The following is a 72,089-nucleotide window of genomic DNA, read 5'->3' as shown; positions in this document are numbered from 1 at the left end:
CCATTGCTCTCCCCTGCCCTGCCAACTTTATTTCTATTAATCAACATTTTATGTGTTACCATTTCCTCCATTACCTAATTAAAGGGCAGTATTTATGTTCTCCATACATATTCTTTTTCTCATTCCGTATGTAGACATACATATATGTCTATACATATACAGTTTTCCCTCACTTATCGTGGGTTTTACATTCTAGACCCCCCCGCGAAAGGTGAAAATCTGAGAAGTAGGTACCTTACATTTATTTTAGTATTTATATATATTTTAAGGCTTTATAAACCCTTCCCACACACTTATTAACCGTTCCCAGTTCCTTATTAACCTTATAGTGAATAATCCACGATAAATAATTAAATATAATATTTTTAAAAATCCCGCGATGCAGTGAGGCCATGATAAGTGAACCACGATATAGAGAGGGACTATATATATATAGACATACACACATCTGTCTATACATGTATATGTATATATACATTTCTGGAATCGTAATTGACTGGTATGTCGAATTAGTTGAAGTCTATAGGATGCAAGTATTTAGAAAACCAATTTATTATTGTCCTTTCAAACACTGTGGGTATTTTATTCCTATAACTGGGATGAAATCTTAGTCAGCTTCTGATGCCTCTAAGAAATCTTAGATAATTAAATGTCAATGGGCCTTCCAGCCATGATGGTAACTGGTACTTGACTAGCTCTTCCAATGTAAGTAACTATAAAACTAGACAAATGGCTATGGAGCAACTGTTTCCAGGTGATGGACAACAGGCAGCAATGGACGATAGTTCCTGAAAGAAGGGACACATGTGAGCCCCATGATTACCCAGATTTCTCACTGGAGTCACTTCCAGACCATTGCCCAGGACTTCAGTACCCAAGCAAAGGCATAATAGTTTCACCGAGCCAAGGAAGCAGAGTTTGGAGCTGTTGAGGCTGGAACTTGCAGGGGTGGATATTTGAAAGGAGACCGATGGACAGAAAAGGAGTTTCAGAAATCTGCACAGGAATCCCCTTGAATCTTTGGCCAAATACTAAGAAGCTCCATGTGCAGCGAGAGACTTTGTAAGGCTGGGTAGCAAAAACATCATTCTTCGCACCATTATAAAAGATGGAGGATATACTTAAATATAAAAACAAAATACATAGAGTGTCTAGATAAACACATTGAAATTATATATTTATGCAATGGCATGTGCTCATAATTAAGAAGAAAAAAATAACATTGATACATGCAACATTATGGATGTATCTCAGAAACATTATTCTGAGTGAAATAAGCCAGAAACAAGAATACATATTGTTTGAATTTATTTATATAAATGTCTAGAATAGGTAAAAGTAATTTGTGGTGATAATTCAATCTGCTTACAGGATGAAATTCTGTCACTAATGCCCTCTGCCCGTGGCAGGTTCCGAATGCTGATTAATTTTTTTTTTTATGTGCTACTATGGCTTCCACAGAAATATTGTGTTGGCCAAAAAGTTTATATTGTTTTTTCTATAAAACAAAAGACACATTTTTCATTTTCACCAATAACTTTATTGATTTGAATATTTTGAGTATGTTGGCTATCTCCTGTGTGTTATAACATTGATTGTTTTCAATTAATGTCTTAGTTTGATCGCTATCAACTTTAAACTGTTCTACCTGGCTATGGAGCATCATCCAAGGAGAAATCTCCAGCACAAAACTTCGCAAACCACTTGTGACACATTTGATCAGTCACAGCACCTTCTCCATATGATACACAAATCTTTCTTTGCATTTCACTTGTGTTTTTACCTTTCTTGAAATAATAAAGCATAATATGCTGAAAATGTTGTATATTTTCTTCCATCTTCAATATTAAAATGGCTACACAAAAATTCACCAATTTTGATGTGTTTTTTTTTTTAATGCATACTGATATGACAGCTGTCACAATACAATTGAACAAAATTGTTTTGAATGAATTTAAAGACAACCAAGCACTACTAGAGCCATCTTATGGAAAAAAAAGAATAAACTTTTTGGCTAACCCAAAGCTTCTGCTGGAGCACTCTGATTGGAATTCTCATGATTTGAGTCTCAGCCTCTGTATACCCAGGGGCCCACCCATGCTCATTCTCTCTTTTGAGGTTCCATCCCATAGACAGAAAGATCACCTGAGCAAAGTCCACTTTAAGGTGGCCAGAGGTCAGCCCTCTTTCCGATGTGGCACACATGTCACCACAGAACAACACTCACGAATTCTTGTCCCATGAAGATGTGCAGATTGTTCCCAGAGTAGGGAACAATCTGTTGCTGTGGGCTTTAGCAGATTGCCTCAGGCTTTTCTCAGGCACAATTCTGACATCAGTCTTGGACCCCACATATGCCAGGTAATCAAGGTCAACCTCTCTTAGCCATTCACTAGAAACTTTTTTTACTTGCCCTCTTCCTCTCTTTTATGATGGGAAGAGAAAATCGAGCTCTCCAGAATGTGCTGCAGTAATTTTGCTTTCAAATCCCTTTCACTTTAATCATTTTTGGTTGAGGAGTAAATTGTGGGAAAAAAGACTTCATACCATTTCCTCTGCAAATTCTGCAGAGGCTGTCTTGCCCTGTACTTTGTAATGTAAGGGGCATTTAGTTCCTTTTGTTTGCTTTCTCCAGTGTTCAACTGAGGCAGGAGTAGTCCAATTTTAACATCTTGTTATAGAAAGGGGACATTTCAGTGTCCTGAGGGCCGACCTTTAGCTGATGTTCTTGACTTTCCAAAGCAGAGTGCTTTTACTAAATTGTTGACTGCAGAAAATCTGTCAGAAGATTCAGTTTGCCCACAATTAACATGTCAAGTGTGGCAGCTAATTTTGTGATACTTCCTGCAGTGAAAATTTTCTTGTCTCACCAGTCTTTCTGCCACCTAGAAAAAAACAAAAACAAAAACAAAAACAAAAAAACCTGTCAATGGTTGTAAGCTAGGTCCGCCTGCCCTGTTAAATAATTCTGTTCTCACTTTATAATTTAATTTTTATATTAAAAAATCAATATATTTAATACTAGATGGGATAAGCTATAGTCTGATTGCTATTTTTTAAAAAGCTTCTTTTGTTTTTCTGTAGCTTCATTGAGGTATAATTGAAATAACTAAAAATCCCCTAATTTAACCTATACTTCTTGAAGAATTTAGACATGTTCATACAACTTTGATATCATAACCACAACCAAGGTACTAAACATATATTCCAAAGATGTCCTCATTTGAGTGGGTGTGGTTTTATAGTAAGAACACTTAACATGAAATCTTGCCTCATACTTGATAGTGCACAAAACTGTATTAACTATAAGCTCTATATTGTCTAGCAGATCTCTTGAAATTTATTTTCCATAAGTGAAAATTTGTTCCAATTAATTAATAATTGCTCATTTCCCCTACCAACAGCCCCTGGTCACCACCATTCTTTTGCTGCTGTCAATGACTATTAGATCTGTAGCATCTGTTCCAATGACAAGTATCTGGGACTGAAGTAAAATGACCTCTTTGTTAACGAGTTATGCCAAACAAGATAATTTAGTCATGAATTTCTGATAGAAATAATAGTCAGTGTGAAAAGCAAGCCAGAATCTGAAAGTGAAGAGTGACTACTATGACTTTCTTTAAGAAGAACAGATTTTCTACTAGGAAGTTGAATATTCTTCTTCTCTCTTCCTTTTTATTGTTCTCTAAAAGCTATTTTTAGTTGCAAACTTGGCCGTCTCATGAGACAATTCTGTGATGTCCATTTTGCAGATAATGATATGAAATTGGCATTTCCTTCTTCTCCTTTTGGCTTATTCCAAAGCAACATAAAAAGAATGAGAAATGGAAACATAAAATCTGCCTTCAATAAAAGTGGGAGGTAACTTACATTTTGAACAGCAAAATAGGTGAATTAGTGTTAATAACAATGGTGATTAGACAGAGGAATTAGAAAGAAGACGACCATGTAAGTAGGTCCCAGAAATCAGTGTGCTTTTCTAAGGCAGGGCCTCACCTGGGGGTGTAAGACCAACGTCTTAGTTCAAAAACTGGGAACAAGGCTCACTGACTTGCCTGGAAGGTTTCCCTCTGCTTGGTTTTCTTCTGAGAACAAAACAAATAGTTGATCAACTGATGAACTCCATATTTGGGAAAAAGGAAATCCTCAAAGAGTTCATGGGCACCACTATGGGACACCAGGAATTCCTGCCATCTAGTACCACGTGCCAGCTTCTTCCTCATATGACACTCATACATGTCAGAGGTTCATGAAGAACTTGTCACATTCAAAGATCAAAAATATAAAAAATTAGTACAGATGTATAATTACTCAATATATTATTTATTACTAGTAGTTATTACTAGAAAAAAGGAGAAAAGGAAAAAGAGAAATAAATTGCAAATAAAGAGAATTCAGAGAGAATTGTAACCAAGTATCTCGCCATTCATTAAAAAAATTAACAAAGTAATTGCTCTAATATAGAAAAGAGACAAAGCAGGTAGGCATGATGTAAGAAGTCAGGGAGAGGTAGTTAGAAGAGATGAACTGTGAGCTGGCAGAGTTCAGGAAATAGTCAAAGACAAATTAAATTTAAAAAATACTACAGGACTAAAGGCAAAACTATTAGCAGCAAAACAGAAACTAGACATTTATGAAAACCAAGTAAAGGGCATGATAAAAATGAAATACTGAAATGTTAGCAAAGAGTTGAAAAAATTGGATTAAAAAAATAATAGGCAAAGGTGATATGCATAATTGATGTCCTAAAGAGGAGAAATGGAGATATTATTCACAAAAAAATATTTAGGATATTTTATGGATAAAAGAAGAACCTATAGTTTGAAAGTGAATGCAATATCTCAGGAAAATATGATCTAGAATGATGAATGCAAACTTCAAACAAAAGAAAAAATTCCAGTAAAAAAGAACAGTTTAGATTTCTTAAAGAAAATAGCAGGCAGCACTTAAGCATTCTGTACCCAGCCAAAATATTATTCCTGTGTTAAAACAGCAGATACTTTTGAACATGTTAGAATACAGGGAATTTTGATCCCATGTTTGCTTTTTTAAAAAAACCGCTTCAGAAGACTTACTGTGGTGATTATTTCTCAACATATACCAATAATGGGTCATTATTTTGTACACCTGATACTAATGTAAAGTTATATGTCAACTCTGCTGCAATAAAAACAACGCTATAGGGATAAACTTCAGCTAATCAATTAATAGATGCTAAAATACAGAAAAGTGGTGGTATGTAGTAAATCTCTAACGCTGTACACACAGGAAGTTTAGGGACTGACAAATATTGGAAAGGGCTAAAGAGAGAAGAACAGCTTATATTATTTTGCTGCTTTTCTCATCTTTTACACTGAAATGTTAGAAGATATTTTGTAAAGCTGATGAAAGAGCTAAGAATGGCCTACAAAGAGTATATTCCCCTTAAAAGGAAGAATATTTTATCACCGATGTTGTGTTACTGGTGCCCGGTGGTAACAATGGTAAGACTGAGTTGCAGTTGGTTTTATTATTGTCTTAAAATTTTCTAAAGAGCGACACACATCCTTATCGCTAGCACTTGTGCGGACTGCTCCCAGACCTTGCCCGTGGTATTTATCATTACAAAAGTAGACTGTCATCAGCTAAATGAGTAGTGGGGTAGGGGAGGTGAAGGGAAAGGAAAAATATATGTGCTAATTTTAGTTTCATTTTTGGTCAAAGTACAGAGTTAATTGGTGCTGCAAAAAATACACCTCTGTGACTTAATAAGGATCCCACAGCACCAACCATAAAGGAATTACCTGTAACCTGTGACAATTCTGAAAAACTCTTATTCCTTAAAAGAAACAGAGGATTAAATATAATATGTAAAGTCATAGATATGTATGTAACTAGAAAAGATTCTTCCAAGTTTTCTGGGAAAAAAAATATCAGGTACCAAACTAAATGGAAAAAGAAGACCTCATAGAAAAAGATTTTTGAAAAGCATAAGATGCTTTTCTTCTTAAGAAAATGAGATGTTTTCTTCTCTACAAGCTGTCTTTTTACTTCCTAGCTCACTTTTATTACTTTGTTCTTTTTTTCCTCCATGTTTTGTATGCAGAAACCGTGAAAAACTACACCTTCTTCTTTTGGAAAGGCCTGTAGTAGAGAGGTGTGCTGTGATCAGAGCAGAGAAACACAGGCTTTTATAACTATAATTATTATCAATTGTTGCTATTAAGTTGTCCACCTTTAATTATGCCCAAGAGTTGATCAAAGCTTAGAACCAATGCCTGCCTGAGAACGTCACAGAATGGGGAGTGGTGTGGCAAGAGTGTAAGCTTTGGAGAATATTTCTGGACTTAAAGGGCAGCTTTAGCATTTACTGTGCTTGCGGCCTCATCACTTCTTCCAGCTCAGCTTGCTCATTTAGAACGTGGGAATAACACACCTTGCAAAGTTGTCATGTGGGTAATAAAGGGTAGCATTTATTGAACACTTATGGTGTGCCTGGCCTTTTCTAAGGATTTTATATTGTGTTAACTCATTGAATTTCCACAAAGTGTGATGATATACGTACTGCTATTATTCTCATTTTACAGATAAAGAAACTGAGGCACAGACACACGAAGTTACTAATTCAAATTAGTTAATGGAGAAACCGAATTCGGAATCCAGTCAAATTGATGCTAAGGTGTGTGTTCTTAACCTCTTCACTCTATTGTCTGTTTAATTCAGAGGATTAGAGATAAACATGTCGTGTGTCTCACAGCAACGAGTAGGTATCGAAGAACAGTTCTGTTCCAGAGAGGAACCAGCCTGGTTGGTGTTTCATGTCAAAGCATGGAGAGGTCAAGTAAACTGTTGGTTTTCAAACCGCCTGGAGAGGAAGGTGAAATTTTAGGAAATGCAAAGACAGGAGGGTAATGGACATTCCAGAGGCGGATTAAGGTCGGTTGAGGCCCGGGGCACAGAAGAAAATATTGGGCCCCTTTAAAAAAAGAGAGAGACAGGGAAAATAAAAATATATGTTAACTGTATTTTATGCAGTGTAGTAACGAAACCAAACTGGGTGTCATTAGAAAAAAGTGTAAAGTTGGGGTTTTGTGGGGCCGTTCAGAAGTCGGGGCCCAGGGAGCCTGGTGCACCCGCTGTTAAATCCACCTCTGTTAGTAGCTCAGTTTTGCAAACTGGAACATAGAGCGGGAGGTTTGGGCCAGATGTCCTGGCAACAGCAACATCGTTTCCAAGGAAAAGAAGTGGTCAGTCTCGACAAAGAGACTACCAGGGAGGGAACCAGAATGTCTCAGGGAGTGGCTTTGAAGTCCTTTTGGGGGCACTGAGCTGATGGAAGGGCTTCTGTAACTTTTCATCCTGAAACTGAAAAGATGCGCAGTTAGCTTCATCTATAATATATGGAGGAAACAATCATTGCTCTCAGCAAGAAAGTTTCAATACTTTATTAGTGATTTGAATAGATGTGTCTCTTTTGCTGCAATGAGAAGAGTGAGGGTATATACACAAACTCACACTCAAACACATACACACACACATAAACACATTCACATACCTAGGCACATGTTCACATACCTACACACATACACACACACACACACACACGTGCATCCCATGATCTTTTCAGGTTGTGGGTCCTAAACTCCACCAATTTATTTAATTGACTTCTGTCTGAGGCGAAAACTCCCTTGATCTGCCAGGGTTGAAGCTTTCTTCTCAATATGTGAGAATTCTGCTCTTCAAGGAGACAGTGTGAAGTTCTGTAGGGATCATGGGAGCTGATTTGAAATAAAAAGCAAATATTCAGAAGAAATGAAGTTGCTAAATGCATTGCACCTTGAATGCAAAGGCTGATTTTCAGGTTTGTGGAGCCAGGCCTCTCCCTCTGCCTCGCCAGGGAGCCCAGGCCCCTGCTGGGAGAATATCTCCTCCAGCTGTGGGCTCACAGCGGAGACCCTGGCTTTCCTGTGGCTCCACTTCTTCGAAGCTTCCCAGGAGGAAAAAAACCTTACCCTGTACTGCAAAAGATAAGCCATCCACCATCACAGGACCAGACACTTTGCAGTTTTCAAAGTCCACACAATTTATTTGTTGCTCAAACACTACAGTAGATCCCCTTACCATTGGTTTTGCTCTCTGCTTTCTAAAGTTTCAGTTATCCGCGGGCAACCACAGTCGAAATATTAGAAGGAAAATTCAAGAAATAACTCAAGTTTTAAATTGCACACCATTCTGAATGCAGCGATAAAATCTGAAGCATCCAGTTCTAGCAGCAGGGGTTGGGGGCGGGAAACACGACTCATACCTTTTTCAGGTGTCTCCTTGTTACGGGTCCACCTGTTAGTCACTTAGTAGCTGCCTGGATTTCAGATTGTTGTGGTATCACAGCCCGTGTTCAAGTAGCACTTATTTTACTTAATAACGGTCCCAGGGCACAAGGTAGTGATGCTGACAATTCAGGCATGTCACAGAGAGGGCGGAACATGCTTTCTTTAGGTGAAGAGGTGAAACTTTTGGACTTAATTAAAAAAAGAAAAATATCATATGCTGAGGTTGCTAAGATCTACGGTAAGAAAGAATCTTTTATCTGTGAAATTGTGAAGAAGAAAAACTATCTGTTCTAGTTTTGCTGTCTCACCTCAGCCTGCAAAATTATGGCCATAGGGCGAGATAACTGCTTAGTTAAGATGGAAAAGGCATTAAACTGTATCATAGGTAAGTGCAGGAAAAGAACACAGTGTGTATTGGGTTTTTACTATTTGTGGTTTCAGACATCCACTGGGGGTCTTGAAACACATCCCTCGTGGGTAGGCAGGGACTACAGTACTCTGTCCATATGTGGTAACAGCGGTTGTCATACTGTTTGCCAAATATATTTATCTCCAGTCATGCTGCCGTGCTGAGCTGGTGAAAGAGATGCATTCACAATGCCTGCTTTGTGCCAGGCGGCTCTCTGCCCCTGGCTCCCACAGACGTAACCTGGCAGGGGTGCAAGGCCAGAGCGGCTGAGGGAAAAGTATCAGGATCCCTCCCCCAGCTGGCCTCCCAAATGGTGCAGGCAGCTATGCAGAAGGAAATGCAGGCTCAGGACCATCCCTACTGGCACCTGCTCCTCTGTTCTTCCCAGGACAACGGGTGTGAGATGAATTGTTAAAAATTGTCCTGGCCCAAGGAGAACTGCTGCCTTTCACCTTAATTACCCTTCACACCATTGCAGGGGTTAGCAGGGCTGATTGACTCTTTGGATAAAATTAGATTCTGAATTCAAACTCACATGGGCATGAAATTATGGTCTAACTGGGCCATGAGATTGCAGATAACCCTGCCACCTTTGTACCTAACCTTCCCCACCCCCACCCTGGAAGATGCTGTCAATTTCCCAGTGTTCCTTCTGGAGCCTGAATTAGGATAGGCTCTAAGGCATGATGCCATGTGAGTGAAACTGAATGCCTTGCTAAGTTGGGGCCAGTGGATGGATGCCTGCAGGGCTTGGATGCTTCCTGCTGTTTCTCTGAAATTGGCAATATTTCTTCTTGAAATGACACTGGATGCATTGTAAGCTTGGGTGAGGCAGATGTGTCCTGTTTTTTAATAGCCATTAAAAAAAAACACTAGAAATAAAGGCAGAAATGAATTTAATTAGGCAAATAACAGAAAAATGATAAGCTGAGATTGGCCATGTTCAGGGTGGTATATACTGCATGATTCCACTTATACGAGGCATCTGAGGTAGTCAAATCCATGGAATCAGAGTGAAGTGGTGGTTACCAAGGATGGGGGAAGGAGAAATGGGGAGCTGCCCATCAAAGGGCATAAAGTTTCAAGTCAGGCAAGACAAATAAGCTCCAGAGAACTGTATAATGTTGTGTTTATAGTCAGCCATACTGTGTTGTACACTTAATGCATTAAGAGGGCACGTCAAATGTGTTTATGCCACAATAAGATAAAATAAAATAAAATAAAATCTAGGAAAAGTGTCAGAGGAGCATTAGGAGAGAGGACATGAGATCAAAGACTTGTCCCTAGAAGCGCCGGCCCCACTGCTTCTCAGTGACGAAGGCCCAGCTGTCAGCGCTGCCTGAGGAGGCTCGGCTTGTCCTCAGTGTCAGCGCCAGCAAGGTGGGGATGATGCTGTCCTTTACGCTGTTGTAGCTCCTTCCCTAGAGGCACTTGATGAATAATTGTTGAAAGAATATGCCAGTGGAATTGCCCTCTACTGAAGACATGTAGCAGTGGATTATCATCCCTCAAAGGTGCATGTGACCCTCGGGATATCTGAGTCAGTAAGGGAGCGGAACTCCCTTTGTGTCAGGGAGAAACAATGGCAGTCGCCCATTGGTTTACTTGCTTTCCACATTTCAAGTGCAGAAGTTTGACTGACCTCTCACCTCCAGACTGCCCAGAGTTCTTAGTCTACTCAAGATGAGGGGAGAACCCTAAGAAAATACCAGCTTCCCTGATAAGATGAGGCTTGAGCCAGCTTTTGTATGAGCTAGTAAGTAGCAGAGATGCCCTCATGTTTATAACCAAGTCTCAGTGGCCGTACACTAGATTCACATGCAGAAATTGATTCATAAGCTCAGTACTTTAGTCGAGATTTAAACAAAGATACTGATTTAGGAATAAGGGTGTAGGATTAAGATACTGAGTTTTCCACATGGATAGCAGGGGGTAAGAACCCTAGGAGACATGGATTAGAATTCAGATGAAGGCAGATTAAAAATATGCTTTTGAAAATTATCTTTAATTTCATAGTAAAGAGAAATTAACTAATATCAAAAGCTACGCCATGCCTTGTGAAATTCATGTTATGCACATAGCAAGATATGAACTCAGCTATACCCAGGCCAACTTTTAGAACACCTGAGTTAGAGAAACCCCTCTAGGTTTTGTTATAAATACAGACACCTGGGTCTCACGGGCACCGACAAGAGAGTGGGCTAAGTTAGGTAAGCTGGTTCCCTCAAGGATTCTATCTTTAGACAGCTTCTTTTTGGATTGATGTGGTACTCATTAGTTTAATAGTGGGTCGGGGTATGTAGAGTAAAAGTATTCACATGTTATTTCTCTGCAAGTCTTTAAGACTGATAACAAGGGTAATGATTCTTCAGGGTGTTTGGCTAAGGTCTTGACTATCATTTCTGGGAGGAGATGGAAGGCATTAGGTTGGGGTGGGGACCCACTCCTGTCTCTCAGGGCATATGGTTTTGCAGAAGAGTTGGTGGAACAGTTCTTCCTGGGCCTCTTTTATTCTGTAATTTGGCCTGGGAGGAGTGGATGGATATTAATAACAACACCTGGTGTTTATTGAGTATCCATTATGTTTTTGGGGGTCTGTGTTAAGTATTTATTTTACATATATTCTCATATTTTAAACCTTTAGCGCCATCAATAGCAGTATGCTTATTAGGTGGATGGGAAAACTGAGGAATAGGGAGATGCAGACACTTGCCCATTAGCACGTCAGAGAGAGGCTCTGTTGTGGAGTGACAGCAGCGAGTGGATACCGGCCCCAGCTGGGGTGAAGAACATCAGAGACAAGCTCTGTAGGGCTCATTGGCCCTGAGGCTGCTGTGCTTGTGCACCATAGGCTGGTATCCCCAGGTACTGTGTGTGTGTGTGCGTGTGTAGTTTCAGCACAGTCAAGTGAGCTGAGATTCATCATGAAGGCTAAGTGGAGTGAGGCACAAGTGGGAATAAAAGGCTTGTGGGTAAATCCCATTTAGTGTGATAGTCATCAAATAAAAGTGATTTGGGATGCTCACTAGAATAACAATCTGATAGTATCCAGCACTTGCTTCGCTGAGTAGCACTCTTCCAAAATGGTTCCCTGAAACCAACATTTTAGCCATGTCTCTTTAGGTCCACATGAGGAAAGCATGTCCTTAAACTAAAACTCTTTTGAAATCAAGGACTAGTGGTGGGAGTGGCTACTTGCTTCACCTGTGCTTTAGTTAAACTGCTTGGGCTTTATTCCATAGTGGTTCTTTTTACACGTTCTCTGAGATTTCACTGATTGGGAATGAAATGTGTTAAGCAGAAATAAACTCTGTTTTAGAAGTATTAATATATAGTAGTTCAACTTATTTTCAGCCTCACTGAAACAAATCAATGTATCAAGATGAAGAAAAGTGTGCAAGAATTTTCTCTCGGGGAGAGCACTTTGTTGGAGTGGGGGCATGGGAAAGTTTAATAAGTTGTTGGGATGAAAAGTGAGACCTAAAGGGCGTGCCCAGGAGAGGAAACATTGTCCCTTAAGCCCCAGATATAAGGTGGGAAAGGAAATTTGTGTGCAAAACGGGGGTGGGGGAGGGGAAGACCAGGAGCCAAAAGTGCCAATGGCAGATCAGTTATAGGAGATTTTGGGGGGGAGAAAACTGTGCTCTATGAATTTTAAACTTAGTTTTCGTCTGTGCTCCATCAACCCCTTCTTCTCAATTTCTGCCTTTGGACTTCCAACAATAATCTTCAGTGAAAGGGACATTTCTTAAAAAAAATGTTTATTGATTTTTGAGAGAGAAAAAGGTGGTGGTGGTGGGGAGAAACATTGATTGGTTGTCTCCCATATGTGCCCCAACCAGGGATCAAACCTGCAACTGAGATATGTTCCCTGACTGGGAATCAAACCCACAACATTTTGGTGAATGGACGACGCTCCAACCAACAGGACCATATCAGCCAGGGCAAAATGGTCATTTCTTACTCCTCTTTTTAAAGAGGTATGAATGGATTTTTTTTTTGGAAAATTAGAAGAGATGTCTTTCTGTGATTGAGTCAAGGTTGTGCAAAACAGCAGTAACGAGTGAAGAAACATGGGGGCAGCTAACATCTGCGCTATGTAGTGATGAGTGACAAAAGCTTATGTTGAATAACAACCTTCACCTTTTTTTTTGTAACTTAGAATACTGCATTTTATATTCAGAGTATTTAATTTTGCCTTGTTCATGATTCTGTCTTTTCCTTTTTGTGTGGCATCGTGTATGCTCCCTCTGGAAAGCCAAGGTGGTTGATTACCAGTTAGCCAATAATGCCAATTGTGGGTAATCTCTTCCTTTCTCTAATGAATTACAAGTTTTACGCACTTTTCAAAGCGCAATCCATGGCTTGGCAAATGGTCAAAACCATCCCCCATACTGTGAAGGTACCATACACTTTCCTGGAGAATTAGTTCTGGATGGAATTGGTTCTGAGCTGCAAAAATGAGGAAATAGCCTGGCTGCTGTGGCTCAGTGGATTGAGCATTGGCCTGTGAACCAAGTGTCACTGGTTCGATTCCCAGTCAGGGCACATGACCAGGTTGCTCGTCAGGTCCCCAGTTGGGGGTGCGAGTGAGAGGCAACCACACAGTGATGTTTCTCTCCCTCTCTTTCTCCTTTCCCTTCTCTCTAAAAATAAATAAATAAATAAACAAACAAATTATTTTTTAAAAATGCAGGTATTAAAAAAATGAGAAAATAAGGTTATAAGGGAGAATAAATTGTTCCTGGTGACAAAAATAAATACAAAGCCAGGTGAGAATGAGGAGCTCTTTGCCCTGCTTGTAAGAAAGCAGTAGACTTTTGAAGATAATATCCTTAATATTTACTTAGCTCTTTATATTTCAAGTGCTTCCTGGTAATTAAGAGTCATTAATCAGATATTAGCTGCAGGTCATTCAATGAATTAGCTGTTGATTTATGCTGAGAGCTTTGCATAATTCTAGAGACTAGGAACAAATGTGACTCATTTTATAGTTAACAATTTTGACTTTCTTGTGCTCATTGAGAGTTACTGTATGTGTGAGTTCTCATTATAGATACCAATATGGGCTTATGATTGTATGAATTCCTATTTATACAGAATACGAAATCATAATTTATTAGGTGGATATTTACATGTATAATACTTACGGAGACAAAGTCTATGTAGGGAAACTCCAAGATGTTAGAACTGTCACAGTGAAAGTCATCACCGAATGCCCTCCCCCAACACAGGGGTACCTGTTGGCACCGAGTAGTCCATAAAAACACGCAACAGAGGCTCCTTCCTGCTCCAGATTGAGCATTGCCACCTTGGAGGCACCAAATAAATTGTAAGGGAATGAGGCATCAATACCATTTTTACTGCAAGTGGATGTCTTATCTCTTGGCTATTTCTATGAATCATAACTCAGTTTATCTTCAGTCTAACCTGAAACGATACCATACATGTAAGACTGCAGTTTATTTGACACATTCAGGTCTAAATATAAAGAAATACTTATTTCCCACTGATATTTTTGCATATCTGTTCTTTGACCAATAATCACAAGTGATTAAGGTCTGAGGGAAGCCATAGCTCTTGAAAGTTGAGTTTTTCAGAAATTAATGGGGCTCCGTTGGCTTCAATACTTGGATATGTTAATAGCACAATGATTCTCACTGAGGCTTTGAAACTGGCTCTTTTTTCCCAGCAGTGTCTCCACATTTTCCTCCTTCATATAATCATGCAGTCACTGTAGCCAGATGGCCTGGGTTTGCAACTGGATTCTCTGACTCACCGGCTGTGTGACCATGGGTGAGTTCCTTGGCATCTCTGGCTTATCTGTTAAAGAGAATAATTTATCTCTTTCTATCAGTTGTTAAGAGGATTAGAGAGTACATGTTTGTAAAGTGCTTAGAATAGTGTTTGGCACATTTGTGATACACATAAATCTCTGTTAAACTTATTCAAATTTCACTCTTAAAAATACCTTGCTGAATTGAATATAGAACTCTATAAATATTTCTAAATCTTTTAAAAGTTCACACAATATAAAGATATATTAGAGAACTCTACACTTGATACCTATATAATTTTATTAACCAATGTTATCCCAATAAATTAAATACGCAAAAAATTTTAAAAATTAACTTAAAAAAGTTCATATTTTAAAGTATTTTTCGAAAAAACATTTCAGATTTCCTCACTTAGCAATATATATACACACATATATATATATACATATATATGTGTGTATATATATACACACATACACACACACTCTGTTACTGATGATAAACTTCAAGGAACAAAAATTGGCTAAATTAGCTCTACAGAAAAACTGCTTTCTTTGAAAATAGCAGGGTGTGAGAGTTAGTTGAAGGATATTTGGTGATGGCTATGAACATTGCAAATGAGATGGCAAGAGACGGAAGGGCTGGACTAGCTTTAGCTTCTCATGAGCCACTCTCACTGTTGACTGGTGAGTTTGATGCAGGCAGCTTGGGAGGTCTTGGCAAACGAAATCCTTCATCTTCACTCACACCCTATTTCAGTGTAATAGAGTGCAAGCCAGCAGCCAGAAAATGAAAACTTGAGCAGGGGACTGATTAGTTCCAGCAATGTTTTAAAATTCCGAAAATCATTAAATGGAACAAATCTTCTTCCTTAAGTACAAATATTTTAATGTTAAACAATAAATGTCAAGAAGGTGAGTTTTGTCCACAACAAAAGGAACAGAAAATAACAGGCTATTAAAATTTCCTAAAAGATTCCATTATATTTAAAACATTAATTCTTGGAAGTCAAAATACCAAATCAGTAATAGGATCATAAAAATTAGGTCAGGAAACTGATATGTGCCCCACTGATGTTCCAGCCCTGAATCCATTCTAGAAACAGCGGCCTTTATCCATGTGTTATAAGCTCATACACAGCTGATGGTTCTTCCCAAGACCAGCTCCACATTCCACTTTTACTAGTAATGTTGATTTAGTAGGAGGATGATTAAGTTAGGGTGGGCTAAATTACAATTCAATAACAGATGACCCCCACACCTTACCTTGTATTTGTCGGGGTTGGGGGGTATTGTTGGCTGGGAGATTGTTTCTCCTTCACCTCCCACAGGTAACAGATCTCTGTTTTGTATCAGGTATCCTGGAGCCAAGTATCCTCCTCTCCCCACAAGGCAAAAGGTTTTTGCTTCTTTTATTCCTCCATGAGCCCCACTTCTCCTCCAGCTATAGACTCCTATTGCTAGTTACCCAGGGCAAGGCTCATAGTGGGGACAGGAAAACCCTGCCCCTCCCTCAGGGACAGGTGACCTGTGCCTCTCCCTCTCCCTTAGTAACAGCAGCTTTTACTGGGCCCCAAGGGTGGGGATGTTCCCTTTCCCTCCCCATGGCACTTCACCGAAAGATTGGTGAAGTATTGCAATAGATGGATTTTTATGTCTACAGACAAGGGACAGGGATCCTCAGGTCCTGCCAGCCCCTGATCTTTGTTAGTGCTCAGGAGGGGCCTTTGACAAAGAGCTTGTGAGTCATTCCGGATTCCCCTCATGTCTGGAGGGAGATTCAAAACTGCTCCCTGTTAGCCCACATTTGGGCTTTCATAATTCATTACAATTTCAGTTGTTTTTCTTCTTACCTGCTTTTATGGTGGTTAACTCCTCCTCCCAGGCTCTGCCAAAGGTGAAAGACACACGTTCCCCTTCCTTTTTGGAGGAGTTTGCCACCCTTTGTATTTCACCTGGTGCCTTGTAAGCTCAGCTCTTGGTCTCAGAAAAGTTAAGATCTGCAGTCAAGATGACAGCAGAGGTAAATGCAGTTCTCTCATCCTCCCACAATTACATCAAAATTATAACTACAGAATGGCCGTCACTGAGAAGCGCCTGAAATCCAATTGAACAGAAGTCTTACAACTAGGGCTATAAAGAAGCAGTCGCATCGAGACTGGTGTTATTGGGCAGGCACTGGGTATAACGAAACATCGAGAGCCCACAAGACAAAGGAAGATGACTTGATGAAGCTGATGTCCCTTCTGTCTCCATCTGCCTAAGGACAAACTAATGCTCACTGAAGATGACCCTAAAAGAGAGACACAAAGAATACATATGGGACTGTGTTCCCCAACACACTCTCCTATCATGGAAAGAGGAGGTGAAGGGCAAGAGCCAACATGATGAAGAAAATACTCAGGTAACATCACAGGTGAAGGGAAGTTTGAATGAAAAAGTTTCTCTCTATAGAGGTGACATCACATTGTTAGAGGCAGATGCTATAGTCAACACAGTCAGTGCCAGTCTCCTTGGAGGAGGAGGTGGTGCTCTTCCTGAAGAAATAATAAAAATAAAAATAAAGGCTAGTATATTCCTGCTCCAGAAAAGGGAAGTGGGAGGATAGCAACTTCTCCTTCCACCCTCTCTCCCAGAAGAACCCTTCGAGGCCTCACTAATAGATGGCTTGCTTTTCCCAACAATTACCAGCAGGCAGAGGCCTGAGGTTATCACTGTATTCTACACACCAAGGGGAACAAGTGACATGTGCAGTTCCTTCTGGCAGACCCCATTCCTTTAAGTACAAGTGATCTAGGGGGCAGGTTTTCTATTATTCTATGGGGGGAGTTATCATTTGCTACTCCACTTATAAAAGAACTCCTATAAATTTTTTTATCATTTGCATTTCCAAAGAATGCTAAATGAATATATCAAATAAAACATACATTCACATTAATTTCAAGTTGCCTGCTATGTTCTCTACATCTTCCTGCTGCTTTTCTGTTCATGGAGCCAAAAGACACGGATCCATGTTGACCAGGCTGAATCTACCCATTTTACGATCATGCTTGTTGAAGTGTGATTTATCACAAAATTGATTTCTAAGGACAGGGCAGTGAATGGGTAAGGTTGATGTCAAATTCTGAGAAATAAAAAGGAGAAAAAAAAATCCACTTTCTACTCTCATTATGTCTGTGATCAAATATCTTGCATAGGTTAGAGTACAATCAAGGTGCAATGAAAGTCACAGAAAAAAAAAGTTAAGGTTTTTGTAGACTCTCTGACTTCTAGTTAATAGGGTGGGAGTGATGTTCTCGTTCAGCTTTATGCATTTTAAAGAGAATCCAAATTAATATTTGAGCCTCATCATGTTGTTATCTTCTGTGCTTCTATAGCCCTGACAGGAAATGGGAAAAGACAAGAATTCAAGCGATTCAGGGAACAAGCTGTGCTTGACCCAGCCAAAAGAGCATATTCCTGTGCATCTTATTAATGCTGCAGAGAGCTGGTTACTCAATATGTCCTATGATGTACCACATGTTAGTCCTATGATTTTCCACAAGTTGAACATTTTCTCCTTGGTGTGGAATTAATCACCATCCTTCTTATAATTAGAGGCGCTTCCTTTTGGTCCCAAATGCTTTTCTCAACATATCCCCCTGCCCTCAGCTGCACCTTGTGCTTTAGCCACATGAGTTCACAGATCTCCGAGTAGGGTCAGACTTGCTTCATTGGAATCTGGAGCAAGCCACTCATTATTAGTTCTGTCACCTGGGGCGAGCTGCTTACCCTGACCAGGTGTCAGCTTCTTCATTTTAAAATGGAGAAAGTAATAATACTTACTTATATCATTGGCTTGTTAGGAGATGCCCATCCTATCTAGACTAACATTCCTGTTTATCTCAGAACCCCATTTGCAAAAGCAGAATATATGAAATATTACTGTTCAGCTCAGGTTCAAACTGATATTTATTACATTTCTCCTTTGCCATTCTTAAGATTAGCTTTTTGAATTTTTATTTTATTTTATTGATTGATTTTAGAGAGAAAGAGGAAAGAAGAGAGAAACATTGATATGTTGTTCCACTTATTTATGCATTTATTGGTTGATTCTTGTATGTGTGCTAACTGGGGATTGAACCTGCAACCTTGGTGTATCAGGACAATGCTCTAACTAACTGAGCTACCCAGCCAGGGCATAATTGGCTTTGTGAACATGTAAGAAATGTGAGCAGCACCACTGGGCAAAAGGTAAAGGTACCCAGTTAGATAAGTTCTAAAATCTCATCACTCTCAAGTCTCATTATCCTTTTTAGCTTATAATCTTGTTACTTCCATTAAAAGAGTCTGTCAAAAATAAAGAATAATAGATTCAAGGTTCTGGGTATCCATGGAGTTTTGAAAAACATGTTGGTTCTCAGGCCAATATATTCTCTCAGAACTATTCATTCATCCAAAAACATTTATTGAGTACCTACCATGTGTCAGGAATCATTCCAGTCAGATGTTAACATGGGCATCTAAAGCCTTTGCAGTATAAACTACTCAAAGTGGAGAACAAATCCAGAAGTCTAAAAAATTCACTGAAAAACAGAGAGGGGTATCAGCATCCAATCACATGTATGATACCATTCTAGGATACTTCCGGTCACAATACTGATGATTTTGATACTTTTCATATTAGCATTGGAGTTGAGGGAAAAATAAAAATACCTCCTGAGATGATTTATAAACCTTAAATGACTTATTCATGCTTTATGTTAGTTATCACCTTTTTTTTTTTTTTTTTTTTTTTTTTACTTGAATGCCTTTAGATAGTTCAACCATATTTCTAAAAAATTACAAGCTACACAATTACGGCAAAATCTTTATTGTCAGAACTCTTGGTTAGTAAAGTGTTCTGGTTAGATAAGTTTTCTTGTTATGATAAAAGATTAAATTGAAAAGGCTTATTTCAAACTTTCTGCTGACAATTGTCTTATGAGAAAAGTTGTCAAAATAGGGTTTGTGGGTTATTTCATATTATTTTATTTTTTAACATTGTGGTTTACTTAGTGTCTCATGATCATGCAGAAATTTCAATCATCATTTTAGAGCACTGAAACTTAAGATAAAATTTGAATTAAATTCATAGTGACTTCAGGATATACCTGCGGACCAAAGTGGCAGTGTGATTTAGTGGGATAAGTGTCAGATATGAGGCTTAAGAGAGGTAGATATAAATTTTTGCTCTCTATTTACAATGTATGCATTGCTGGGTCATTCACCTAATGTTCCTAAGTAACCTCAGATTCTTCATCTTAAAATATAAATGTGTGGCATCACAAATTCTTTGATCATGTGATGATCAAAAGAGATATTGTGGGATGGGCCTGGCACACAACATTTATTCAGTGAATGATTATCAGTTTGTTACTGCTGTTGCCTCCACTTTCTGCTAGTTTATTTTATTATTAATGAATTCTATAAAAGTCACGTATGACCTTATAGTTTAAGAAGGTATTGTAGATTTATCACAGGTGTTTATCTCCCTTTGCTCTTTTCAGGCCTCACTAATGTGACATCAAGTAGATAAAAAACACAAGGACAAGTAGAATAGGAAAACAGATATCAGTGGGAACAGACTTAATTTTTTGGACAGAAATAAGATAGAGCAGGATAAATGACTGAGAAGGGTGGAGAAAGCCACAGCCTGAAATGTATGCAGGAAAATAAATTGCTAGAAAAAATAGAATTATTGCCCCTAAAGTCAGAGAGTTTTGGGATTTGGAAACTGGGGAGAGTAGAAAGTACACAGCAGAAAAGAGGATCTGGTTGAAAATCAGAAATCACTCCTTTCCCCTCTCCTTAGGCAACTGGAAAAACAGACCCCGTTTTGTTTGTTTTTCTTCTGGTTAAGAAGAGAAATTACTTCTCTAAGCAATTGGAAACACAGTGGTGTGGGGTCTTGCAGATTTGCCAGAGAAAAACATTGGGCATGGGACTAAAGCGGGGGAAATTAACTGTAAGTCTGCATCTACTGCTTCCCTCCTTTCTTGGAAACCTAAATTCAAAACACAGCCCAGCAGTGAGGCTGTCGTGCACGTGGGCCTGGACTGCACTGTCTGATGCTGTGAGCTACTGTTCCTAGTGATACACACTTCTCATGACATTTCACAGATGATAGTAGAACCCTTATTTAACCAAAACAGGTCATTGTGACAGTTTTCCAATAGATACAGTCTTGAGAAAGGTGATCCTTTTACTAAATCATGAAAATGCACTCAATGGTCTGGTGACCATCATCATACCATATTACACCAATAGAAGATTAGAAATTTCTTGTTCATAACTGCGTGGCCTTAGAGTAGAAAGCAAACAAAATCTTTATAAAATGTCATTAGGAGTCCTCTTATTAAAACACCCAATTCTCCACCTTGATTTCACACTTCTAGTTTCCATAACTGTGAAGGAATAAATTCTTGTTATTTTAATCCACACAATTTGTTGTAATTTGTTATGGCAGCCTATGGAACTAATACAGGGGCTAAACCATTTTCTGATTTATCATCATCCTTAGCTGTAATAGCAACAGTGTACCGTGCATTGGTGTGTTCCTGGCACTAGGCTAAGTTTAGGCACAATGTCCTACCTGATTTAGTCCTCAGAGCCACTTCAATATGTTAGCATTATTTTCCTTCACGTACAGATTGAGAGACTGAGTATCGGTGAGGTTGAATCCATCCAAGCAGGAACAGGACCTTTATATGAATCCAAATGGATCTGACCCCCAAATCAGTATCTGGAACCATTACACTATTCTGCTGTCTGCTGAAGCAATATGATCATTTTCTTTGCTTCACTTCCCTTGCTGAGTTCACATTTTGAGGATTATATTCTCTGTATAGTATTTTGACTTCATTTTGTAACAGGATGAAAGTTATTGCTATTCTTTTCCCATATTCTATTGCATTTCTAACACTTCCAGCATCCTCTGTTCTTGACAGTTCTGTTCACTTCCCTTTCTTAGATGGATTTTGGTCCCTGGTAAAGGTACAGAATCAGTTGGGAGAAACCTCATTATTATTTGTTTATGTCTCTGAGAAACAGTACCAGTCAGAACATCTTCTCTGTAGCTCATCATTCAAAGAGATATCTGTCTAGTTATTTGGACATAAGTGTGCTGTGTCAGCCTTTCCTTCAAGTTTTAACTTCAAGTTATAATTTGGTTAAAAATTATTCTTGGCTGTAACAAGGAGTAGTAATCAAAGATTCCTTGGCTTCGTGCTCTGAGGCAATATTTTAGAAAGCTTCTAAAGTGACCTCAAGCCTTTTGGCATGGTTGAGAGAAAAGTGTGTGGACAGGCCCCTGTAACTGTTCTCCCTTTCATTTGGTTATTTGATTTACTTGTTAAGCCTTCATTTTTACATTATAGGTCAATAAAGCTATCTCATCTTTCCTCTTATAAACTATAAAGCACTTTCATATGTATTAGTTCATTTGATTCTCACAACACTCTTGAGATACAGGTTGGATAGACAGGTACCATTCTCATTTTACAGGGGAGAAAATGCACTTGTGGAGATGACATTCTTTGTCTGAGGTCATATAGCTAGTAAATGAAAATGGGATTAGACTGGAGGCACTGGGGTTTCTAACTCATCCAGTTTAATTTTCACAAATCAATGCAACTTAATAATGAAAATTAACATTTATATTGTGTACTTAATTTTATAATCCTCATGAGCACATTATAAAGTAGAGTTCTAAAATTGCTATCTACAAACTCATGGACAGAAGCTTAAAAATGAGGCTTAAGAGGGTTGAGGAAATTGCCCAGTCCCATGGATTGTAATGATACGGAGAGATTTGAACCCACTGCAGAATGCATACTCTTAGCCGTTTTATTCTACACCTTCCCCAAACAAGCATTTATTAACAGAAAGGCAAGAATATAAAATGACTTACTAAGTGATGATACACCAGGAAGGACATCTCAGCCTGGAATCAAAACCAGGCTTTCAATTAGATAGGTGACTGGAGGGTAGTATAATTTGAATTAAAAGGCATGTGTTTCTTTTAAATTGCAATTTTAGTTGAGCCCAAATTCTCTTGGTTCCTAACTCACATCATTCAAGTAATCTCTCTTCTGATCAAGCATTTAAAGAATTTACTTCAATTTTAAAATACATATTCATTGATTTTTTTCTTCTTAGCATTAGGTATCTTACTGAGAATTAAAGAGTTAAAATTCTTGAGTGATAATGGCTCTGTGCTCTTAGGTAGCAGCTTACACAATGCAGTAACAGGGATCAGACTTGGGGCCTTAAACCTCTTTAAAATCACAATGACATATAAAGGGGGAATTTTGAAAAAAATCACCCTGCAATTATTTTTCCCCTGCATTTTATTGTTACATGTACTTACCACATTTTTTTTTTCAAAGTTAAATCTTAGAGATAAACATCTTCCTTTTTCAGAAAGCAAGGCTTGGTTATGAACTTTATCTGAAGGTTTTACATTGAGCAAATTTCTTTGGACTCATTTAAACAAATAGAAATATCTTATTTTAGAGAAATACTTGCCATACTGTAGAAAGTCTTGCAAACCATCAATTCATTAACCTCACTGTATAATACTTAGATTTGAAGATGTTGGAAGGTTTCCTTTAATTCATTGAATGGCTTTAAAGAAAATTTAATCCTTAGAAATATTTAGAGCCTTTATTTGGAATGAAGAAGGGCAACTGGTTCACTGAGATCTGTGTTTAAATATCAAAGTATCTGCACTATGTTTACTTTCACATATACCATCTTGTGAAGTATTTAGAATAACTTCAATTTTCAGAGACAACAAATCTTAAATAATTTATGCATTTCTGGAATCAGGCAAGCATTAAACCACTTCTCAGAATATTGATAAAAATCTGTTTTCTTCTCAATTTCAACATATGTTATAACCCAAAATTGAACTGAACATTGGAATAAATGATTAGACTATTTTGTGCTACAGATAATTATTCATTTAAAAAGTCTAATGTTGAGAAAGAGACATATAAAATAAAATTTTCTTTGAAATTTTGATAACTTTCAGGATGTTTGGAGATTTCTATTGGTTGTCTTAGCAACCTTTTCTCCAGATGTGCTAGATTGACTGAACATGCCCAATGCATTATTGGTTGACAGTCTACTTCAATATAATTATATGCAGTGTTATGGAAGCTCTTTTTACTGAAGAATTTATCAACCATCACTGCATAGTGATGGGTTTTCTCTGTCTATTTTGATATAGTCTATTTGTAGATAAAGGATCAATTTAAATGAAGAGCTATAACTTTCTATTTTATCAATCATGTTCTACTATTGAAAAAAAAATCAAGATGTTGTCATTAGTTCATGACAATATAACTGGAACCATATTCTGACATTTCCTCAGGATCCTTTTTTTGATTTGTAATTCTCCTAGTTTTTCTTTCTCTTAAATAAAAATTTTTAGGTCTTTCTTATGTAAAGCTAAATCCAATGTCACACTTAGGGTTTAGTTTTCTTATCTAAAACAGGAATCTCTGGTTTTCCAGGGTTATTCTTATTATTCAGTTGATATGGGAGCCTCAGTATTGTCTAGTTAGGAGAAAAATAATCTGGAACTTTTGCCAAGGTTCTGAATTGCCTCTATGTGGTATATGCAATACTAGGGTGATTTTTAGGAACTGCCATATAAGCAGTTCTGTCTAGTGGTTCTAGACACAGGCTCATTATGAAAGTGATCTGACCTTGTGGGTTAGTTCTATGACCTTGGGCAAAGGGATTGCTTAGTCTTTTAAGCCTCATCTATAAAATAGGGATAACAATAATAATAATAATAAAACTATGTGCCTTATAGAGATATTATAATAATGAAATGATCTGGCAACATGCTTTAGATATAGTAGAGCTCAAGGAAAAAGTACTTTTGCTATTCTTTTATTAGTTAAGCAGAGGGAATAGTAGGAGGAAATGAAGATATCAACTAAAACTTTATTCATCCTTTACTGAGGAGCCAGTGGTCCAGGGACTAGGTTATGCAGCTGAACATATATTCATGGGACCAGGATAAAGAGGAAATATAGCCAAATAGTAATGTATGGGTGGTAGAACTACAATTGACTTTTGTTTCTTCTTTATACTTTTCAGGAATTACTGAATCTTAAACCATAAATGTATGTTACTTTTCCAATCTGAAAATTTGTCTTAAAAATAATATAAGATTATGTTACCCTTTATCATTTTTTCCCCTGTTACCACAGCTCTGAGAACCTTTGAATTGAATCCCTTAGAGAAATTTTGAGGGATATTAGTTGCCATTAGTACTGCGATAGGTCGAAAATGTAGGATACCCTTAGGAAGATGGAAAATATATCAGGATCAGACAAGCCTGGGCTGGAGCCCAGTTATGTGAATAACAGCTGTGTAATCTTGGGAATGTTACTTTATCTCTCTGAGTCTGTTTTCTGATCTCAAAACAAGAGTAGCAATGTCTCATTTGCAGGGTTGTTGTAAGAGTTGACTCAAAGAAGAGTTCCTATCTAGTACATTTAACGTAGCCTGACCATTGAAAGTGTTCATATAATGGTAGCTATTATTATATACTGAAGGATTGTTTAAGATCAAATCCCTCTTTCACTGGTGAAACAACTGAAACACACAGAAGTTACATGACTTTTCTGATATCTCTCAAGTAGTAAATGGTAGAACCTGAACTAGAAATCAGGCTTACTAACATCAGTACATGTGTTTTTCCCCCAATAGAAGGTGTTTCCAAAATTTCTATTATTGCGTATAATCTTTGCAATTTTTCCCATATCTACGTAATATCCTGCTAGTATTTGCTTACATTTTCTTTATTTTTTACTCTTTTTCACTTAAATAAACTTGTTTAGAAATTGATATTATTTTAAATATAAATCCAGTGTCTCAGTATCATAAACAAAGATAATTATAAAATAAATTCAACAACACAAAACAACTTTATTATATTTTAGCTAGGTATTGTTACAAGCAAGTTCAATGCCAGAAAAATAAGAGCTTGGGCGAGGAGACATTTTAAGAGAATGGAGTATCATGACGTTAAGGAATCGGTGCTATGGTGGTAAGAAATTAGGAAGCAGAAAGATGTTACATAACGGTACATAGCCATAAGAGACTGGCCATTTGCTCTTTGGGTTTCAGAACGGATCAGAAAGTGTGATGATAAGGTATTGCAAAGATCGGTCACGGAGTGAGTGCTTAACCAGAGTACAAGTATATCATTTCTGTTTCTGAAAGGTCTGAAACCATTGTATGCAACTCATCAGATTTCCTCAAAGAATCTTACTTATTTAAGAACCTGCCTAGTTTATTCTAAATGACCCTTCATGTTGTCTCTCACTTTCTAACGTGTTTTATATCAGCTGTTGCTGTTACCCTTATGCTAATGCCTTGAACGTGAGTTTTGTAGCAATGAGGCAATCCATTTTCAGTGACAGGTTGTAATGAACTGAGAGGGTTGCACTATCAAATGCACTTCTGGTAAGAGTGATAAGAATGCAACATGTACATTAGTCAAACAGCCAAAAAAAAAAAAAAAAGCACTTCTGTATGCTGGTTAGGAATGTCAGTAATGTGACCACGTGCAGAACAACAGATGGCGTAAAACATGTTGGAAAGAAACTGTCTCTGCAGAGGTTAGGCCTTTAGAGCTCTCTTCAGCAATGTGTGAGTAATTGCCCTCTGTCTCAGGCAATGTTTTAGGGCAGTAATTAGTGAGGTGCACACGTGAGAACAGCGCCATATTTTCAAGAAATGAGAAAGAAGTACAGGAAATATTATTCATACTTCTAAGATGCTAGCAGGGAAACCTCTCTTCTTCATTAAAAAAACCTTTTCTAATCCCTTTACTTGAATTCTCTTCCTCATTTTTCTTTATTTTTAAAATATTTTTCTCTCTGACAGATCATCCTTTAATTTTTCAAGCACCTTAGCTCTGGCCTCTTCTAATTTCATCTCATTTTTGTCTGAGAAAGGCCTATGAAGGAGAAATTTCCAGTTTGAAAATGTAAAGGATTAAAGAAATTGAAATCAAAGCTCATGAAATATATGAAGAGGGTAAAGATAATGAAGGTCATCCCCAAGTTCTAAAATACCAAGAGTAAGGTATTTCTGTGAAGCTTAGAAATGGTAGATAAAGATGAAGAAAAGAACCCCTGCTTAGTTGACATTTAAGGGAACTCTGCTGAGATTTTTTTCAAGAGTCTCTCAAATTATAAATATCAATGAACTATAAGGTTTCTCACAGAATATGCAAGAAATGATACTGAACTATATATGAGCGCTTCTTTCAGAGGCTCTATATTATAAACCGATGCCAAACTCTGTGAAAGTGAAAAGTTGCTTAACTGATCATGTGAGGATGAGCAGTTGGATAGATATGAGCAGAGGGAAGGGGAAGCAATAAAACGATATGAACATTTCTGTGAAGTCCTTGGTGGTTGGTTAAGCTAGTCAATCAATCTATACTTTTATCTTACTTGTTGGGTAATTTTTCCAGTGGTTGAACCACTAGCCAAAACATTGACATGAATATCTTTCTGCCTGTTGCTCTGTAAGATATGTTATGGATTTATTTCACCTTATAACTATGAGCTCTACTGAGCTAGATATTATTTAATTAATCCCAGAATTCTCTATTGAACTACGTGGAGTTTATAAGCCATTACTTTCTTAACCTTAAAAATCCATTAATAGTAGTATTATTTGCATTTCTTCTCTGAAATATTTTTTCTCAAGGAAATAAGTGTGTGTGTGTGTCTCTGTGTATGTGTGTGAGAGTTTTAAATAATACCCAGAATTACTGCTCTGTTGCTTGTTGTATATTTTCTAAACCACACATGTTTGTGTCTTCTGGGCTTGGAAGATATTGGTGGCCAGAGAATCTTATATATTCTTTATTTGCAGATAACATAATAGTACAGTTAAAGATTCCTAAAGAATAAAAGTAAATCTAAGTAAAACAAAAGAATTCAGCATAGTATGAAGATATAAAATTATATTAATATGTAAAAATAAATAGCAGACATGCACACAAATAATTAAAAGAGAAAATATATAATATTGACAGAGGTAATATATGTAAGAATAAACAACAAATATTCACATTTTCTAAAAAACACTCCTGAAAAAGTCAAAAGTAACCTTGAATAAATGAAAAAACATCCTTTGTTCTTGGCTAGAATGTCTCCATATCATTAAGATATCAGTTCTCTTTAAGATGACATAATTCAATGTGATAACAATAAGATTATTTTTGGAATTACACATGTTAATATGAAAATTCATTTGAAAATTGACCTGCAAGAATATCTAGGAAGACAATGAAAATCGAGATATGTAATTAAATGTATGTGGCACTGCTACATAAATAAGCCATTGGAATGCAAATTCCAGAAGCAGACCCAACTTCATGTGAAAATCAACTGTCTGAAAAAGGTGGGGTATCAAATCCCTGGGGCAAAGATGAGTTTTAAAAATAGATGGTGTTAAGACAAATGAGTAACCATTTAAAAAAGTATGAGCTTAGATTTGTTTTCATACCATATACAAGAACAAAGTAAAAATGTGGAGGAAATGGTGAAGTTGAAAAATCATTATTTTGATACCATTATATAAAAAATTGATTTGAACAAAACTTATCAATGGGTATCAAGGCTAAGGAGGAAAGTTTGTGAAGAAGCTAGATATTTCTATAGTCTCAATTATTTCCTCACAGGTTACGTATGTTGCTATTACACTACATAGAAACTGAACAACATCTTGACTTGATGATCAAAATTAACAACACTAATTAATGACAGGTGGATATCTTGTGCTTCCAGATGTATTTCTGGGCAAACAACACCGTATCACCTAGATGGTATTCAAACCAGCAGCGCTTAAATTACTTGGATGGAAATAGCAAGGAAACGCTATCTGTGTAACCTTAAATATTCTTCAAAAACTTTCATGTCGTGAGAGCCAAAAGTAAAGAAATGTTCTGATTGAATATGTGATCTTGGACTAGATCCTGTACTAAAGGATCAGGACACTACTGGGCCAATGGATAAAATTAGAGTAAGGGGATTATATTAGATAAAAAAATATTATAGCAATGCTAAATTTCCTGAATTTGATAACTATACTCTGATTATATAAAGTAATTTCTTTGTTTTTAAGAAATACAATGTAAGTATGAAGGGTGAAAAGGGACTTTATGGAGGGACCACTTTCACATAGTTTAGGAAAAGAAAATTATACATGTATCTATCTATCTAGAATGATGAAGAAAATATGGCAAATGATAAAATTTGGTGAATCTGGATAAAAGGTCGTCGGCAGCCGTCCGTCTCGAGAGACGATGGTGTAGCTTCTTAAGAGTCTATCTGCACCGCCGAGAATGGTTGTGCAGTCCGACTCGGGAGTGACACGGTATCTGTCTCCTCCCGTGTTGAATCGACATCTTGCGATGACGCTGGAGTGTCCTCTCCAGTGAAGCTGAAGCTACAGAGCCTGGGCAGGGTAATATGGAGGGTCTGCTGTTGCCCATGCAGCAGACCCCCCCCTCTCTTCGCAGCTGAAGGGTCCAAGGGAAAGACGGAGTCAATACAGCTTGGCTTCAGGTGCGCCGCAGGAGTTGCCGGTGTTGACTACAACGTCGAACCGCCTTAGGGACTCCGGCTCCGGATTTTCTGTCGGGGTTTACTCCCTTAGCCTTGCCCCTGAAGAGGTAGGTATGCCGCAAGGCAGCGGAGGTTTTTTGGAGTCAGAGTTTTCCTTCTCTGATGTGCCCTGACTGGAAGATCGAACCAGCGACACCTAGCTCGCAGGCCGACGCTCAATCCACTGAGCTAAACCAGCCAGGGCAATGGATAAAAGGTAAACAGTAACTTTTTACTATTCATGTAATTTTTATGTAAATTTGAAATTCTTTCAAAACATGAAGTTAAAACACACATATTCAATCAGAACAGCTATATTCCATTGCTATACTGTTGTGCGCTATGCAGGAGAGAGGATAAGAAGGTAAAGGAAAAGCCCCTCTGTCCTCCCTGTATAAGCTATGGTTTCAGGAGGCAGCTGAACTGAATGTGTGTCCTGGCTGTCCTTTGAGATATCAACCCTGAAAGGTCAAATTCAATTAAAATGATATAAAATGAATGAAAAAGTGACATCACTAATATACAAAGACAAAGAAAAGAGAAAGGACAAATCAGGATTAGGCTTCTGGAAGATAGAAAGCATAGCGTGGAGTGGTAGTGGATTCAGCAACTAGAGGAAGATGCCAGTGAGGGAAACTGAGACCCCAGGCGATTCATGCAGCAGGACCCTGGAACCTCCCAGGATTTGGAGGTATAGGCATCATTGAAGGTGGGAGTCATGGTGGTCATGGAGGGACCGACTATGAGAAGATGCATTGCAAGTCTGTACAAGAAGCACTTCGGAGCCCAGCAGCCCTATTCTGCTTCAGAAGCTGGTCATTTCCTCCCCCTTACCCAAGCAGAAGACTGCGCGTGTCCTCTCTGGAGAGTGGCGGCAGAGGAACTCAGGGCTTGGAGACTCCGGGCACAGCCGGGCCCTGGGCAGCACATGAACAGCAAGGGAAGCATTGGAAGTCTGCACACGGAATGGTAATAACTTCCTCCAATTTACCCCACTTGCCTCTGTGAAGTCAGGCAGCCAAATTTACATAGTTCAGGCTGGATATGGGGATTTTCTTCTGGGGAAACTGGCCAACCAAAGAAGGAAAACTTGTTGGTCCTAAGCATTAAGTGTCCCCAGGAAATTTTTCAACCCAGTCAGTCTGAAATGGAGGATACCAGTCAACAAGCCCTGATTCTGTACACACTTTTTAGGGCGTTATGGAGAGTTCCTAACACAAAAGCTAGGACAAAACTGGCAAGGTTAAGGAGTTCAGAGATGAAAGAGACAATCTACCAAGCTAAAGAAAACTTCAGAAAAAGGTCATTAGTATTTTCAGACAGAAAATAGGGTATTGTTTCCATGGAATAAGAACTGGGTACAATAAAAAAGGAACAGTTAGAAAAAAAGGCTCTCTGAAACTAAAAATATCATAGTAATTAAGGATTTGAAGGAGAAAGTTGATAAAATTTCCCCCAAAGTAGAATAAGAAGACAAAGTGGTAGAAAAGAAGAGATTAAAAAGAAGATTAAAGGGTCAGTATTAGGGGTCAAGTTTTCAGATAAGGAGAGTTTCAAAAACTGAAACTAAATTTAAAAAGGTTATATTCAAAGTCATTGGATTTCTGAATAATATCACCACTGGATAGAAGGCAAGAGAGCCAGACTTAAGTTCTGTATCATAAAAATAGACATAAAATAATGTTGATTCCAGAATCAAATGAGAAAAACATGTGAAATGTTAGTATACCTGGCCTTACATTGGTTATTAGTAGTAGATAGTGAGCAACTTAAAGACAAGAATCATAACTTACTCAACTCCGTGTCCTCCACTGGTCCAACCAACATACAAGACTAGGCATGTATTGGTACTCACTATGTGTTTGTTGCATCCAGTGGGAAGCCTGCAAATGCAATGATGCAATTGATGGCCAGAGGGAATTCCCATAGAAGAGGTAAAATTGCTGCTTCCTGGTTTCATGTGGTGGACTAAGAGACCCTGGGCTGGGGCTCTGTGTATTTCATGCACAGTCCTTGCAGAAAAATTCCATCAGAGTCTCTGATCAAAAAAGTGGTGGGACCTGGATCAGAAAGACCACACTTGTGGAACTTTGCATGCGGGTGTGCTGATATACACAGAGCCTGCCAAGTTTCTCCTTCGGGGCTCTTGGAAATAGAGTATATGTACATTCACAAAACAAATAGACTTCAGGAACACAATATTGTTATGAATAATTTAAAATGACCCTTCCACTCTGTGCACACATAGAATGATTACTATTCATTATCTTTCTGGCACTTCTTGCTTATTGCTTTCCCTCAATGGGAGGGAAAGCAATAAGCTATATATTAGAAAGGAAGAAACAAGTTTATTTATTACATATGACAAGAAAATTAACTATTTTTAATGAGTTAATAAAATAACAATTTTATTACAGATGACATATAAAACATTAGAAATAAAATTATTTTAGTAAACATAAAATTAATATATAAAGACCAACAGCATTCCTTATACCAGAAAGAACCTGTTAGAAAATATACTAAAAAAATTTCAGCCCATAATAGAAAATACTTGGGAATAATAAATAAATGATAATAAACAAAACCCAGGAGACTTTCAATTTGCTAAGTCAGCTGCTGCCTTTACTTTTAACCCAGAGAGGCCCCTTGCTGTGCCCCATGTTTTTAATTTTTAATTTATTTTTTGCTAATTTAGTAATCCTCCTTTAAATGTTGACTGGAAAACTAAATACATCTGAAAAGCACCAAGTTTTTAAAAATAAAAAAGAATAATAATGGTATTGGCTTCATTATAAATCAAACCAAACACTAAAGCTCTAGGGATAGAAGCAGTCTTGTGCTAGTACAGAACTAGATAGTCTATATCCAATATGGTAGCCACTAGCCAGCCACATGTGCCTATTTACATTTAAATTAATGAAACTAAATAAGATGACTTATTTCACTTAGCATGATATTCTCAAGGTCCATCCATTTTGTTGCAAATGGCAGTATTTCATCTTTTCTTTTAGCTGAGTAGTATTCCATCATGTGTATGTACCACATCTTCTTCATCCAATCATTTATTGAAGGATGCTTCTGCTGTTTCCATGTGTTGTCCACCATGCATAGTGCTGCAATGAACATAAGGGTGCATATATCTTTACAACCCCTGGCTGGTTTGGCTCAGTGGATTGAGCGTCGGCCTGCGAGCTAAGTGTCGCTGGTTCGATCTTCCAGTCAGGGCACATCAGAGAAGGAAAACTCTGACTCCAAAAAACCTCCGCTGCCTTGCGGCATACCTCTTCAGGGGAAAGGCTAAGGGAGTAAACCCTGACAGAAAATCCGGATCCGGAGTCCCTAAGGTGGTTTGACGTTGTAGTCAACACCGGCAACTCCTGCGGCGCACCTGAAGCCAAGCTGTATTGACTCTGTCTTTCCCTTGGACCCTTCAGCTGCGAAGAGAGGGGGGGTCTGCTGCATGGGCAACAGCAGACCCTCCATATCACCCTGCCCAGGCTCTGTAGTTTCAGCTTCACTGGAGAGGACACTCCAGCATCATCACAAGATGTCGATTCAACACGGGAGGAGACAGATACCGTGTCACTCCCGAGTCGGACTGCACAACCATTCTCGGCGGTGCAGATAGACTCTTAAGAAGCTACACCATCGTCTCTCGAGACGGACGGCTGCCGACGATATATCTTTACAGATAACTGTGTGATTTTACTCATATGTGGGATATAAAACTGAAAGCAACAAACAAGTGAACAAAACAAATAAAAACTCATGGACACAGACAACATTTTGGTGGTTACTAGAAGGAAATGGGGGTTGGAGAGGGGAGTGAAGAGGTAAAGGGGTCAAATGTATGGTGATGGAAGGAGACTTGACTTTGGGTGGTGAACACATAATGCAATATACAGATGATGTATTATAAAATCATACAATTGAAACCTATATCATTTTATTAACCAATGTCACTGCAATAGATTCAATAAAGTTAAAAAACTAAATAAGGTAAAAAATTTAGTTTTTAGTCACATTACATTTCCAATGCTCACTAGCTACATGTGGCTACCACTTTAGAGAGCATAGTTAGAGAACATTTCCATCATCACAAAGACTTCTATTGGGCAGTGCAAATATAAAAACAGACATATGATAATATAATATAGGATAAGGGTGGCAATTCAAATAAATAGATAAAAATGGATGTTTTAATAATTTAAAGACAATTATTGATAGTTATAGAAAAATATTTAAATGATATCACCACTACACAGTATAAACATAAATTTCAAATAGGTTAATGTTTCAACCATAAAGACTAAAAATATGTATTAAAAAAAGAACAGGAGAACATTCAAAATTTTTTACAGTTGGAAAAGTCTTAAAGAATAGCAAAATATTCTGAAGTCACGAAGAAAAATAAAACAAGTAACACTACATTAAAAAGAAAATGTTTATGTAAGGTAAACATTAATTAGTGAGATGCCCCTCCTAAAACATCCAGACTCTTTTTTAGACGGAGAAAGCTAAATATCTGGAGTATAAATATGACTTTAGTTCTCTGTAATTGTAAAGGGTATGAGACAGTTTACATAATGGTTTAGGGCAGGTTTAAAGTAGCTTGAAAAGATATTCATTGCCGTCCAACTCAGACATTTAATTAGTATCGTTCTTTCTGTTTTAAATAATGGAAACAAGGTGCACACAAGGGCACTGAAGGGTAGGAGTCTGACCAGCTTCTTCTAGGAAATGCTGCTCCAGAAATTATAAGGATATAGTGTTCTCTTCTTCTAAACTGTATGTGCTATTTTGTCAATTTTGTTGCTAAGAAATCTGGCCAGGATGTTTATATCTGAGAATGAATGTAAATGGAAAGAGAAATTGAATATTGCCTGTGTGTTGGGTCATTTTCTTTTCTGGGCATGACAAGGCGTTCAGCCGGTGAACAGGAAACCACCATGGTGGTAGTTCTCACTGTAGTGACACCGTTTCCCGCAATTACTGTGTTCAGCGAGGGGCTTCCTGTGCACCCTGAATGAGGGGCCATGTGAGGGAAGCCAAGAAGTCGGAGACTCAATCTGGGCAGATGTGACGTGATTCAGATCCTTTAAAAAAAAGCAAAATTTTTGTTGGAACAGAACACTTAAATAGTATTTCTCAACAAAACACACTGGGTGGGGCAAAAGTAAGTTTACAGTTGTGAGTGCATGGAATGCAGTTTACCCTGTACTGTATTATTTATTAATTAATTATTGTATTATTTGCCATACAAACCACTGTAAACCTGTTTTTGCCTCACCTTGTATATTGGGAAACTGCTCTGTGCTGAGCAGAGGCGGAACAGGGATGAGAAAGACATGATTTACACCCTGGAAAAGCTTCTCGACTGAAGGCGGAGAAAGATCTGACTGAGTGTTTTTGTATTTCCTGCACCTACGGAAAGACAACGGCACCCTGTACATCTGGCCAAAAGGCAATCTCTGGCAGGCTGTTTTCTCCATCCAGGTGATGATATTGGAGCAAAACACGTGGAATCTCAGGTAACCAGTCGTTTAAGCTAGTTAATCACTCCGCGCTCATGTTACCCCTCTGCATCTCCTTGAAAGGTCTTGAACTTGGGCAGATGGCAGCCAGGCTGTTTATTTTGCTGACTTCAGTGACTCTGGGCTTGATACCCTAGATTTTAAAATGCTCATTTTTCTTTCTTTTCAAAATCTCATCTTCCTAATATCCATTAAAGAAGCAGAATGTTATTTTATTTGTTTTTATAAAATAACTTTTACTTATTAGTTTCAGGTGTACATATCTTGCAACATGATCACCTCAATAAATCTAGTACCCACATGACACCATACATAGTTGTTACAATATTATTTTTGAAAATTTAATTTTTAATTAGTTGATATTCAATATTATTTTGTATTAGTTTCAGGTGTACAGCATAGTGACAACCATATACTTCACAAAGTGATCCCCTGATATTTCCAGTACCCACCTGGCACTGTTCATAGTTATTGCAACATTATTGACTGTTCTTGTGCTGTAATTTATTGTTGACTATATTCCCTACACTACACTTTACATCCTATTACTACATTTTAGTAATTAGTTAATTTTTACCGCAGTAATCATTAAGCCTGAAGAATGTTTAGAATATTCACTGATACTTTGAATGACTTACATTTTTTAATGTGCTCCAGTAGAAAAAAATACTTAAATTCATTTGAATGCTTAATATTTACACACTTTAGAGGGATTCAGAATTGCTATTGTATTTCTACAGTTAGATACATCATATGTATACAGTATATGTTTCTATGTGTATCTCTATAGTTACAGTGATAAAAACATCATTATTGTGATTTGTTTAATTTTCATTTATAATTCATCCACATGATAATTCTAATGTCATATCCACCATCTTCCCTACATGCTCTCCCCACAGTCAGTCTATTTCTCCTTGTGTTTTCTACCCCATCTCTGTTCAATGCATTAAATACCCCCCCCCTCTAATTAGCAGGAATCAGAACACATGGGGGCTCGTAAGCTCCTCATCTTCTTTTACTTCTATGTCTGGCCATTGGTCAAATCATATCTTGCTATCTTGCTCCCTTCAAATCTGTTCTTGTCTATTACCTTAGTAACAAAACCCAATTTTTAATTGATTATATGGCTGTGCAAAACAAAGGCTACTTATCTCAGTATTTTCTAATAGCTAGGCTTGTTTCTGGGTCTTAGTTCTTTCTTATGAGATATAAGTGAGGGTACTATGTAGCCACTTCTAGGAAGCCACTTTAAAGACAACATGCATGACATTTGCCATCCTTCACCCCCCGCCCTTTCCTACTGTGCTCCTTGGCTAGAGCACCAGCAACCATTTTGAAACATGAGGCAACATATTAAATATAGTGGAGCAGCAAGATTGGAGAGGGGTGGCTTGCCAATGGGGAGCTGCCCATCTGCCACGGACTACTTAACTCTGAATATCTCTCACACAAGATAAAAATAAATTTTTTTAAAAACAGAGTTTTGGGTTCTCTTCTACATTAATGAAATATAATTCTGATTAAAACACTTCCCTCTCCTTCTGACCATTCTTGCCATTCTCACCATTGTTACTGATCTCACAGAAGACCAGACAGCAATACAATATAAGCCTTATAGTGGAAGTCTCAGCAGCACTGGCTTTGAAATAATTCTTGTTTTATCCTTTGCTCTATATCTAACTTCACCTTTCTATTCCTAGCTTTCCTCATTGTTAAATGGGGACCTCATAAGTTTATTGCCAGGAAACAATGAGATAAGGCAGATGAGAACTCATATGTAAAGTGTCTAGTGGTAAGTGCTCCAGAAAGGGTTGCTTCCTGTGTTGATGTTACCATCTTGTTCAGTTTAACCTAAAAAAAGATTGTAGAACAGATGGCATTGAACATACTATACTGATTCAACGATTTACTAAATAATAACCAGCCATTCATACTCAGCTCGATCATTTTAATATTTATACTGACATTTTATATTTGGCAAGTGTATATTTACATTTAAACTCAAGGTTCTCAAACTTATAGGCCGTATGAAATCACAGGCTTGAAGTGACTATGCCAAACATTCTTCTGTGGCATATTTCTCAAAATATTTCTCCAGCATGATCTTTTGTTCTATCTTCTTTGGCAGGAGAGCTGCTTGTACCCAGGTCTTCTATTATCTTCTATATTTACCACACTTGGAGGTTTATCCTACTTTTTGCCCCAGGTTTTCTTATGCAAATATCATCCTGTGAGACAGGATGTTTTTCAGCCAGTTTCAGCAACTGCTTTATTTCCAGATTACAGCTCAGAGATTCAGTACTTATGCCAAATATTACTCTCCATTTTTTCAAGGATACTTAAAAGAATGATTTAATATTTTTATACCAATAATGTTCATGATCTGGCAGAAATCTGCAACATTGTTTAATATTCTTGTTCTAAATAGAAGAACGTTTTTTATTTTGAGATCAGCTATTACTCAGTACTGTAACTATTGGGTGCCTAGTCTATAACGGTGACCCCCAAGCAGTAGCTGATCTCTCCGTTATTGTATCCGTCCTCTTCTCTGCTTTTCTCATGTCACTTCTCAAATCCGCCTGCACATCACTGCACAGAGCTAGATGAAGTCATTCTCTTGCTCAAAGCTTTGGTTCGCTTTGTTCTTCTTTCCTTGGCTGTCTCTTAATGTTCTCTATTTTGTCATATCAATGCCATCAACTGCATAAAACCTGATACCTGTAGCCAAAAGTAATATTTCACTCTTCTGTTTTCCCCTAGCAGAAGAGCAAATGAAAAATTCTGTCCTTAAGAATTATTATATTTGCCTCAAATTGTTTAATTTTCTTATCCACGATTTCCAAAATGGAACAGGAGTCAGTGAGGCTTTCCTTGACCTCTTGTATGTTGAATGTATTTTTCCCTCAAGGCCATAAGAAAGGTGGTGAGGCAGGAGATTAGAAAGCCAGGACCCAAAGATATGAGCAGAGGCAGAATTTATGAACAGCAATTGGAGAAGTCAGAGAAAGAAATTGAAATAAGAGTTGACCCGAAGTTTAAGTCTTGCTGGATTAATGACCAAGCGAGTCAGAAATAGCTGCAGGAAGTCGATAGTGGGTCTTGGAAAATCACTTTGATTTCTAGTCAAAGTTCATGGCTTTCAGTTTTGGGCCAGCAGACCCAGTGGAAGGTGGATGATGAAATTGCTGAATGGGGGAAGTAGATGTCGATATACTATAAGACCAATGAGTTCTGTATTTTTAAATGGCCTTTAAAGTATTTTTCCATTAAAAAAACATTCACACACACATTATTAGAAGGAAAGGCAGATGGTGTCCCAAATTTGGATTGTCTCCCAAATACTGCACCTTGGCTTCCATATCACAATCTGTACGTCTTGTGCAGCCAGCAGTTTCTTCAAGTAGTGTCAGACTAGCAGTGGACTCAGCAGTGAGCTAGAAGTGGAAGCCCTTGTTGCCATGGAATGGTGGAAATATACAGAATTAGCATCTGGATGTTGGGATTTGAGCCAAGCTAATTATTAGTACTTCTGCAAACTGCAAGTTCTGGATGTTCCTGCAGAGTTATGCTGTGTGTCATGGGCCAACAATGGGTTTCTACTGAAAACTCTGTGTGGTTTTTGACAGTGAACCTTTACCTTCTGGGATCTTGTGTTTCCTCCACCAGTGGTGCAGTCTTTTGGAACTCTTTATAGTGGTTTGGTGTGTGTGTGTGTGTGTGCGTGTGTGTGTGTGTGCGTGTAACTCTTTTAACAGAGAATTTAAAGCAATTTGGGTTCTTTCTCTATAGTTCTTTATCTCTGACAGAGACTTTTGTAATAGTTTTCTCATTGATATGCTTCTAGCTCCAGCCTTTAATCCCCGCAATGCCTCATCTGTTCTGCTGGGAAAACTTTGTGACACATAGAGAAAATGGTTTTTCATTGACTAATGTAATTTGTTCACATATCTAAAGGTGACATTAACCTACACACCCTGTGAAAAGTTGTCCTTTACTGTGAAGGGCTGTGTAGGAGAGTGTGCCAGTTCAGAATAGGGCCAAAATTCCTTAGTGCAAGACATGTCTCTCTATATCCTGGCTCCACTACGTGTCTCATCTATTACCCCTATAACTTTGTTGAACTTGTGTTCCTCTGCACAAGGAGTTTCTCGTCCATGCACCTTGCTCACATTAATACCTCTGTCTGAAAAGTCCTTCTCAATCTACCCTATTTAAAAAATGCATTTTTCCAGACTCAGTCAAATGTTGTGATGCCTTTTCAAGCTCTTGTAAATGAGTGAATTAGTTCTTCTATTCTGTCTGCTTTCATATTCCATGCATATAATATTTATTTTCATCAGATCACTTATTTTTAATGTAAACATTTTAAGTATATTTTGCTATGCTTATTAAGTAAATACATAAAACCCATCATGACTGTTGTTTTCTGCAGACAATATTCAATGGAGCTGAAATGACTGGACAACAGAGCAGAAGCACAAGGATGATTTTAGTTAAGAGAGAGGGGCTGTCGAGCCACCGTCAGGGACTTGCATTCTGTGTGAGATACTGCTTTTCTCACCTATTAGGGATTGCTATGCAGTGAGTGTCTGTGTCATTCAAAATTTAAAAGTTGAAACCCTACCCCCTAACCTGATGGTGTTAGGAGGTGGGGGTCATTGGGAAGTAATTAGCATTCGATGAGGTCATGAGAATGGAGTCCTCACAAATAGGATTAGTGTCCTTATAAGAGTCACGAGAAAGCTTGCTTCCTCTCTCCACTCTGGCGTGTGAGGACACAAGGAAAAGTTGGCAGTCTGCAACTTGGAAGAGGGTCTCACCAGAATCCAACCAACCTGGCACCCTGATCTTGAACTTCTGGCTTTCAGAACTGTGAGAAATAATTTTCTGTTGTTTATAAGCCATCCGTCTGTGGTATTCAGCAATAGGAGCCAGAACTGACAAGACAGGGATGTAGGGTGACATAAAAAAGAAAGGGGAAACTGAAGTTCTGTTACATAAAAGGGAGGATCCTTAATTCATATTTAAAGGCAATGTTAAGGACAGCTAGGTAAGACCTTTGAATAGGCAGAGCAAGAAGCACATTTGTGTCACATGGGTAAGTAGTCCTGACGACATTCAGATCCAGGGGAGGGTAATCCTTGGAAAATTTCTTGCAAACCAAGTATGATTCATAATATGTCTAAACACTGCAGAACATTAAAAACATATTTAGTCCCCTGTAAAGTACTCAGCTTTAGCTCCAGCAAAGGCATTGAATGAACTCAAGTTATCATGAATTTTGTTCTGTTTCCTAAAATCAGCTTTTTAAATTTCCATGAGCTATTAGAGGTTATAATTGGCATTTAGAATTTTCTCAAAGATAAGTAGATACTTTTCACTACTTAATTCTAGTTCTCCTGTGTAAATGAATATTGTTAAAAATTATTTTGTGGACTGAGAAATTTATAGTCATAAAAGTCCTTTTGGTAACAAATTACACAGGTGTTTACATATTTATTTTGTTTTTTCCAGAGTGTGTGAGGTCACAGCACTTGATCAAATCCACTGGAATGGCTTATCTGAAGAGTCATATTCTTCCTGGAATATAGTAAAAACAAACAAACAAACAAACAAGCATTGGTTTACTTGAGGCCTATTCCATCCCTTCTCAAATCCTGCTTTCCTGATCAGTGATGGAGAGAGAAATGTTCATATAAGGCACTACGTAATTATAATCAGTTTGCATGTAAAATTGGGGAATTTTTCATTTTTTAACCCTAGAAAGAAGGTATGTTAGTACTGGTAAGATACGTTTTTTTATTTTTATTTTTTTACCAGAATGATAAAAAACGGGCCTAAAACTTGCAGTGTCTCTACCTTAGAGACAGAGAGGTCAGATAATAATATAATCATAGCATATTTAGGAAGTGGAACTGAGGAGTTCACCAAGGTCATGACAGCAGCTTCCTGGGGCCACAATACCCAGGGGCCAGCAATGGCAGGACGAGAAGGTGACAGGAAAAGGGTTAGAGAAGGGCTGTGTGGTGACTTATGAGGCTTTGGAGTTATGCATATTTGGTCCATGATCATCCTGCTGCTTCTTACTAGTTCTGTTATCTTTGCAAAGCATTTCAGTCTGTAAGCCTTAGTTCTTTCTTTATGTTATATTAAATAACATATGAAAAATGCTTGGTTTATGGTTTGGCACATATTAAATATTCATATAATAATAATAAAACAACCATAATAATAGTAAATTATTACTATTATTCACAAAAAGACTTACCTAAAATTTGGCTTGCTAAGAGGGAAAGAGGAATGTCAATCATCTTTGTTTAAGTACTTAAGGATAAGTAGGAAGAAGGAAGGAAATGTATGAAGGGAACCATTTGGATGATGAGAACAATGCTTTGTTATTTACTAGATAATCCATGAGAAACAGTATACAGTGATTCCTTATTTATTGCAGGTATTATGTTCTAGACCCCCCCACGATAGGTGAAAATCCACAAAGTAGAAACCTTACATTTATTTTAGTATTTCCTGTACAGTACCACAAAATCCTGTGAGATAGCAAAAAACCCGTGATAAATAATTAAATATAATATTTAAAAAATTCCCATGATACATTGAGGCTGTGATAAGTGTGCCACAGTAAAGAGAGGGACTACTGTATTAGAAAATTTTGGCAGGATCTTGAGTCAGAGACAAAATCTGTGAACTTTTGCTTCTTGCAGATAATTAGTGTACTGGGAGGAAGATTATTGTGATAAAGATAAAAAACTGAATGGCCGTTGCCAAGAAGCACCTAGGGATGTGCAATATTATTTTACTGTTTCAAATGAGAAACACTGGGTGTAAGAAGTGACCCTTGGCAAAGGGGACCTGAAAGAGCATTTTGAAAGGACAAGATTTCCCAAAAGAAACTAGTAAGTAATATTCTCGAAGATAATGTTTTTTTTCTTGGTGAAATTATATTTGTAAATGTAGTAGTTTCTTATTTGCAAAAACTGAGCAAAAAAGGCATCTAACAACAAACCTTTGCACTAGGGATGCTAGGGCTTAGACTCTCAGTGCAGAACCAGGCTTAGCATCTGCTCTGAAGGACCACATAGAGCATAAGTCATTTACACCCAGCCGTGCATTGCTGCAGAGCCATATTTGTCTAATAAAGCCAAAACTGTAACCAGACTACAAATGTCATTATCATGCTTGGAAACACAATCTAACTTCATACTAATTTGGAAGTTTATATGTTATCTCTTTTCTGATTTGGAAGTTTGACAAAAAGCAATGCAATTCTGTTCTGATCAAATATTAAAACATGAGAACATCTACCTTTAATTGTTTCTATTATTTTCATCATATGACATGAAATAAAATGATAACCAAAGACACCATATAGATATGTGGTCATTTTGCTATAAAAGACCATCTGCCTACCTTTGTACAGTACACATGGCTGAAGAAGCACAAAATGAAGACCCAAATCCCTTTATATTCTCAAAGACCAGATGCCTTATGACATGACTGATGGTGGGGGAGAAGTCCACCCAGTGTCTATCTAGTAGATAGACATTAGGTCATAGGCAAAAGAACCAGCTGTCAGGAATCTGAAGCACCACAGTGTCTTAGAATTTTATCGTTAAAATTCAGCATGAAACTGAAAATTTTGGATTAGTAATTTTATGAGCAACCTTACAAAAATAATGACACTGTGGGACAGGCAAAATGTAACTGTTTAGTATATTACACTGGTTATGGCCACCTCTTTAAAAATGCTATATTCTTGAATTTTGAAATGAGCTTGATGCTTCTTTTCATGAACTTGGTGTTAAACATAATACGGTGGACCAGGAACTCATTTTAATCTTGCACCTGGATAGCAAGGGCTATGTACACCTGGGAAAAAGTGTTTCAAAGCACTTTCTTCCAAGGCAGAAGAATTTTATAATGCTTGACAGGGCATTGGATACAATGGAAATTACTAACAATGATTCCTTTTCAGAGACGAGCCTTTCACTTTTGTGAAGGGACTTTAATATGCCATTCAATTAGACAGAATATGAGACATGAGTCTCTCCGATTCTCATTTTTTGGCCAACAGTCTTGGCTGGCTATTGTGACAACCTGTTATTGCCTGGCTATTGCTCCGGGGATATGTTACTGCCAGCCTTTTAGATGCTCACTGAAATCTACTTGCATGGAATGGTGGTTTTCTGCTTTCAGAGATCAGCTTGCCATTTTTTGCAACACAAGCAAAAATGACTCCCTTTCTGCCCCTTGGCCTTGCTGGAGTTTTGGGTCTGCACCTCATTTTCTCTCTACTCCTCAAGCTCGTTAGCCAGTTTACAGCCATCTGTCTTTGTACCGTTAACTCACTCAATTGAACACCATACAGTTGTTTTCTATGTCTGTTCTGGTAAATGATGTGCATCCTGAGGTGGTCTAATGACACGCTGCTCTAATGACAGAAGGGATCTGGGCAGAGAATAAAAATACCGTTGGGAGAATCTCAAGCTGTGACAGATTTTGGCCATCATGAGCAGAGTGGGGGAGCAGGTAAGGGCCATCCCTGATTCTGCTATGGGAACACTGAGACAGTGGGAAAGTGCCATTCTTCACTGGCCAGGATAAGACTAAATAGAATACAGGGACACCTAAGAGAAAGTCAAATGGAGGCTGAAGCAATTTTCTGGCCTTGGCGGAAAAGTGATATCGCAAAGGAGAATGACAACACGCAAGTGGCCAGCGGAAGCGTGGCAAGGTTACTGCTCTCTTTTTCTCTAATTTGTGCACCCAGGATGCCATCGTGAATGGTCTCGCTCAATGTTGCTCACGCTGCTTGGCCAGGATAGAGGCAAACAGATAAAGCCAGGTTGTGGCTCCCTGAGACCTTATTCACAGAGCTAGCACCCATTGTAAGGAGAGAAAGCGGGACACTGAGAGCAGAGTTAGATGCATGTTTTTCTGCTGGTTTTCCAGAATTCTGTGGCAGAATTATAAGAAATGCTGGGAGATCCCTTAAGATACTGCATGCAATCTCAGGAAAAAAAGAAAGTGACAGCAGTCATATGTGAAGCCAAAGAAAGGATGCATTTTCTTTTCTGTTGATTGATTTATTCATTTAAAAATATAAGTGAGGATTCATGGGTATTTATTTTACTTTATGGGTATTAATTCAAATTTACCATTATTTATTTATTGCTAAAGTTTTTTGATATTGGCCATTAGGTTGCTTCATGTGTCTGAGCTTATATTTTCCCTGCCCCAACCCTGGAAACTACTGCTTCTCTACGGGGTCCTAATTTTCTTCACTGGTGAATGGTGCTTAGAAACCAACCAATCCAGAAGGTAGGTGCATTCATTGTTATTAGGGTGTCATTGCTTTTAGGTTCTTTCTGTGGACAAAACTAGAAAATATATGTGTGTATACTCACTGGTGCATACATATGCATTTATATTGATTTCTGTATTTATCTGTCTAGATATTAAAATTAACAAATTTATATTGATACCTCTCATTCCAATTCAACAAATAGGGTCCTTGTCCCTTTTTCTTATTTGTAACTTCCTCCCCCAACAGTAAGAAACTTGGCTCTCATTATTAACAATATCTTTACTTATCTGTTCAATCCTAGTATAGATATAAGGTAATTTCAGAATTGCTAATTTGTGCCTCTGTGAGAAACACATTTACTAACTAGAGTAGAGTATTTATGTATAGAACTTTTTGTCTTTAAGATCTAGGCTTATTTTGATAATGCATTTTATTTCCTCTCACATTTAGTTTTCAAGGTGACCTTTTCCAATATCAGCTATAGTGAGATAACTATCACTCAAATAAATTGTTGGTGGTATAGGTTATCACTGGAGCACAGCAATGTGCAAACTGTTTGCAGATAACAAAGATACTTGTAATGTGAAAGAAAAAAATTTCACCTAAGTTTGCTTATTTCATAGTTGGAAGTAGACACTGTGGTGTGATATCCTATTTTCCTAGTATTGCCTCAAAAATCAATATTTTGATGAAGTCTCTGAGAAACATACTAAATTAGGAGGGGAAGCACCTTCCATCATATTTTAGATTTCAATTATAAAATTAATAAATCAATATTACCCAAAAGTTCACTGCAACTACCCTTTTCAACATTACTCATCTCCTTGGAGGGTTTCAAAATAGTAGGTATTGATCTACATTACATTTCTATATATCTATATTATATTTCTACATCTATATTTTATGAATCTTCCTATAAGTTATTTGTACAATTTATAACCTCTAAAACAGATTTTTCCCCCAAGTTCATAGTAAGTGGCAATTTTTTTCAAATACAAAGAATATACAGGTAATCTTAAAATTCTGTCAGCAAATTAAAATTAGAACATGGTGACATTTACACATATCAATATAGCAAAGTTTAAGTAATGACAATGAATAAAAGTAATTCATTCAGTGCATATTAATTGAGTTCTTACTATCTGCTAGGTACTCAGAAAACTGTTGTAATTAAAACAAACAAAATCTCTATTTTCACAGAACTCACTTTCCAGTGGGGGAAAAGAAGGAATAAAGAAACTAAGTATGACGAGAACTATTGAAAGATGGCAAATGGCATGGAAAAAAGAAAGCAAGAAAGCTGAGTAGGGAGTGCGGGGCCTGGGGTGGGTTATAAATTTAATTAGGACAGTCAGGGAAGATATCCTTGAAAAAGTGACTGTGACTACTGAGCAAAGACCGAAGGGGAGGAGGAAAGAACCTGGGAGAACAACCAGCATGAAGACCTCAAGGCAAGAATGTGTCTCAAGGAGCTGAGCTCAGAGGTCAGGGTGGCCCAAGGGGAATGAATTAGAGTTGATTTTAAGAGATGAGGACGGAAAAGTAGTGAGGTGACGTGCCTGGTCAAACAAGAAACAGACTGAAAGCTGAGTGTTTTGAACCTAATATAAGTGATTCAGAGATCTGATCAGGTCACTGGGGGTGGGGGGATGGGGAGGGACTATAGGAGGAAGTCGCCCAAGGCAACCGTAAACAGTTTAGGACAGGATTGACTGAGAAACTGAACAGAATTTTATTCATTGTTTTAAAATATTTTTATATTTATAAAAGGACAATGTTTTGAAAGTATAATTATGTGTCATTTTAGAATAAAATTTGGTGTCATCTCTTTATTTCAGACAGTAGATATATCCCTTTATAAATTTTTCCTATAAGCCATTTACTTTTGGCAAATGGTGAAAAGCTTAACAATTCATTATCTAGATTTACAAAGATTTTTAATAGCATTTTTTCAATAAGCTCTCACAGACTTCTACCCCGACTTCAATATTACCCCCAACAACCTTATGCTAAAATGTAGAATCAAGGGTTTTGATTTCAAGGCCAAGCTATGTCACTTAATCACTGTGCCATTTTGGTTGGGGTAGATAACTTGAATCAGGTTTTTCATTTACACAATGGAGATATCAATTTCTCTTCTATTTACTTGATAGGGTAGTTGTGAAGATCACATGAGATGGTATATCTGAAAATGCCTTTTAAACTATATATTACTGCAGAATGTGAGGGATTGTGGTAATTTAGGTTGAGACTTCTTCTGCTTCATTCTGAAGGGTTTAACCTTAGGTCTTAATCACTATCTTCTGATCCTAAAAGTGATACTTCCTTTTGAATGCAAATCAATTATATTTAAAGAACTCAGCAATATAGAAATAGATTTAAAAAATGTATAGAATTATAGGATGTAAATAAATCATATTATCTCACAAAGATTAATAAAAGACTAGAAATAATAAATATAATTCACTTTATGTTCTCCTATGCATTCTAAGTGTACTCTTACTTTGAAAAAGATAACAAACTTAGCAAAAGTTACACAAAAAATTAAAAACTCAGAAAAAAGGAAGTGGCCAACTATCAGTCACCTTATCTTTTTTTTTTTTCTTTTTGAGTAGGTCAGTCTAGGAAGGTGAAATGTTAAATTATTAACAAAAGATTAAATAAGCCACCTGGCCAGGAGTATCTACAAAGGTGTCCCATATGCAGAATCTCAGAGTGCAGAACAGAATATTCTTATTAATCACCAACGCTTTCTTGAAAAGAAAGATTCATAAAGACAGTAACCCAGGTAGAACTGAAGAATGTGAAAAATTTCTGTTTTAAAATAAAAAAAGTTAAAATTAGGATTCTCCTAAGAGAAGCAGATTCATGCAGCACGTGTTCAATAGTCACAAGCAAAAAGCAAATGAAAGGGCTTATTGGTCTGTGACAAATCTCTGCGTTCTCTCTGAAGCTGCATTTATGTTACGGGCGATAAAATCCATCAGGATAAAAATAGAACGCATTGTAAGTTGAGCAGAGCCAATTATTATTTTTGAAAGGACAACAAAAATCTGCTCACAGTTTATAGCTGCTGCTGCAAAAGCTATACAATGAAAGCAATGTGATTATTTAGTAGTTTACCTAAAAACAAATCTTCTGGTGCCAGTGTAAATGGACAAAAATAAACTGCCAAGAAGATCTTTGCTCATGAAAATGAGAATCAGTTTTGGCCTAGATTCAAACTAAACCAAATATGAAAAAAAGGGGGAAAGGCATGCTTTAAGAAGTTTCCCTCCACTCCAGACTCAGCCTGTATTCCTTCCTTAATTACATACATCAGCTTTCTCTGTGATGGCTTCTGAATACAAGCTACTGAATAGTTTTTAAGAAAGTGGGTGAATTACCCATTTTTAATCTCAGTCTGTCATCTACAAAATGAGAAAGTTGAAGATGTCTAACATCCTTTCCAACTCTTTAAAAAAAGAATATTTTCTTGTTTCTGGTCCTGTCGTCCTCCAGCCTTATCCACCAAGTTTAGAAGGGCTGACTTCAAGTATTTTTGTTACAGACTGCTGAGTTGATTGATCTCTAGGACTACCTTTTGATATTTTTGTTTGTTTTTTCTTTTCTATTATGTTGGATTCTCTGTGCCCTTTATCTCATGTCTTTTTTCTCTTGACCTAATTCCTCATTTTTTTGGGATGTATTCTACAGTAGGTCGGGATGCAAGAGAGGAAAAAAAAAAGCGTGTGGGTGAAAATTGAGTTTCTGCATATCTGAAAATGACTACATTCTATCCTATCTCTTAACTAATTGATTGGTTTCAGAATTCTGGGTTGAGATGCATTTGTCTCTCAGAATTTTGAAAGCACTGCTCTATTGCCCTTTAGGACTCATGTTGTTGTTGCTGGTCAAGTACCATTTCGATTCTTGTATTTTAGTGTTAGCATTTCTCTCTCTAAAAGCTTTTAAGATCTCTTTATTCCCAGGATACTGAAAAATGTGCTGTGGGGTGTTTTAAAACATTTGTTTATTTTTGTTGTGCCTTTTGAACTGGATGTTCATTCTCTTCTGCTCTTAGAAATGTTTCTTTTATTATGTACTTTGCAACTTCGAACTGTGCTCTCTCCTTGCTCTTCCTGGAAGACCTGTCAATCAGATGTTAGACCTCCTGCACTGAGCCTCTTATTTTCTTATATTTAACCTCCCAATTTCCTTCTCTGTGTCTTTGTTTTACTTTCTGGGATGTTCTCCTCAACTTTATTTCCTAACCAAGCCATTGAAATCTTTATTTTGTTCCCTGAAAGTTCTCTTTTTTGGGCTGTTCTGTACTTTTCTCATGGATGCACTTTATCTTTTTATCTCTCTGAAACATTTTAATTTTTTTTCTGGATTTGTTTCCTTGGCTTTTTCCTTTCTGTTGAGTTTTCATAGTTATTAATTTGTCTTGGTCCCACTCATTCATATTGGAGGCTTTTCTAAGATGCCCACTGAACCTTAAATATCTATTCATATTTAAGTAGAGGTCTTAAAACCTGACTGAAAGCTCTTTGTGTATTGGTAGGACTTACTGAGAGTTGTTTTGTGGTTGCCTCAAGCCTGAATATTCCCCTGAGGAACCAACAACTATAAATATAAATGAAGACCCTGCTTGGGCCAGTGGCCGGTTCCCTTTGGAAGAATCTCCCCAACTTCTGACTGGCATGAGATTGGAGTACATAAGGACAAACTTGGTCACCCCTTGGTCTTCACAGCTGACTCAGATGGAGATAGGGGTAGCTGGAGCAGGGGAGAGCGGGTCCTCTCATTGCTCAATTCTGTTTTATGAATGGTATACCACCCTCAGCTACTCCTGATATGACTTGTCCTGAATCCCTAGGGTTCATCCAGAATCTCTGCCCAAGTAATAGAGAGGCAGCTGGCAGCTGGACTCTACGAGACTGTAGAGGTTCAAGTGCTCTTTGTAGATTTTCAATAAACTCTTCTGTCTTCCATCTCCCTTCCATATTCACCTTTAGAAGTATTTTTAGCCCCCATTTCTTAAATCTGTCTAAAGTTCTATGGCATTAATTTTCTTGATAATTCCTCAACTTTCCTAAGTCAGATATTTTCCAGTTTTCCAAATACCATTAACATCACGTTGCTTCTGTCATTTATTTTGTTCTCTTTGTGCTCATGTTGATGTCTTCCTTTTCTGCAATTTTAGTGGAGTGTTTTGGGACTCGATAGAGTAAATCTCTATGATTTTTCCTTTTATTTTGAAGCATAAATTATAGTTAGAAAATTCTATATGATAAAAAAAGCAACCAACCTTGTTTTCCTGAAGTTTTAGTGCTTAACATAATAGAAGCTGATTTTTCTATCATGCAATTGTCCAAGTGTGTATTCCTGATTATTGTATATCTTCCCTCTGTGTGATAATCTAGGGATCCAGGTACCTTCCACTTTACGACTCATCTGTCCCCTGGAAACTGCATGTCTTTGTATCAAACTGGCCAAAGCAGACGAGAACACTGAGAAAACATACCTGCTTCTTCAAAACCTTGGTCTTCTCTCATTCTATTAGTGAGAAATTGCCACATGGCTTCATAAAAGGAGGGGAAACAACAGCAGGAACTGTTGGCTCCTGGCTAAACACGGCGTTTGCCTGCCAGCTAACAGTCTCTGCCAGAGTTTTCCTTTTTGGCTACCGAATGTCCATTCATACCCTCCTTTCTACATGTAGAACAGATTTACTCCCTCCTCTGGGGGTTGGCCTAAATTCCTAATTTTAGTTCTTTATCTATTTCAAAACCCAGTATCCCTGAACAATGTCAGTTACAGTAGTCCTTCTCTATATCGCAGTTCACTTATTGCGGCCTCACTATATTGCGGGATTTAAAAAAATATTATATTCAATTATTTATCACGTTTTTTTTTGCTATATTGAGAGATTTTGTGGTACTGTATATGTATGTTGTTAAAGTTACGTAGGTTTAAGAGTGTAGAATAAATGTAAGGTTCCTACTTCACGGGGTGGGGGGGACGGTCTAGAACGTAATACCCACGGTAAGTGAGGGAATACTGTATTTCTGTTAGAGTCAGATGTGGCTATTGAAAATCTGCTAACTGATAGACCAAAGGAGAACTTCCCTTATTTCCTGACAACCCTCTGCATTCACGCATACACAAGGTACAATGGTGGAGTAGAAGCACTCAGTTTAGGGAAGGATGATAAACACAATAATTACTGGTTTATAACAATGACAGAATTCTGTTGGGTGGGATTCTGCCAAAAGAGGAAATTCCTTATTTAGGTACTTGATCCAACTCTGGAAGGAGCTTTTTAGTTCATCGCTCTCCGTGGCCACCGGCGTCATCTTCTCATTCATTATCTTCCACGGGCGTATCTGGAGTGGGTGTTGGTGAGTGTATACTGTGTTGTAGTCAGGTTTTCCAGCTACTTTCTGCTTCCTCAGGTTTGTGGGGGGGGCACCTCTAGAGCTGTTTGCAAGCCTTACCAGTCAAAGGTTTTTTTGAGGATAGGCTTGTGGTTTCTTTGACCAAACATCTGCTTTACTTGTTTCCAATTCATTCCATTGTCAGAATTCATTCTCTAACCCCCCTGCCCCATGTAATTTCCTAGATGTAGTTCTCCGACAGGCCTTATTTTTTCGATTCTTAGTCCTAATATATTTTTCTAACTGTAATGGTGGCTATCTTGAAGCCATCTGAAATAATAGTTTTGACTAATAAGACAACATCCCTAATCATTTCTTTTCGTAAGGATAACTCTGTTTAAATGAAAAGTCTTAACAGGTTTTGTTTAGGATGAAGGGGTGTTGTTTTATACTGTTTTCCCCTCACAGAGTACTTTTAAATTGCATCTGCTGTCTATTTGGTGTAGAAACAGTCAGATTTCAAAACTTTTTTTCCCCCGACCTCTCAAACCAGCTATCTTTTGCCTGAGGACATTTATTTCTCATAATATCTCGCTAAATCCAGCAATTGTCATTGAAAATGATATCTCATTCTGACCTTTTCAACCTCTTCTGGGATTAAATTTTGGATTAACGCTATCTGCTGTGATAAATAGACTCTAAAATTATGGTGGCTTGACACAAGTAAAAGCTTATTTCTTGTTCATGTAACAGTTTATGGCTAGTGGGAGGCTTTCCTTCAGAAACTGTGGCTTCTTTCAATGGTCTGTCATTTCCCAGAGGGAGCCAGCATACATGGAAAAACACACAGGGAAGGCTCAGGTAGGCTTTCTTCACATTTTTGTTTGTTCTGACTGGGTTATCTGAAATTCTTATTCTCTAACCCACTGATTCTGTCTTCTGCCTCATCTATTCTAATTTTGCTGTCCTCTATCGCAATCTTCATTTCATTCATGGAATTCTTCAATTCCAGAATTTGTTTTCCTCTTTTTGATGATGTCTATCTCTTTGTTCAATTTCTCTTTTGTTTATGAATTGTTGTCCTGATTTAGTTTAACTGTGTTTCTGTGTTTGTTTCTTTGTGTTTATTGGAGAATTATTACAATCTTTTGTTAATATGTGTCCTTGATTCTTCATGTTATTTGGAGTTTAACATCACTTTTTTCACACTTGCAATAGTGGTCACCTTTTCCATTCTTTATTCACTGCCTTCAGTTGAGAGATACTTTTTGTTTGTCTCTGACCTTGTATGGATATATATGTTTCACTCTCCTTGTTCCCTCTTGTGGCAGAATTATTAAGCTTGTATGTCTTCTCTCAGTCTTATAATGCACCAGGCCTGCTGTTGGTAACCTCTTTTGTTTCCCCAAAGATGGTAAGAGCTCAAGATTGTGGTTTCTTCCTTGTCCACAGTCTGTGGCCTGTTTTCTGTGTGTACTCTGTCTATCTGAGCTGGCTTTCACCACCGCTCTCAGGAGATCAGGCAAGTTGCTGGCTGCAGAGTGAGAGCAATGTGGATTTGACACTTGGGGTGTTGCGATTATCTGTGGGCCAGTTGGCACCTCCTTGGCTGAGGTCTTTCCAGCAGCTCATAGGCAAGCTTCCTACTGGAGTCTAGAACATGTCAGCAGGAACCATGTCCCTTTAATATTCTCTGATAGTCTTGTCTGCTTTCTTCTTTATATTCTTCCTCCCTGTGGCAATGGACATCTCACTTTAATACTCTGGATGCTTCAGGAGAGGAATGAGTGTCTCTAGTAGCATCCTGCACAGCTGGCGGAAGCCACCAGGTGCCCACTCACTGCTCTCCCTTTATCCCCATAGGAGGGACCCCTGGCCTCCTTCTCTTAGCTGTGCCATCTTCAGGAGAGTGAAAGTTCTTACTCACTCTAGTTTCTAGAAACCTGGACTTTAACAAATGCTCTCTTGACTGTGGGTATCTTCCCAAGTCAGTGTTTTCCAGGTGCTTCCAGATCACAGCTAAGAGGGATTGGAGCCAGTTCATAGGCGTCTGCTGGTTCCACAGCCCATACTGGGATCTGTCTGCCTGGCAGCTGATTCACAGGGATGGCGCTCCTCTTGGAGTCTTTTACAGGATGGTGCTGCATTTCATCGCTGTTACAGAGACACTTTTGTTAACCGATAGATGCCGAATTTTGGATGTTAAGTAGGGGACAAAAATGAGATATGTTATGCCGATGTTCTCTGTTTCCATATTTTTAATGATTGTTTTAAAAGAGAATTTAAAATTGTGCTCATTGAGTCAGAGGAATTACATAGTTTCACTCATGTTTATTTGATATTGTTACTTTCTTTCCAATTAGACTGTACACTCGTATTCATGGATGAGTTCTCTTCATCACTGAGAAAGTAATTTGCATATAGTAGATAGAGGAGGGGCATTTCTTCCATTTTCTCCACATTAACTCTACTTCTTCATGGAAGGAATTGACAATTTATATTCCTGTTATCTAGAACAGTGCCTGGTCAGTAGTTGATGCTCAAAATCTCTTGAATGAATGAATAAACCTGGCTTAAGACTTTGATTAGGCTATGTTCACCGATGGGTGAGGTCACTGTGTGAGCAGAAGCATGACACTATGCCTTTCTTCACTTCAACTTTATTGCTTCCAAAAGCTCGAGGTATATACATTGAGCAAGGTTGGTTGTTTACATTTCCTCTCTTTCTTGATACTTGTCAGAATTAGCTACCCATCATCCTGAATTTATTTGTCATGGGGATGGCCAAAAACTTCAGATTCTGACTTAGGATAAGGTAAAGTCCTGCTTTAGACTTTGGCCTGAGCTGTGGATACTAACCCATCTTTTATTAAGTAGCTCTGTATTTGGGGAAAGGATATGACTCAGATGATGACAAAAATGACATTTTTTCATGTTGTCTCTGTGTGTGTATGTTTCTACATGTTTCAGGACCCATGAGAAGGGATTTTCTAGAGGCAAGATCCAGTCAGGCATCCTTGGGCATTGGTTCCGTTGGCAGCCGTCCGTCTCGAGAGACGATGGTGTAGCTTCTTAAGAGTCTATCTGCACCGCCGAGAATGGCTGTGCAGTCCGACTCGGGAGTGACACGGTATCTGTCTCCTCCCGTGTTGAATCGACATCTTGTGATGATGCTGGAGTGTCCTCTCCAGTGAAGCTGAAGCTACAGAGCCTGGGCAGGGTGATATGGAGGGTCTGCTGTTGCCCATGCAGCAGACCCCCCCTCTCTTCGCAGCTGAAGGATCCAAGGGAAAGACGGAGTCAATACAGCTTGGCTTCAGGTGCGCCGCAGGAGTTGCCGGTGTTGACTACACGTCAAACTGCCTTAGGGACTCCGGCTCCAGATTTTCTGTTGGGGTTTACTCCCTTAGCCTTTCCCCTGAAGAGGTATGCCGCAAGGCAGCGGAGGTTTTTTGGAATCAAAAAAATGAGATATAAATCTCATTTTATTTATACCAATGATCATGCAAAAACACTTTTAGCTTTAATATATTTGAATCCTGACAAGTTTAGGATAATACAAAATTAGACATCACTGTGATTCAGTTTAGAGGGTTATGTAGGGTATATGCGAACCTAAGCAAAAAATCACTTTAGGATGAGTTTCGTCTTACCATGTTTTGGAAAATGTCCAAGTTTGACTGCAAAACAAAACGCTGAACTCAATTTGTGCTGAAATTGCACAGTTTGTATGTCAATTATCATCAAAATAATACTCAGCTTTTTTTTCCTTTTTATTTCTTTCATTGGTAGCTTAAAACTTCACAGATTGAAAGTGATCAGAGGGGAGGGGAAGGGGGATAATGGTGGGAAGAAGGGGAAGGGACTAGACAAAGAACATGTATGAATGACCCATGGACATGGACAACTGGGTGGGAATTGATGTGAAAGCAGGGGTAGGATGGGCAGAAGGGGGCAAAAGGGGATAAACTGGGACAACTGTAATAGGATAAAAATTAAAAATGATTAAAATAAAACCAAACAAATGAAAAAAATTTCACAATTCAGATCTCTTCCATCCCATTGCTTTGAGTATGGTCTTGCAAACCCTGGTGATCTTTCTTTTCACAAAATTCAAGTACTATAGAGTCTGCCTTGAGCACAATTGCATTTCTGTTTTGTTTGTTTTGCATCACCTATATAAGAGAACATTCCTCTTAGAGGAAAGGATTACCTCCTTTTTTCATTCTGCCTTGCTTAGTAGCAAGAGTAGATTCAGAAAGATGAAACAAGAAAGAGCAGCAGGAGATTGGTCTATTTCAGGTCCCATGACTTTCCGTTCTGTTCTCTATTTCAGCTGGACCCTTGGGTTTATTAGGAGACAAGCTTGAAGTACATCAGGCAAGGACAGAAGCTTCAAAGCAGGTCTGGTGGGAATGTAAACTGGTATAGCCACTATGGAAAACAGTCTGGTGGTTCCTCAGAAAAAATCAAGAATAGAGTTACCATATGACCCAGCAATCCCTTTCCTGGGTATCAACCTGAAAAACTTGAAAACATGTATTTGCAAAGATATATGCACCCCTATGTTCATTGCAGCATTATTCACAGTGGCCAAGACATGGAGATAACCAAAGTGTCTTTTGATAGAGGATTTGATAGAGAAGATGTGGTATGTATATTCAATGGAATACTGCTCAGCCACAAGAAAAGATGAAATACTGCCATTTGCAACAACATGGATAGATCTTGAGAATATTATGCTAAGCAAAGTAAGTCAGTCAGAAAAAGCTAAGAACCGTAGGATTTCACTCATATGTGGGATATAAAACTGGAACTTGTGGACAGAGACAGCAGTGCGGTAATTACCAGAGGGAAGGAAATGGGGGGTGATGGGGGTGGAGGGGGCCTAATATATGGGGGAAGGTGGTTTGACTTTGGGTGATGGGCACAGAGTGTATCACAATGTCACTCCTGTGAAATTAATAAAAAATTAAAAACTGAAGGAGCTCAAGAGTTAGCTTGAGCACATAAGAAGGAAGACTAAGAGACTGGAGAGGAAACAGGGCAAGGCTCTGAAGAAAATTGCATTTCCATCTCTCTTTTTGGGGGGCTTGGAGAAGAGGGGTATGGGAGATAAAAACTGGAGAGATAACGTTTAATTTTGATCATTAAATTTAAAAATATTGAAAATGTTATCATACTGAAAAGAAAAGTCTGATTAATTTTCTCTACTTTGATAGGAACTCTTGCTTCTATTTTACAACAATAATTCAGGTGCTTAGTTTTAATCATTTATCGAGTAAGGTATTGCAAGTTTTGTTCTTATTAATAATCACAGTAAAAATAAATAAATTACCTGTTTTTGCTCTCAGATGCTATTTTAATATAACAAATTCTGAAACCCAGGATGGTTATAAAAGAAGGGACATAGAAATATTAACAGTTCTGTCATCATACAGTCACTGATATACAAGAATTTTGACATAAACCTATGGATGATGTTTCAATAGATGTGCATTTTAAAAGATTATAGAGAATAAACTTAGCTCCCTTTTATCATATAAGCTATGGACACCACCAAATCCATTTACTCTATTTTGAAAATGAACACATCTCATTTTGCTCAATAACAAAACACCAAAACTAACATATTTGTGTGTGTAATTTTATTAAAGCAAAATTTCTTGAGTTTAATTTGACAAATATTTACAACATACAATTATTTATCAGCCATTGTACTCAATAGTTAGAGTACCCAGAAGTTACTTAAGGAAGTCCCCAAATTATCAAGCTTTGGGAGTCCTTGGAGTGGACATACGCCCCCAGAGAGAATTCAGTGGCCGTTACTGAGAGCAAAAGGGAGGCAAGAGCTGTGCCATGGATTTTTGGAGGAAGGTGAGATGGTTGTATCAGAAAACCAGACAGGGCTTTTTATATTACTAAGTTAAATCTAATATTTCAAAGAGAACATTGTGAAGTATCTCATTTCATGTAATAGTGATTTAATATACTATATTTATGAGTCCAATAATTTTCAAATTGGAAAACTTATTAAAAACTCCTCCCTGTCTCTGGTAGTTCTGATATGGCTTATACACTTTTCATGTAATCTAATTTGTTATGGAAAAGGAATAAAATTAGTTGATTTTTAAATAAATAATAATCAAATTGCTCAATAAGATGTTAATAGAATGAAAACTGTCCCATAACAACACTATGCCACTACTAAATTTCTTTTGCAATAATAAAATATTTAGAGATAACATCATTGATATGCATTGAATTTGGCATTAAATTTATAGTTAATTTGTAACAGAAGATCATTTTTACTATATTTTCATTTACTTCTTCAAACTTTGTTGCATAACTTCCAGATCATAGCCATCGGTTCTATATATTAAAACAAATAAAGTCATGGACATTTCAACAGCATCAGCTATATTAGATATTCTAACTTTGGTTGTTTATATTATTTAAAAATTCATCAATTTATAGGAATTGTCTTAGACAAATTGGAAAGTCTGAAAGTATTAAAAATGAAAGAGATAAAGAAAACTGTTTACATTTAAGTTAAGCTTTCAAATTAATATACTATGGCTTCTTTTCTTGAAAACAAAATAAATTTGGACATATAAATGTGAGACTACCACAGATATGTTATCTTGGATGACTAATGTGCATTTCATTAGCTTGGTAAACACAAATTTACATAATAAATGCTTTGAGGAAGCTGTTAAGCCCTGACAGGTCAATCATCCATAATTTTTAAGTTCCTTAAACACATTTTGCATAATTTACCTTTCAAATATTTCTTAAATGCATATTTATAGGAGAGATGACAGTTTAATATTTTATTTTTAATTCTCTGCTTCATAGTACAGAAACCACATTAATTTATTGGTTCTTGCACATAAGCTCTGGGGACATTTGTGAGTGTAGTAAAATTTTCATTAATCAGAAGCCAGTTAACTGGAAAACTTCAAATATTTGGATTCTCCCATTTAGGAGCATGTTGTACATAATAATTTCATATGAGGTGAGTCAATAAATATGTATTTCATACCTAAATACCTACTATGTACACTGTGTTGGAAACTGTAGTTATATACAAAATGAATAAAGCATTGACTCTTCCTTTGCTGAGCTCTCCTTTAGTTGGTAAATTAAAGAGGTAAACTGATAATTATAATATAGTTTTTTTCTCCTAAAATTTATGTTAGGAGAAAGGGACACATACAGGGTAAATATGTAGAGATAAGGTCTTTGTTTAAAAGTTAGCTTCTGGGATATGTTCTAGCATCATGAACAGCTTCTGCCCTTCCCTGGACATTGCTTGTATCTCCATCTGCCATTACCACATTGTGAAAATTACTGGCCAGGACAATGAGCTGAAATCATGGTAAAAGCTTAACACACTGTATTCTCTCTGACTGGTTGTTGTAACCATGGCTCACCTCATCTCTTTTTCATGTTGTTAAAAATATCTTATCATTTTCTCTTGAATTCAGGGTTTAAAAGCATTGCTTAATTGCTAATGGTGTCAATTCAGATCAATTCACTTCAAATCAATTCAGCAGCATTTAGTCTGGCTCTGATCAATCCAGTTCAAGTCAACGCCCTAAATGGTCTAGGGTTAGGGTTGACCTTCAGTTCTCTGTAGATTTTTTCTTTCATGATCACAATGGAAAAGCAGCTGAAACTGTTATGTAAGTCTGTAAATAAATTTTCTTTACAATGTGTATATGTTCACTTTAGGCAGCCACTGACCTTGTCCTTTTATACAATGTTCAATTTTAGTGGAATTCTATTTATTAAGACAGTGTTTTAGAAATTCTTTTTATAACTCTACTTAAAAAAAATTATTTATCTATATTTATCTAGGTCATTATATTTAAATATATTTGAATATAAACGTTCAAATATATTTAGATATATTCAAATATAAACATTCAAATAGAGTCATATATGTACATATACATCTCAGTCTCTGAACAGAGTGTTTTATGGTCAACAACTTAAAAATATTTTTTATTCATTGGTTTCTTCATAATTCTTCAACTCAGCAACTCTCAAAAACTGAATTTTTTTTCTTCCTCACACCCTCCACACCTCCACTGCATTTTCAGAATCGAATTCTTTAAGCAGTGTCGTAATGTTGTTACTGATCATTTCTTATTAAACAAATGCTACTGTAATAATTTTTAAAATCTCAAACTCTGTTAAATATGTATAGTTCAAGTCACCTCAAAAACTGTTCTTTTGTTTTCTCTTCAGTAGCAAAGTACCATAAATATTGGGTTTTTAAATGTGATTTAAATTATTGAGCCTCTGTGTCTTACTCTGTAAAGATGTGAAGAATGACACACTAATACGCTGTATAAAATGTCAGCTCCCTATCTCCACTTCAGAATTTTAAATTCTGTGCCTGCAAATGTTTGACTTGTAAGTGACAGGTTTAAAACTTTGCGATTATGATGACTCTCAGGAAGAATAAGTCATTTGTTTGAAGGTGTCATCTGATGTTTAAAATTATAAATTCATGCCGCTTCCCTGGTTTCTATGAACCTGGATGGGAAGATGGATTAGGATATGACTGCTGTCAGCAAAATGCTGAATAGAGGAGATTTCAGAATGGGGGCGAGAGTACAGGGCATGATTCTGACTTTCTGGACTAGCGAAGGCCACACTAGATTCCCAACATCTGCCTCCTTCACTTTCTGACTGCCCAGCATTATTATGAAAAGCAAAGTCTTGATGCTATGAAAAGATCCACATAAATCTGCTGACTGAGATTTTATTGCATTCTGCAATTCTGACCCTCTTTTCTTATCAGTTTCACATTGTAATCTAAAGAGGACGAGGCATTGGCAAGTGGCTGTAGTGACACCTTTTAATGTTCTGTCACTCCTGAAGCTGTTATTTCAAGATTATTTTATTCATCTGCCATTCACTCTCTCATCTAAATTTCAATTTGGATCCATGTTTTTAGTGCATCATTTTTTTTGGATAGCACTTATAAAGAATCTTTAAAAATAGGCAGCATTTGAAGTTTCTTCTGACTTGAAGAACTTCTAAGTTGTTTTATGCCCTCTCCACCCTCTCCAAGCAGACAGTCAGTGGCCAGGAAAGCAGGTAAGTGCAAAAAAAGAAATTTGAGAAAGGAAAAAATTCTGGACCAGCACCCAATTGGAAGTTATCTATTATGTTTAGTTATCATGTCTCTTTCGTCTTCTTCAATCTGGAATAATTTCTTAGTCTTTTTTTTTTTTTCATGACCTTGATATTTTTAATAAATATAGGCCAGATGTTTTATAGAATTTACCTGAAATTGTGTCTGATGTTTCCTCAATGTTGATTTAGGTTATGTAGTTTGGGGACAGGGATAATAAAATGTACAACATTGTTTTCAGTACATTGTATCAGCGGGTACATGATGTTGATATGTCCCACTATGATGATGTCACTTTAAACTCTTGGTTAAGGTGATGTCTGCCAGGTTTTCTGACTGTAAAGTTACTATTCTTCTCTGTGTAATTTTTAAGTATCTTGTAGAGAAATATATTAAGTCTGTGTCAATGTCCTGCTTGTCATCAAACTTTTACTCATGGGCTTTAGTATCCAAACTGGTACAATTGAATAAAGATGATTAGGTAATATTATTGTAATTTTAATTTCCTGATTTTGGTCAGTATACAGTGTGTATGCCAGATAATGTCGGACATAAGAAATAAGCAATGGAATATTTAGAATGAAATAAACAGATATACAATGACTAATTGCATGAAAAACTTTGAAGGAGGCAAACAGGTTTCAGTAATGGCAGATAATGAGAAATCTACTTACAGAGGGTGGTCAGAGAAAGTGTCTTTAAAGAGGTAATATATGAGCCAACTTCAGTATGTAATTTAGCCAAATAAAATAGGGAGGTCTGAAGCCTTTGAGAAGATTACAAAGACTTGAGGTCATTGGCATCTGATATTTGATAGGCTGAGGGACACTTCCTGGAACTTTGAGCCTAGATTATATGGAGCAGAGAGTTTGGAAATTATGAAGTTAATAGGGAATATACAATATTTTCTTCTTGAACTATAGGAAAGTAAGCTAAATAAAGAAATTTTATGTTTCATTTGAAAGTAAAATCTAAGTCGTATATTTTTTCTCCTAGTGTATTCAGCTTTTCATTATAGATGTAGATTTATTGAAGTCAAATAGTTTATACATTGAATTTAAAGTGTACTTATGGGCCTGACCAGTGTGGCTCAGCTGGTTGGAACATTGTCCAGTACACGAAAATGTTATGGGTTCGATGCTCAGTTGGAGTACTTTTCTGTCTCACATAGATCTCTCTTCTCTCTCTCAAACCAACTCACATATCCTGGGGTGAGGATTTTAGAAAAGATTAAGTTAGAAAATTCTGAAATAAACAGCTACCATAGCTATTATGGGAACTATGGATCTGAGGCTGGGAAATAAGGGGGAAAGAAGCAGTGGGTCTAGTGATTAAGTAGACAATCAGTATAAATGTTGAATTTGCCATGGTGAAAGGAGCTTTGGTGGGGAGGAAGACAGAAATCCCAGAATTACTACAGGAAGTGTACAAAGGAGAGTAAATGAGAACACGATGAAGGAGAAAGGGCAATACTCAGATTGTGCGAATTCAGGAGGGCAGGAGGGAAGCATGAACAACCAAAGAAGAAATGGCTGGACATTGCATTTGGAGAGCAATGAGATTCTATATCCCATCTCTGAGGCCTAACGAAATTGGATCCCTGTTCTTCTTCTTACCTGTGGGGTGACATTACACAGGTCATTAAAGTTTCTTGAAGTTCCCTGTGGATGATACAGCTAATAGCATCTATTTCTCAGGTGTGCTGGTTTCCTACAGTGCTCTGTTCATTCCACAAGGATAACATTCATTCTGAGATAGGTAATTGTGCTTCTTTTTTTGTCTCTCTTCACTAGACCAAAAGATCTTTAAAGACAGGATCTGTATCATACTATTTTCTAAGCATGAGGACTCAAGTTACCACACTGAGCCTCAAATCTATCAACTAGTTTAGAATATTGAAAAAGGTAGAAACCTAATTTATTATATTAAGTAACTAAGATGATGAAGATATCAGGTAAAAAAAAAATAACTGACTAAACCAGTGATTTTCAAGATTTTCCATCTTGAGGCACACATAAACTAATTACTAGAATTCTGGGGCACACACACACACACACACACAAAAATATTTTTTGCTGATCTGACAAAAATAATAGGTACAATTTGGATTCATTCACACCAAACAGCTATTGTTGTCATTTTTGATTTGACAGTCTAAGGGAAAAGAGGTCAGTGTCCCTGATTAAATAGTGAGGTATTGAATGTTTTAAAAATTCTTGCAGTGTACTGGTTGAAAATTGCTGGAGGAAACCAATATCTTGTAAATACTATATACTGAATTTAACGGCACATTTAAAATATCACTCACTACAAACCATTGATCTCAAATGCAATGATAGTCTTATATCAGAAAACCTGTTAATTTTTCACATCAATATACCCATTAAAAACAAAGATGTTAAAGTAAGGAATATACCTATTAGAAATGAAGATGCAAATTATTATTTCAATCAATATGATTACTTATAACTGGAAAACCCAAAATAATGAATTAAACTCTTAGCAATAATAAAAGGGACTTGAGATAATAGGAAGACATGAGGTCAATATGAGAAATATCAATGCCATTTAGAAATAATATCCAGTTAAAAGACAAAATGGTAAACATTTCTGTGTCAATAGTACTAAAAATAACCCTGGTAAGGAACATGCGGGAGTCATTGAAATAAACTATAAAATTTTATTAAGAAAGGTAAATAAGATTAAAGTAGATGGAGAAACATTTGGTGTTTCTGAATAGGTAAAAATAAATATACCAATTCTTTTAAGTATTTTATAGGTGTAAATGATTTAAAAAAAAAAAATCACATGGGGTTGCCAGAAAAGGTACTAAGTACACTAATAGAAGAAGGTACAAGTTGTCATGGAATAATGGGAAGAGCCCACGCCACTCTCTAATCAATGTGCATTACAGCATTTGTCATATGATCAGGCCTAGAGCCTCCCCATGTTCCTCTAGCTTCCTGATGATTCCCCTCGCCCAGGCTACCATCATCTCTCCCCCAGGTGACCAGGGCACAATGTAAGACAATCTCCTTGCTTTGCTTTGCAACCCATCAGTCTCAGGCTTAACCACACTAAGTCTCAAATCTATAAACTAACAGAATATTTTACTACCTCTATGCAGAAAAGGCTTTCAAAAATACAAAATATTCATGTGATTCTTCTGTTTAAATTTTAGTTATTTCTGTTTAAAATTTGGAAATGGCTTCTTATTGGATAAGAGCCTTTTTGATCTGACTTCTGTTACCTCTCCTCTCAACTCTCTTTTCTGATTTTTGGCTCAGACTCTGCTTTAGCCATATTGCTCCTTTCTCAGGTCCTTGAATGTGCCTGTAGTGGGTTGAATAGTAACCTCCAAAAGATATGCTCACCTGGAACTTATGATTGTGAACTTATGGGAAAAAAATTTTTTTTTGAAGTATACTTTCAGTTCACTAATTCAAAAACACATCTCAGCACCTACTGAGTGCCAGGCATTGTTTAAGACACAGAGCATATATAGCATTGACAAATACATCAAAAATCTCTGCCCTTAGGGAGCTTCCATTTAACACTTTTTGAAGTTGATGGAATTGTTTTTTCTATATTTTATATTATGTAGTCATATGTTTGAAAAGTAGCAATGATCCCAGTGTCCCTGTTTTGAAACATAATTACATTTTGTTGGTCTTTCATTAGGCTTCTCTAATAGTGTCCTTGGCTCCAGCGCTCAATTCATTAGCTTGTGTTAATTAGACTTCCAGAAATATACCCAAAATGCTATAACCTTGATTTTACAAATGAAATTGTTGACTGCATATTTACACATTAGGTACTACACGAATATATGAATAGCCCCTGTGAGATGACTGTGGGAATTTTAAAGTTTATTTGGCAAACCATTAATGCCAAATTAACTTTACCTATAACATCCTCAAATTAAAAGGTATTTAAGTTTGTACATAAATTTTTTTCTTTAATCGGGCTAAAATAGATTGGAAAGGAAGGCAGGCATATGAAATAATTGCTACTGCCAAAATAACAGGACAAAATGGTGATAATGGACACATTTCCTCTTTATCTGTTTACAAAAACTTCTTTCAGGTTTAAAGAAGTTTCTTCCAAAGTGTTCCTCCTGATATTTCCAGTACCAAATGGCACCATACATAGTTATTAAAATATTATTAACTATTATTTTCCATGATGTACATTACATTCCCATGATTATTTTGTAGCTACCAATCTGTACTTCTCAATCCCTTCACGTTTTTCACCCAGTCCCCCAACCTCCCCCCCACCCCCCAGCAAGCCTCAGTCTGTTCTCTGTATCTATGAGTCTGACCACTATGCTGTACACCTGGAACTAATACAAATGAATAATTTAAACTGCAATTGAAAACAAAATTAAAAAAATGATAAAGAAATGTCTTTCAGATCAGTTAAAGGGAGAAATGCTGTAGAGGTACTTCAGTATCCTTACACAGTACTCTCAGTCCATAGGGGAAAAATGAATAAACAGTAATACTCACAGGTCTGTAAGATATTTAAATAATCAAGACATGCCACTGACATGAGATACACTGTGAATAAGTAAATTTAGAACCAGTTTGATTAGCCAGGGACCCAAAGTTGAATAAATTGATAAACAACTTGATCAGATTTTCTATAGCATTACTTCTCAAGTAAGCCTGGCAAAGGGGACAGGCCTGGAGGTACAGTGTGGTGGCAAGAGAGAAGGAAAAGAACAAGATGGCAAGATCAGAGAATTGACATGGAAAAGTAATAGGTGAACATGCTTTCAAAAATGTCACACAATAATAAGAGACACCAGGCCCTTGCCTTGCCTCTTCCCACTCCTAGTCTTGCTTCCCAGAAGCAAATATATATATATATATATTTGAATTAGTAACCAGTGTTTAAATTATGCCTGGCTTAGTTTGCTGTTGAGACAATTGGTTTACTCTGATATTTCTTTTTCTTTTCTTTTTTCCTTAGAGTTAACGTTCAAATTTGCATTTTTCATGTGCATATGTTTCAGTGTTCTGGATTATCATTATATTTTTAAAATGCTCAACAAATCTGGTATTGTCAGGTCTAACTATCATGTCAGGTCTAACTATCAGTAGCGTTCCTTCCTTCAACAGCTCCCTCTGGAGCCCGCCATTGTCCTATGTCAAAGTGGCAAATCTCCTGATTTGCTGCCTGGATAGTGCCCTGGTATTCCTTTCCACTGGGTTCTTTATCTCATGTCTTTTTTTGTTTTTGTTTTTATCCTTATTTATTTATTTATTTATTTATTTATTTATTTATTTATTTTTTGAGTACGTCCTCTTGTGTCTTCCTAAGAAACTGTGGTAGTGGAAAGTTTCAGATTATAGAATGAGGAAGAGATAAAGTTTTCATTCACTCATTCAACAAATAGTTTTTGACCAGTAGGCATATTTATTAAATAATATGCATTCAATACTTTCTCAGGAAAAATGATCTTATTAAGATATAAACTAGGTCATGCCACTTCTTTACAGAAAACACTTTGGGTGGGCTCACTGTTGATCTTCTGAAGCACTTTCTTTTGACAGCTGTGATTCAGTGAACCTTATCTTTTGCTTTCTACTTATTTGTGCATTTGCCTCACCTCTTTGACCATGCCTGTGAATCACCTTTGTAGCTCCCTAGCTCAATAAATATTTCAATGAATAATTGAAAAAATCTTTTGCCCTTAGTTTCCTTTTGCACTTAGAATAAATTTTAAACCTTGGCCATCCTCATTCCATGCCACCCCCTCTATTGTAGCTCATGCTCCGGTCACCCTGTCCATCTTTTGGTTCCAGGAACACAACTGGCTCTTTAGTATGACACGGTCCTTTCCACGGCCTTTATCACTCTTCCCTGGATATTTATATGACTGGCTCCTCCTCCTTTAGGACTTGGCTGAAATACCTCCTGAGAGAGGTGTTGAGGGTGTTTTCTAAACACCCTCTCTAAAAGGCTTCTAAACAATTTCATCTCTGCTACAGGACCTTGCTTATTTCCTTCATGGCAACAATAATCATTTTAATACGTGCATTTATATATTGACTTGTTTATTGTCATCTCCTTCATTAGAAAGTAAACTTGACGAGCTCAGCGGTGGTTTTGGCTTCTTCTCCATTGTCTTCTTGGGGACTCAAAGTGCAGGAAAGAGAATAGCTTCCAAAGAAATATTTGTTGATGCATGAGTATGCCCATCAGTTATAAAATTTAACAGAAATGATTGGTTCATAGACTCTACTATTTCAGGAGAAGTGTTTAGAGAAATGAACGTTATTGCTGTATGCCTGGATCCTGAGTTCTACTGTGGCGTTTCCTCTCATCACCAGGCCAGGCCGGCTCCAGCTGCACTGAGCCTGCTTCCTTTGCATCAGAAAGCCACATGCCCTCTGCCTGGGGGCTGAACACCAGCACTGCATCCTCTGATGTGCCAGTCGCTCCCTGCCCTCTGGTGCCTAATTTCCACTTGGTCTCTAGGCATCTCTTCACATTTTAGTTCCTCTGGGAAATTTACCCTGACATTTTTAAGACTGAGTCAAGTTTCTAGCTCCGTGTTAAGCCTTAAGTAGCCTTAGCACATGATTGAAATTGCCCTTTTACTTCTCTACTCTTCACATGAGAAACTCCCAGAAAGTAGAGAGACTGTCTTTCACTCTTTTCTCAGTATGCAGAATGGATGCTTCAGAAGAGGAACTCAGTTAATAATTGTTAAATAAGCAAACAAAAATACCTAAATAAATACTGAGAGAAATACTATAGAGGAAGTAACATATTTAGAAAAAGTGTTTTGGAGTTGGAATGGGCAAATAGCAATCTGTAGAGAGAGCATTTTGTTTTTAATTTTTATGAGGTGACAATCTGGTAGTGAGAATAGTAATACTTTTGAGTAAGAGGTGGAAAAATTGGGACAAGTATAATAGAACAGCAATTAAAAAAAGAAATTAAAAAAAAAAAAAAGAAATGATGCCTTGGCCACTGCAGGAAAAAATCCTATCGGTGAGAGAGTTCTGATTTTAATACAGAAAGAGATGCTGACTCAAATGAAGCGGTTATGTTGAGGAACACAGATGTACCCATGCGCACAGTGGAAGCTGCTAAAGTACAGCAGGACATTTGACGCCAATTATTATCATGACTGCAATACGTGCTGGGCATTGTATTAGTGCACTTTCCATGCATCATCTCACCCAGGACAATATCCAATGTGATCTCTACTACTTAGAGATAAGATTAGGGGGAGCCAGGCCTTTGTTCCTTCTCTGGCAGACCCCCAAACCTGTACTCTTACCTTCAGCTCCAGTACTTGTCACTGTGAATAAGCAAAAACAAAAAACAAACAAAACAAAAACCCAAAATTCTTAATTGAATTTTAACATTGAAATATTGGGGTTACTTAGTGTGACTGACTTAAAAATATTGAAATAAAATTCTTGATTTATAATATTCCTAGCTGCAGAGAATGATGGATATACTCTGAGCCTTAACTTCTCATGCCTCGATGGAAAGTACTCGTCATGGAGTTAACATTTGAACTTTAATATAAAAGTTTGGATTTTAAAAAAGTTGGAATAACTTCATTGATTTATGGCATGCATATTGAAAAAGAACAGAAATCACAAGTGTACAGTTACAACTCGATTAATTTTACAAAGTTAACACATGCGTGATTGTTCTAAGAATATAGATATAGGATATCACATGGTAAAGTCAGTGTGGCTACAGGAGGAAACAAGATTGAGTCTTAGAAGAAAGAACTTTATTATACTTAGAAACATGTCCCAGGGAAGGGGTCACCATATGATATTCGGGGCCACAGGGGAAGCATCAGGTTTGGTCAGGGGGCTGATAATGGGAGTGAGGAGAAACTCTAGGTCAGAATTTTTTTTTTTTTTTAACCGTTACAGGCAAGGTAGGGCAGAGTAAAGAGTCGTCGGCAGCCGTCCGTCTCGAGAGACGATGGTGTAGCTTCTTAAGAGTCTATCTGCACCGCCGAGAATGGCTGTGCAGTCCGACTTGGGAGTGACACGGTATCTGTCTCCTCCCGTGTTGAATCGACATCTTGCGATGACGCTGGAGTGTCCTCTCCAGTGGAGCTGAAGCTACAGAGCCTGGGCAGGGTGATATGGAGGGTCTGCTGTTGCCCATGCAGCAGACCCCCCCTCTCTTCGCAGCTGAAGGATCCAAGGGAAAGACGGAGTCAATACAGCTTGGCTTCAGGTGCGCCGCAGGAGTTGCCGGTGTTGACTACAACGTCAAACCGCCTTAGGGACTCCGGCTCCGGATTTTCTGTCGGGGTTTACTCCCTTAGCCTTTCCCCTGAAGAGGTATGCCGCAAGGCAGCAAGGCAGCGGAGGTTTTTTGGAATCAGAGTTTTCCTTCTCTGATGTGCCCTGACTGGAAGATCGAACCAGCGACACTTAGCTCGCAGGCCGACGCTCAATCCACTGAGCCAAACCAGCCAGGGCCGAGAGTAAAGAGTAAACTTATTGATTTAAGTTCTTCAATGGTATAGGCCTATTCATATTTCTATTCCTAAGTTTTGACAATCATATTTATTGAGGAATTGGTCTATTTCACCTAGTTTATCAAATTTATTGGCATAGAGATGTTCATGTTATCCATAAATTGTCCTTGTAATGTCAGTGGGCTTGATAGTGATGTCCTTTTTTAATTTCTATTATTTGTAATTGTATCTTCTATTTTTGTCTTAGGTTTTCTGGCTAGAGGCTTATTGATTTTATTGCTCTTTTCAAAGAACTAGCTTTTTGTCTTGTTGATTTTTTTCTATTGATTTCTTGTTTTTAATTTCATTGATTTCTGCTGTAATTTTTGTCATTAATTTTTTTCTGCTTAGTTTGGATTTAAGTTTTTCTTCTTTTGCTAATTTCCTAACGTAGAAGCATAGATGATTGATTTAACATCTTTCTTTTTTCTCCTAATATGTGTATTCAATACTATAAATTTCCCTCTTAGTACTGATTTCATTGCATCCCACAAATTTTGATATATTGTGTTTCCACTTTAATTTAGTTCAAAATATTTTAAAATTGTGATTTTTTCTTTGACTCATGTGTTATTTAGATGTCTGTTGTTTAATCTCTAAGTATTTTAATATATCCCATCTGTATTTCTGTTACTAATTTTTTAGTTTCATTGTTGCCTGAGAACACATATTGTATGATTTCTATTCTTTTAAATTTATTAGTGTGTGTTTAATGGCCCAGAATGTGGTCTATCTTGGTGACTATTTTATGATATCTTTAGAAAATGTGTATTATGCTGTTGTATATACAGCCAATTGATTAATGGTGTTGTTGAGTTCAAATATGTCCTTAATGATTTTCTGCTGGCTAGATCTCTCCATTTCTAAGAGGGGAGTGTTCAAGACTTCAACTATTATAGTAGATTCACCTATTTCTCCTTGGAGTTTTATAGTTTTTTCCTCTTGTATTTCAATGCTCTGTTGCTAGACACACGTTAAGAATTGTTATATCTTCTTGGAGATTTGACAACTTTACCATATGTAATACTCCTTTTTTATCCTTAATAACTTTCCTTGCTCTAAAGTTGGGTCTGTCTAAAATTAACATACATACTCCCACTTTCTTTTCATTAGTGTTAACATGGTATATCTTTCTCCATTCATTTACTTTTATTTCATATATGTCTTTATATTTAAATTGATTTTTTTTTTTGTAGAAGGCATATAATTGGGTCTTATTTCTGATCTACTCTGACAACCTCTGTCTACTTTTGTCTTCTACATTTTTCTGCCTTTTATTCTTTTAAATGAGCATTTTGTATTATTCCACTTGTGGTGGTGAGGTTTTGGGAGAAAGGAAGTATAATCCTACAATTAGGTGTCGGTCCTTTGGTGAGCCTGTCCCTCTTCCTTGTGAACTTAACGCATGCTTCTTACTTCTGCCTCCTTCCTACTTAGGTGGGACAGGAGGACCAGACGCAGTGCAATTTGGGTATCTCCGTTCCTCCACGTGAAAAACTAGACCTGGTTGAAGTTGTTTTTTCCCCTTTCCCAGGTCGGTTAGGCTCTGATGAAACTCCAGTAGGTTGGGCTCGGATTAAGTAGTTTCTCCTGGTGCAGACCTTGTTAGGAAGAACAGAATGTTCTGGGACATCTCAAAATGGATCCCTTTTAACTCTTCCTACCAGAAGCACAAGGGATTTTTCTCTAATATTTACTGTGAGAACCCGATAATGCTCCTGGAGGTTATATGCACAAAAATGAGGGTTCCCTCAAGTTTTATCTCTCAGACTTGTCCACTCTGAGTGAGCCCCCGGCAATTTGTCAGTTAAAGCTCGGCTTCCCTGCCTTGCACCTGTTTCCGTGGAGACTGCTGCTCTGGATTTCTCTGGTAAGTTGTATATTCTGTCGGTTTTTCAATTTTGGTGGCAGTGGTTTGCCTGTGACCTCTTTTTCCTTATGGTTCTAGGAAGAGCTGTTGATTTTTTTTCAGTTTGTTTAGCTTTTTACTTGTGAGTATGGAGTGGCAACTCCCGGACACCTTACATGCGGGACTGAAAATTCATGTAATTTTGATATTAACCCCTCATAAGCTTTTGATATCACACATGTTTTCTCTCATTCATTAGCGTGTCATTAAATAAACAGAAACTATTCATTTTTCCTGTTAACTGAACAGAAACTTTATTTTAAAAATATAATATTTACCACCTAACCATTTTTAAGTGTATAGTTCAGTGGTGTTAAGCATATTCACATTGCTGTGCAACCAGTTTTCGGTACTCTTTGGCATGCAGAACTAAAATGATTTACTCAGTAAACAACAGTTCTCAATTTTCCCTTCTCCCCAACTCCTGGAAAAACCCCTCTTCTTTCTCAGCCTCTGAATTTGATCTTTATATAGGCATAATCATATAATATTTGTCTTTTTGTGACTGGCTTATTTCACCTAGCTCAATGTCCTCAAGATTCATCCATAGAAATCATGAATTTTGATATAATGATCAAACAAATCATTGCATTTTGACTTAGTGATTGTATGAAATTTTAAGAGACCCTTTCTCTTTCTTAGGTCACAAGGACTCTTCTACATTTGTTCTGAAACTATAAGAGCTACATGTATGACAATTTTACAAAGATACATGATTAGTTTTATATTTAGATCTTTAATTCAGCTGAATCCACCTTTAAACCTTTATGCAATTTTATGCAAGTATTCAATTTTATTTTCCAAAAATAGTGAGCAGTTTATCCCAACACCATCTGTTTGAACAGTTATTTCCTTTGCTATCATTTGTAGTTTTACCCATATTAATTTTCATGTGTTGTCTGTCTCTAAAATAGATTGTATTACACTTGTCTATCCATCTAATGGTGGACCAACACTAAATTGCTTTTTTTTTTTTAAAAAAAAAAAAGACCATTTATGTACCTTTATTGTTTCAAATACTTTTTGTAGTAAGTTTATCAAATTCCTCAAAATATTTAATTTTGCTTAGAATTTCTTTAAATGTATAGACTAATTGGAGTCATACTTTTCAAAAGCATGGGTTGTCTCTCCATTAATTCAGATAATCTTCTGTGTCCTTTCTTAGAGTTTTAGTATTTTCTCCATAAAGACTTAATAGATTCTTGTAAGTTCCTAGATACTTTATAGATTTTATGCAAAAGTGAGTAGCCAATTTTAAATTGTTTTCTAGTTAATTATTGTAGATGCATAGAAAACTAATTTTTGTAGGGTTCACTAACCCTTGCACATTAAGTTCTTTGTACATTTTGTGTCTGGACACCACCTTGAAGAATTAATGCCAATTAAACAAATTTAATGGCTTGAATGGATCAGAGTGATTCAAGGCATTGATTGCATGGATTCCTCTTGCACATTACTCTGTATGCTTTCTGCCTCATCTCTGATTTTAGCCAATAGTTTTACATGGCGTTTGACAAACTTTATGCTTACAGCAAGCCTACTCAAGTCAATGCTGGTCCTTTGTTTCCTGCCCTGGTGCTTCTCTGACTCAGGTTTTCAGATGACTATGTGAGCACACATGACACTCGCTGAGCAGCTCAGAACTGCTGGAGGACAATTCTGAGCTGCATCCTGTATCTCCTCAATTGACTGAGTACCTGTTATCCACATTGTTTTACAGATTGATAACCTCTCCCTTCTATCTTTTACCCTTTGTATTAGTCAGGTTCTCCAGAGAAACAGAACCAATAGGGTATGTGTATGTGTTGTGTGTGTGTGTAAATTTAGTATAAGGCTCTTCAAAGGCAGTCAAGGAAGAGTAATTCACTCTTACTTGGGGGATCGTCAGCCTTTTGTTTTATTCAAGCCTTCAGCTGATTGGATGAGGCCAGTCCACACCGAGGAAGGCAATCTGTTTTACTTAGTCTACTGGTTTAAATGTTAATTTCAGCCCAAATCACTCTCAAAGAAACACCAAGAATAATGTTTGGGCAATAATATCTGGGTGTCTCATTCCTCAGTTAGGCTGACATACAAAATTAACCATCATACCCTCCTTGCTCCTCATTCCTGCTCCTGGCATTGCCT

This window comes from Furipterus horrens, unplaced genomic scaffold (assembly GCF_987537825.1).
Source record: "Furipterus horrens unplaced genomic scaffold, mFurHor1.1.pri manual_scaffold_12, whole genome shotgun sequence".
NCBI classification, from domain to species: domain Eukaryota; kingdom Metazoa; phylum Chordata; class Mammalia; order Chiroptera; family Furipteridae; genus Furipterus; species Furipterus horrens.
The sequence above is the reverse complement of the archived record's forward strand: the minus strand, read 5'-3'. Positions refer to the sequence as shown.